The 72,089-nt window shown below is 41.0% G+C and overlaps 2 protein-coding genes across 3 annotated transcripts in view; both read left to right on the top strand.

Moving 5' to 3' along the window:
- The first annotated feature begins 42,639 nt into the window (after positions 1-42,639).
- Positions 42,640-53,371, top strand: LOC126092030 (uncharacterized). The gene is made up of 2 exons (XM_049907426.1): positions 42,640-43,380; positions 52,642-53,371. Exons 1-2 carry the CDS (start codon positions 43,048-43,050, stop codon positions 53,251-53,253), a joined length of 945 nt encoding a protein of 314 aa, XP_049763383.1. The 5' UTR covers positions 42,640-43,047; the 3' UTR covers positions 53,254-53,371.
- A 13,766-nt stretch (positions 53,372-67,137) lies between these two features.
- LOC126092526 (uncharacterized) overlaps positions 67,138-72,089 on the top strand; it is a 5,177-nt gene continuing 225 nt past the window's right edge. Inside the window, exons 1-3 of one of the 2 annotated variants that reach the window (XM_049908154.1) lie at positions 67,138-70,500; positions 70,585-70,784; positions 70,890-72,089. The exon at positions 70,890-72,089 is cut by the window's right edge and continues 225 nt beyond it. In XM_049908154.1, the coding sequence (XP_049764111.1) occupies positions 70,466-70,500; positions 70,585-70,784; positions 70,890-72,089 (1,435 nt within the window). In that variant the 5' untranslated portion in view covers positions 67,138-70,465. Of the gene's footprint in view, positions 70,785-70,889 lie in introns of both variants that reach the window. The other variant, XM_049908153.1, reaches the window with a different exon arrangement.

The raw sequence follows: 72,089 nt of genomic DNA, 5'->3' as shown, positions 1-72,089 counted from the left end.
GCAATGCTTCCGCCCAGTAACGACAGTGGCACATTAGAGCGGCCTTCTCGCAAAGTAACAACAACTATGAAGCTCCTTTCCATGAATGGTGCCATTGTCAAGGGCGGAATAATTCAACAATGACAAACTGAAGTTACTTTTCTGGGTCACGTGGTTTCCGCTGTTGACATCAGCCCAATGCTACAAAGAACAGAACTCATCTGTCAATTGCCTCCTCCCCAAGACTACAATGAATTACATGGTTTCCTGAGGACAATAAATTTTTGCTGGCACCACCAACCTCAAGCAGTTACAATACAGGCCCCACTAACAGAAGCGCTAAAAGACAAAAACACACAGCAAACAGAAGCTACAGTGGACTACTAACATGTAGATAGCTTTCGAAAAACTAAAAGACTGCCTTACTCAGGCGATAACTCTGGTACACATGCTCCCTCACTCACTATCATCAATAACCACGGACGCAAGCGACTCTGCAATCGACACAGACCTTCAATAGGAGGCAGCAGGCGAACAACTGCTCCTTAGATTCTTTTCTGAAACGCTCACTGCCTCACAACGCAAATGGTCGGCTTACGATTGTGAACTCCTCGCAGTCTAAAAGGCAGTCTGCCAATTTAAAGATGATGTCGAGGGCCGATCATTAATTATCTACAAAGACCACAGGCCACTATAGTGGCCGGCACGAAAATAGGGTTTCAACGTCATCTCGCCGTCTTACAGCATTGCCAGTTTTTTTAGTGATAATTGCAAATGTTTGTAAAAATTAAAAAAAGATATTGGGCAACTCTATTTTAGTCCAGAATATGATGGAGTACTTTCCAAAAGAAAATTCTCACTAGCTGCTAGGAAAAAAATGAAAACTAACGTTACAAGAAATTTTGGAAGAAAATAATTTTTTACTTCAACCTGTGGTAGTAACAGAATCACTAATGAAACTGGACTGAATAAAATATATGAACATCCTCAAAGTTTACAGATGCGTATGCTGCGTCTTTTACTTCGGAAATATAAAATTATTCTGAGATAAAAAATACAATATTATAAGAGGTGTGAAACTGTGCCGACTGCGTAGCGAAAAACGTAGTCGCTGATGAATTTTCGATCTGTAGAACTGTGAAGAAACTTCTCACTAGAAAGTTGTTAAGAAAACTACAAAATTGTTTTTGGTAACATTTCAGGCATCATTATTGTATCGTATCACATACAGAGGCAAATTACTTCGGCGATATTCCGTGCGCAAAAGCGCGCGAGTCGTTTACGCCGTCGCCAAGAGTTTTGTTCGGACGGCTCGCTTTAATATGACCGAGAATATTCCCTACTTCCCGAAAATAATGTATTTTACTGGCTTCTAATGCATATCCTTCGTCACTGCATCCATCACTCAAAACGCGAATATACGCTACGCAAAAGTAATTGTAGTTATTTTGAAGCCAATATTTTCACTGAAATCGAGCAAAATATTTGTTATAAAGGTTTTGTGAAACCCAAGTTTTATCTAAATTTGCTGTAAGGCTATTATTCTCAGCACACAATACGTGCTTGGTACACAAAAACCTCGTTCTTACCACTGCAATGTCCCTATCTTGTGTTACAAATTTCGTCCATCATTAAAGTTTCCGAATTAAAAACCACGTGGGCGCAGAAGCCAGTGCATTGAAGTGACTGGCCAAAATAATCAGTTTCATCACGGACATTACCCTGTATTTCTCTATCCATCGGATACTATCCTCTGTCATACTAAAGTAATACAATTCTACGTTCTAGTTTTTGTAAAAGTTGTCAAACATCGTAGATTTCTATGCTCTTCTCGGAGAATCAGAATAGGCGTTGGGACTGTTCTGATGTTACTGCACTTGTAACCTCCCCCTCACTTATCGACCTTAATGACAGTGAAAAATTAAACCGTGTGTACCTAATGGAAATTTGGGAAAAGCAATCGTCACCGAAGTTAATTTGTCGGTAAAGAGGGAGGAAAGGGTTACATCTAAATGAAAGGAAAAATGCTAATGAAACTGGTGGAAATTAATTTTGAAAAGGGGTAAAGTTAATAAAGAAAGTAAATGTGCAGCTGTTACGTTAACAATTAACTAGCGGTAATTAGATATTTGAGATTTGGGGGAAATTACGGTCGCCAGTCCTAAGGACAATTACTATAGTAACTGAAAAAGAAAGGTTATTACACATATAATTAGCACTAGAAGCGTGGCAACTGAAGGTTGACATGTGTAGTGTGAAAACTGAAAGTTTGTCAGAAGTAATAAATTTCACTACACTCTGATTGAATTTAGCAAAAGAATTAATAAAACCGGAAAATCGAAAGTTAATTTAGTGACTGAAGTTAATAGTGAGCTTTCTTTCTGAAGCACATCGAAATTCAGTAAAATACGGTTAGTCTTGGACTACCTCAACAATCATTTCGAAAGCTACTTGAATCTACGCAATTTAGAAATAAGAGTTTAACTTTGAACATGAATTAAATGATTCTGAACAATTAACAATAGTAAAATTTAGTACGTACCAAGCTGAGCTGCAGTCACAGGTAAGCTAAAATACGATAACAAAACTCGCACTCTTAATTTGTGCTTGTGCAATCTAAATATTGTAGCCAGCTATGAATACCTTAACTGAACTTTGAAATTAAAGCAGTGAAATCGAATGATTTCAACGACACTCGGGTTCATTCCGCAAAAGGAAGGGACCCTGCTTGGTAATGCAATTGGGATAATGAGCAACAAAGGTTCGTGCTACGTTGCTGTAATTTTGTGATGCAACAATTTTAAAAGCTGAGGCCTGCCATACAGTTCTAAAACTTTACGTGCTTCCAGTCTTCCTTGTTGGTTGATTGAAGGTTTGAAGCCGTCGATCGAGGAGGTGGCGACAGTCACTCATTGTCGGCCGTCGCTGTTGCAGAAGCTGGATGTAGGCGCGCATTCTTATCGACACGGTCTCCAGCCGAAACGGGCTCTTGATGTGTGCCACCTAATGCTTCCTGTCCGCGACACCGTGTCAGGAACTATCATAGCAAGTCGAGCGCAATTACATGCTGCCCAACCCCGAAAGCACGGTAACTCGCGGGAGCGTCACACAACACTCCTGCTCCACTGCACCACCCCAGCCAGACTCCCTCTGCCCGCGCTCGACGCGGCAGAGTTAACAATACCAAAGATCCTAAACACTTTCGTTCTCCACACGACCTATCGATGTAATCGTTCGATAGCATAGTTTTCCCTAGGCCAGACCCAGCGTAAAAATACAAATAATATTTACAAAACAAACCAATTATACATCGACATAAATGCATAAACATATACAAATAGTAAAACAATTACAATATACAAAGACACAGAAATGTTATATCTTCAGGTAACAAAATTAGGAAAAAAATTTGCAGTGCATTAGATGGAAATTGAAGGATATGCATTTCCAGTGTTACACACTGTTTATATATACAGTCGATACAGAAGCACCACAACGTTTTGTCATTTTATGAACTGCATTATCCTTACAACGAAACAGCCAGTAAATCCTTCTATGAAAAGAAGGAGTTAAATTTAGAATGTACAAGTAAACTGAATGCAGTGAGATTATATCCGAACGTAAACACATTTGATGCAGGTTTTTAGGAAAAACTGTTGTTAATTAATGCAGAATTGACAATCTTATTTTAATTGACAGTTAATGTCGAGTAAACTAATAGCCACCACATGTGATAAATTTATCAGACCTCTACTGTAAGAGAATAACATTCGCAGTACGTCCTCTATAACTGAACTGAATAGACAAACATTTAAATCAAGTCAGCTTTTTACATAGACGGCACTTACCTAAACTGAAGGATCATCTGGCTCCATGTCTTCAGATTCACTGTCGCTTGTTTCGACCAGATGTATCATCACAGATTTCACTATGGTGTCTCTTAAATCCTGGCTCAAGAAACCAGTTTCTTGCAATGCTTCTGCATGTTTTACACACCTCTCCCAGTCCTGCTGAGTAACATTGTCAAGAGCTTCGTGTCTTAGCTTCTCGACATCAGCAAGTTTGAAAGTAGTATTTCTGTTCGCTACTTCTCGCTTTAGTTGGGCCCATATCAATTCAGTGGAATTATACCGGCAGTGATATGGTGGTAGACGTTCCACTTGGTGTCCCATTTCGTTTGCCAGTTGATCTAATTCGCAAGTCTTTTTTGGCACCTACGATCTCTTCCTTAGACAGGATTTCAGCCTTCATTGCATCGACTGAAAATGAAATATGCTTTCTCTTTAACCACTCCATAATATCTGCCTTGTGCCAATTTGAACGTGGCAGCTTTTTTTATCTGGATGGAGTGGTATCTGGCGTTATCCATCACGATAATTGACCCTTCTTCCAGAGCAGACAACAGTCGAATAAACTATTCTTAAAAACTTATCCATTCATTTATGAATGCTAATCCGATTTGCAAGAACTTTTCCCACCACGAAAAGCAAATTTGGCCTCTGGTATGAAGTCTGTGGTTAATGAACCAGCGTGGGCGACGATTAATCAGCCACCTCTACCAGTAGGCACATTCAAACCGCCGTTTCCTTTGGAGTCGTGCCATATATACTTGTTGGTTTGGTTCTGTAAAACCCCAGTTTCATCCAAGTATATTACAGGCCTGGTGTCTTCAGCACGCAAGAAGTGCATTGTACGCAAAAACTTTGCTCTTGCTGCTGCAATTTCTCTGCGTCCCATCAAGAATTTCCGTCCATCATTACACTTCTTGAATCGGAAACCAAAGGAGCGGAAAAGACGAAGAACGGAGGTCTCTGAGCCTGAGTAATTAATTTTTTCACGGAGGTCAGCTTGTATTTTTTTAGCCGTTGGATATTCTACTCTGTCGTAATGTCCAAGTACAGTTCTACACACGAGCTCTTGGTTAAAATCGTCAAAGTCGGTTGATTTCCGTTCACGTTCGTATCCCTTTCTTGGAGAATCGAAACACTCATTCATGTCTGGAGATTCTGCCAATGACACAGATTTGCTAATACGGCCTACAGTTGACTTGGAGACACTGCATGCTTTAGCAGTAAGTTTATGAATTTGCATGAAATTTAAGTTATTTCTCGCTTCTTCATTGTCGACCAGATCAGTAAAAAACTTGAGTTCATTCGATATGATAATTTTCGATTGTTTACGAATGTCTTTTCGCCCTTTACGCACAACGACCGGAGGAGTACTACAAGTAGGCCATTGCTCCTGCATGTTGTTCAGCACCGAACACATGTCAAAGCACCTTTCTAAAGATAGTAAGACACAGAGGTCAGATGTGAACACTCAATACAGCACGGTAACATTGAGCTTTCAGCTGCTCTGACGCACCGCACTGCTAACAGTACCTACATGGCAACAAATCTGAGAGGAGGGCGAATCACAGCCTGCAGCCCCTGCTAGCGGCAGGCAGTGGCCGTGACCTTGAGGACTCTACTTTCGTGCCAGCCACTCTAGCAAACTCCATCCGTAATCCATCAAAATACTAACCCCCAAGACGTTTCCAACACCTCCAATACATTGCTCAGTTCTCGATGGAGGTACATCACGTTAAGAGTGCAGACAACGTCGTCGCCGATTATTTATCACACATTAACGCCATCTCCACACAAATTAATTAGGAGGAGCCCACAGAAGCACAAAAAATCAAAGAACTACTCAATGACACAGAAATGAAATTCAAGATATAAAAATCACTTCATTCCAGGCACAACAATGCACATGTGATGCAATGGCTCACAGTAACTTCCGAAACGTATTTTCGACCAAATGCACAACTTAGCACACCATGGCAGCCAACCAATGACAAAACTAGTTATCGACTGTTTCATGTGGACACATGTCGAAAAAGACTGCAGAAAATGGACACAAGCATGCATACTCTGTCAGAGACACAAAGTAGGATGACATTTACAATGACCTCTTGGACAATTTACCGTACCGAAAGGGCAGTTTCAACACATCCACAATGACCTAGTGAGACTCCTCCACAAATCAGAGGGTTACCAATATATACTGTCCATCACAGACTGTATCATGCATAGGACTGAAGCTATTCTCTATGCGACATGGCGGCGGAGTCTACAGTCAGGATCTTCATCAACATCCAGATCTCTTGCTATGGATGCCCTGAATCCATTACCACCGACCAGGGTCAACAGTTCGAGTTCACTTTGTTTTCTGCACCACCTCTGTGACACCCACTTTTACCGAACTGCAGTGTACCACCCACAAAACAATGGCATAATGGAATGGTAGCACCTGTGAGGGTACAAGATTTTCCAGATATTTTTTAGCCAAGGTTTGGAAATAAATAATTTCATTGATTGGAAGTGAAATCTCATACTAATTTTAAATATAAATGAACAAGCCTTATTAGTAGAATTATATGCATTTTGTTATCTAGAATATTCGTTCATAATATAAATTTTTGATTGTTGTGTAAGGAAATTTATTACAGGACAAGTCCTGTTTTGTGTATTTTATTTTTTGCATGAGGTATTCCACCTGGCATCCATGCTGTTCAAAGAGAGTTGAAGGTGTACTTAGAGTCTTGATGAGCAAAGTAGTCAAAGGCGGCAAAGAGTCTTCTGCACCAGTGACGCTGCAATGGAAAGATCAGAAGTTTATATCAATATCTATGTATGTATGTATTGAAAAAACGCTTGTTATTCCTTCCCCAGGAGGTCTCTTGTTTACGATACTTACCATCTTATGTGTGTTGTATTTAAAGGCGCAATGAAAGCCTTAGAAGACTGGAGTTGCAAAGTCTTGGTTTTTAGTAAAAATTAAGTTATTCTACAGAAAAGAAAAATATACAAGAATTTGGGGGTTCGCACACTACTCCAAGCTGAAGATCACAAAGAGTTAATTTAAAATATAAACGAAATCTTGCACAACAAACACTAAACGCTGCTTTAGTGTGGCACAGAGGTTTGTGGACAGAAGCACTGCTATACATGCTTCTAAGGACATGCAGTGCTCACAAGAAAGAACTAAACACATCCCTCATCGAGTTCTTATAATGCGAATTACTTGCCATCCCCGCCAATTCCATATTCTAGGTACTGCCAACAGATACCAATGAAGTTTCTGCCCTCGTCATTAGAGTTAAATAACACACTGCTAGTCTCAAAATCCTGCCTCCATAACCTAACAGTAGTCCCAAGATTTTCGTCCATAAAGTACTCACAGACTGCATCTGCATTACACTCCGTGATGCTACAATTTGACCCAGTCTGCAGCCCTCTTACACCGGCTCACACAAAGTGTTAAAACAGCAGTGCACACATCTTCAACATCCTGCTCAATGGCAAACTCACCACAGTATCAGTAAATCGCTGGAAACCAGTGTGGGATGCTTCCACATGATCCATCCAGCGGTGACACTTCAACCCCTGTTGCTCCCATTGACTATGCGACCATGTGCACAGTGCCCATCGCCGACTTCATAGTCACAATGGCCACCAACGATTTTCAACATGATGACCTGAGTGTCAAACTAATAGACAACCTTCTCGTTGTAGAAGGAAACCATCCCAAACATCACACTGAGAATAGGTCCATCAGTCATCACTTCACCCATTCTTATGTACTACCTGCTGACACAACCATCTCATCAAGCTTATTCTCCAATGCCTTCCTCATCGTTCTCATCCCTTGAAATGCATTATCCACCACATCAGCAATGACCTCGAATGGAGATTATTCATTGCAAGCTGGCCTCAACACAACACTCATCCCACTGATCGCTCCACAACAATCTCCCTCTGGCCACTCGCTGTGCCCACCTGCATATCTGCAGGACATTAAACTCCATGTAGTGTACTGAGAACCTCGTCTCCATCCTCCCAGTGCTCCACACTATGGGAGGGGTGGTGGGGGGGGGCTCTGTGGAACTACATGTAAAGTAATACTGACAAGTAATTTCTCTTCACAGAGCACAATCCTTGACTCTGTTGTGTGGGGAGGCAGTATGGCCTATATTTTCTTGTAACACAGAGGCGTCTCGCTACTTTGTAATAATTGTGAAAATAAGGTGTCATTATTTCACTACACCATGTCATATCTCTATTCTTTTGTACCCTCTGCCTTATGGAACCACACCTATTATTTAGATTTAAACTCAGTTTTTTTGTTTCTGATTGATTCATTTGCAAAGTAAAATACACAACCTAGATCTGAGGATGTAAATAATGGCATAAAACGAAGTGTTCTGTACCATAATTGTGCAGAAAATGTGTCTAAGATACAAACTTAAATTATTTCACCCTATACTATATTGCATATTTTGCAGCCTTTATTTACATCACAGATTTTAATTTCAAATTGGTATTGGTACATATTTATCTCCTTCTTTACTTTCAATTTTCGGTACTGTGGGTTCACACGCACAACGAAAGTTTGACCACAGCAAGTGGCATACTGCCGCTGCATGTGTGAATTCCCAGTTTTCAGTGGCATAAATTAAGAAACGCAACTTTTGTCACGCTACAAAAAGTCCAATTTGGTTGTACTTTGTTACACCACATTCCTTCCTCCACTGCTTCTTGGTGGCTGTGTTTCGAAAAATGAGCATTCTGTTATAGTTATTATGGAGGAATTGCTGCTAACTCCATTAGATTTCAGTGTGTTTTCATTTTAGTACTGAAAAAAGTAAAAACTGTGGTCGGCAGGTACTCTTTTGCAGCTTCTCAAATGACAAGAATAACAATCTATGTCTAATGTTCTGTAGTAGTAGTAGCAGTAGTAGTAGTAGTAGTGAGTGTGGTTGGGTGTGGGTGTAATATTTGCAAAGCAATGATGTAGGCCTATCCCACAATCTTGAAAGATTTTTGGATGAATAAATAATTAAACTTAATATCTAACAAAGTCGTCTAACTTTGTATGAAGTGCAGTGCTGGTAGATGCGTTACACAATAATATATACCAGTACTGAGTAGATAATTCCACACTTGATTAGCAGAGTAGACAGTACACTCTGACTCTCAAGTCAGATGTACAAAGTGAACTGAAATCAGAGTCAAGGACGTTACGCACCCGAAATTGATGCTGGAGACCTCGTAGTCTTGGAGATTGGCATGTCAGGTTTGGTGGAGTGTCAGGTGATATGGTGCCATTGTCTGCTGTTGCCGGAATAGACGTGGCATAGGCGGGAGTGGTGATTATGAGGGAGGCCTCAGTAGTTAGGTAGGACTTCAACTCCGCTGTATCCACTTTGGAGGGAACGGGAGATGCGTGGAGGTAACGATTTGAAATCGCGCTGGCTCCAGATTTTTCGTCCTCACAATGCGCAGATACAATTACATTGTCATCAGCGAGCATCACTAATGTGTCCTCACTCAGGAGGACTGAAAGGTTTATCCACAATGTGAAGGGGGCAGAAGATGGCAGAGCAAATGTAGAGCCAGAGGGTGGCCAATGAGATGGACCTGCAATTGTTTGAGCAGTCTTCAGTCTATTGACAGAAAATGTCGATATTTCACACCCAGTCATAAATATCAAATGTGTTTGTGCCACATGCTATCACTTTATAAGGGCCAGTCTATGGCAGATGTAGCACAGGTTTCACTGTATCAACATGTAGCACTATGTGTGAGAGGGACCGATGACCTCATACTTTGGTCTCTTTCCCCCTCCTTTAAACCAACCAACCAACCAACCTATGTGTGAGCAAGTGGAAAGATTTTTACAGGGCGACAATTATTGAACTATGTGAACAAACCGTAAATTAGTTACAAACTACATTGTGCACACACTTTTTACAACATGTAAATGTCACTACAGATAATCGGGTTTAGGCTATGACATGTTCGATATGCCTGCCATCACTGGCGGTGATGTGGTGCAGACAAATAGCGAAATTCTACATGACTCGCTGAAGTGTCAGAACATCGATGCTGTCGATGACCTCCTGAATGACTGTTTTCAGCTCAGCATTCGTTTTGGGGTTATTGCAGTACACCTTTTTTTAATATAGCCCCACAAAAAGAGATTGCATGTGTTCAGATCTGGAGCATATGGCAGCCAATCGAGACTCATGCCAGTGGCCTTTGGGTGCCCCAGAGTCAGAATGCGGTCCCCAAAGTGCTCCTTCAGGACACCAAACACTCTAATTCGTCGATGGGATCGAGTTCCATGTTGCATGAATCGCATCTTGTCGAAATCAGGGTCACTTTGGATAATGGGGATGAAATCATCTTCCAAAACCTTCACATACCGTTCGGTAATCACTGTGCTATGAAGGAATATCGCACCGATTATTCCGTGACTGGACATTGCACACCACACAGTCATCCGTTGATGGTGAATAGACTTCTCAATCGCCAAATGCAGATTCTTAGCCCCCCAAATGCGCCAATTTTGCTTATTAATGAACCCATCCAAATGAATGTGCTTCATCGCTAAACCAAACCATACTAATTCTCATCATACTCCATGGCCAACCACGCAGTTTGAATGTCCTAACGGAAACTGTTCAGAAGTTACGGCGATTTTATTTCATATGGTTCAATAATTGTCATATTGTATGTATGTATACCTGCAGTGTTGAATGGTGGGATGGAAGGAGTATGTGCAAGTTTTGTTTGTATTGTCTAACACAGGCGATGAAATCTGGCAAGTCATGATCAGCAGTAGATGCGGCCTGCACGATGGCCAGAAGTGACAGTGTCTCTCCGTAGAGGATTTCTGCTAAGGAGACGTCAAGATCTTCCCTATGGGCAGTGCATACGTCAAGCATAACCCAGGGAAGGTCCTCTGCCCATGATTCCTAGTGGCACATTAGTGTTGCTTTTAATGTTCGGTGCCGTTTCTCCACTAGTCCATTCGACTGCAGATGATACTTGGTGATAAGGAAAAGGTGGCAGCCACAAAGACGGCTCAGCTTGTTGAATAATGATGATTCAAATGATCTGCCCCTGTCAGAGGTGAGCAATGCAGGGCACCTGAACGTTAAAACCAGGTATTAACAAAGACTTTGGCAATAGTCTTCGCAGAGACGTAGGCAGTAGGTGTTGCCTCAGCCCACTGCATGACTTGATCAGTCATTCAGTTAATGATACGGGAAGGAGTCCAATTGTGTCGGTAGGCACATGCTGGAACACCTCCCCTCCCCCCCCCCCTCTCTTTGAGAATCAGAAATTTGCCAAGAGGGGCTGTGCGTTTTGGCCTGTTTTACTCTGTTGGCAGTGGACACATGCTTTGGTCCATGTGATGCAGTCTTTCCACACGTGTGACCACACAAAGCACCCCGTGACTAAACGTACAGATGGTCACACACCAGGGTCTTCAAGATTGTGGAGCCAATCAAAAATCAGTTTCTGGAAAGGTTCCGGTACGACAGGTTGGATCCAGTCATGGAACATGTCACACCAAACTGGTTTGGTGGAACCGGAGAAGGTACGCTGTTCTAGTTTAAGGCCTGTATCCCAGTTATGAAGCAAGTTTTGTAAGTCCTGGTCCGAATCTTGGGCGTTGGAGATTTGGTCGTAATTGAGCAGGGCAGGAATAGAGGCGATGCGCGTCAGAGAATCCGCGACCACATTATTTGCACCCTTGCTGTAGTACACATTAGTTTTGAACCACAAAATGAAGTCAAGGTGTCGGAACTGCCTAGGGACAGGGTCCGCAGATGGGTTGTGTACCGTTGTAGCCACAGGTTAGTGGTCCATGTAAACTGCAATAGGTCTGCCTTCTATATCGTCTTGGAAGTAATGTAAAGACTCGTAGACACTGAGGAGTTACCGGCTGAAGGTTGACCACTTACGCTGTGTGTCTGAGAGTTTACATGAGAAAAACTGCAGAGGCTACAATACAGCACTGGTACCATGGTTGTTAGCATCCTATGTTATGGTAAGGTGTGCATCAGGGGACGGTTGAGTCAGTGTAGTCATGTTCAGAAAATCGTCCTTGATCTTACCGAAGGCAGTGTGAATGGCTTGTGTCCACTCAAAGTGGTGTTTATCTCATGTATTCTTCCCACAAATGACTTGTGTCAAAGGAAAGAGGGCCTCAGTTTTGTACAAGATGTGTCTTCTGTAGAAGTTAATTATACCTAAAAACCTGCGTAATTCCTGATAATCTGTGGATGGTGGCAAGATTCATACCTGACCAGTCTTTTCAGGTGTCAGACGGGTTGCCTGAAGTGTCTACGTGGTGGCCGACGAATCTCATGTGAGTTTGTTGCAATGACACTTGTCCACATTAATGACAAACCAATGGGCGGCTAATCTGGCAAGAACTTGTCGTAGATGCGAGTCATGGTCTCCTGCTGAAGGTGGGAATATCGTCTAAATAGGCATAAAAAAATGGCAAACTGAACTATCGACCGTCGATAAAAAATTGCCATGTTTGTATGGCGTTGTTTAATCCATAATGCAGGTACTGTAACTGAAAGCGTCCAAAAGCAGTAATATCGCTGTCTTTGGTAGGTCTTCTTCCACCATGGGAATCTGGAAACAGGCTTTTTTATGGTGTACTATGCTGAAAATTGTAGTACCTGCTAGTACGTGTGAGGTTGCCTGTGTTTTGGGAATGGGATAAACGTCTATGATAGGTCGAACATTGAGCGCTTGGTAGTCGCCACAAAGGTGCCACAATCCGTCTTTTTTTTTAACTAGTTTTATTGGTTATGTCCAAGTGCTGCTCAATGTATGAATGAGCTCCGATTCTAATAATCTGCCCACAGTGGCCTCTGTTGGTGGGTGGGGGTGGGGGTGGTAGGCGTCAAGGGCTGCATCGGATGGGCGGGGCCACTGCAGTAGTGATGTGATGGGCAGTACCACCACTAACGGCAGAAAGTGTGTGTTGTCTATCATGGGGAGCACATCAGGGGCTGAGAGCACAGCGCTTTGTAGGGGAATCACTGGGTGGGGCAGTTGGTACACTGTCAAAATCACGCACTACAGTAGGGCACAATACTTAATTAACCTCTTCAGAGTCCATGCGGACGGGATCCGGTAGTGTTGACGTCTTCAGAGGTGGCAGACGAACGACAGAGCTGTTGCGGACGGCGGCCGGAGTGGCTGAGCGGTTCTAGGCGCTACAGTCCCGAACCGCGCGACCGCTACGGTCGCAGGTTCGAATCCTGCCTCGGGCATGGATGTGTGTGATGTCCTTAGGTTAGTTAGGTTTAAGTAGCTTTGAGTTCTAGGGGACTGATGACCTCAGATGTTAAGTCCCATAGTGCTCAGAGCCATTTGAACCATTTGTTGCGGACGTTGTAGAACATCAAGATGTTACTTGGCTGCATGTAGTGTGTTGGCAGTGTCTGCGATGCACTGTCGAAGTTCTATGTTGGCCCATCTCATTTTGGCATTTGCTGTGTGTAGCGAAGAGTAGTCTGACATTTCATTGAAGAGTGCAGAACACTTAAGGAGAGCGTCTGGTGGCGCATCTCTCAGTGATGACTTGGTGGTTGGCAGTAGAACTTGCTCAGGAACAGCACCACCGATAAATCCACAAATGGGCTGCCAACTGCCTGACATAATAATAGACCACGGTCGAGATCAGGAAGAAACTGATAATATCATAGAAAATCCGCTTTCAGGCTTGGCTCGACACTCCCGGCGACGAAGAAGGTCCTAGGCATGTATTTTTCTGCCCCCAAGTGTAAGGTAATGAACGAGGTGCCAGCAACAGCTATGATGGTGTCATTAGCAGCACTTAATCGAAAGGACGATGGCTAGAGAGTAGGTGGTGCTCAAGGTGACGGGAGAGAGCTGACGTCAACTCCTGTATCAATGAAGAAATAGGTTTGTGTGAGGCAGTCATAAACAAATAAGTGGGAGCCATTGGAGGACCGACAGGAGGTGGCAATGCTGTGCCAGTGATATTGTTTAAGGCATCTTGTGGTTGTAGAGGGACTTGGTAAGCCTACCTCAGGTCACTGTAAGTGTTTATAAGCACAAGGCCTCCTGACCAAATTTGCTATGGAACCAACAGTATTGCTCGGCTGGCGAATGAGCAGGGGCGGACGATGCCGTTTTCTGTCATGGCGTTTGTTTGTAAACAGTGACCTACGTTTGGCAGCCTAGGGAGGGAAGGGGGGGGGGGCAAGCGTATTCACCCTAGTATTCAGCGTTTGTTGACTGTCCACACTGCGAAGGTCACACAGGGAGGCAGCAGGTTGGAGCACGGTCCAGTTCAGAAGACGTTGGCTGACCTCGGTCGTTTTGCAACTGAACGTAGCAAAGACAGTGATAACTTCCAGTGACGAAGGTTGGAGCTTGGACCAGATCGACAAGAGTCGGTTGTCTTTGGTCACAATGTAGCTGAGAGGGGTGATGGCCTTGGTGATGTCATGTTACCTATTAATGAGATGATGATGCTGCACTAGTATGTGGATTTGTGTCATGAGGCAGAGTCTGGTGTCGGTGGGGGTCTCCATCGTGAGCCAGTATGATAGTCTGGATGTATGTGGGAAATTTCAGAAGCCACAGTGTACAGAGTATGCAATCAGGCATCAGCAAAGCATCGATCTCCATCCAGAGTCGACGCCAACGTGAAGAAGGTGAGCTGTCTCTAAGAGTTTCTTCGTATTTAACCAGGTGTAGCTGCTGCTCCAGGGAATGCAAGAGGCGCTGGAGCAATAGCATCTTGGTCATCTTGTACATATTGTGAGTGGGTGCTGCCAGGAAGAGATCACTGATTATGTCTCCATCGTCACTGAGATGGCTGAGTAAAAGTACAAATCTCACGTCGTCATCGACAATACTATGGACAGATTTCGAGCACTCACATAAAATAAACCATTCTACCAGGAAATCGGTATGGGCTAGGGCAGTTTAAAACGAGGCAAGGTGGCGTTATAGCTGTTCATGGACTGTGCACACGGTACCAGCCAGAGTGCAGTTGGGGCAGGAGCAGTGGAGGATGCAGTATGCAGTTGCTGCATCTTGTGGAAGCGTGTGTCAGTGGGAACACAAAGGCACGAGACGCCGTATGGAGTAGAGACCTCGGGTGATGAACATGCTGTTGAGATAGTCACAAAAGTGCAGTGGAGTGTGGCTCAAAAACCGATGTGGCAGCCACGGAAGGGATGGTGCACAGTTGTTCCGATGTGTGTGTCCCAGTTGCATAGGCAGCGTATTAGAGGTCAAAAACCTCTGCGGTAGCTATTGTGTATGTGACATCAGACATGGGTTGGCCCTGTGGAGGCGAATGCTGAGAGCATGGCCGTAGTGAGGTTGCAATTAGTGTGTGGCGTGGGAGACGCAGCTGGAAAGGGGGTTCATTGCATCAGAATCACTTTTGAGCGGAATAGATGATGCAAAAATAGGTGTAACATGAGACACTGATACCATGGAGGGATGAAACATCGGAATTTACTGCCCATAAACTGAAGAGGTAGATCAGAGAATGGCAGGATTGTTTGACACAGTCCAGTGTTGTGTTTGGAACGTCCGTACAGCGCTGTTGTTGGAGATTTTCCGTCGAAAAGTCAGTGGAATGTTCCAAAGTCCATGAATAGATATGGGAGTCGATCCAGTGAAAAATCTAGGTGCACACGAGGTAGCAGTTGCAGGATAAACAGGGTGCCGTTGTTCGTGATTCCCCTTAGCATTGTTCCTGTCCAAATCGCTGCACTGATTTCACTTGGTCCAGGTCGGAGGTTGTTTTGCAAAATGTCACATGGAATGTTCATAACACATCGTGACGCCATATGTAAAATATCCCTGACGCCTTCGTGGGGGCAAAACGGCAGACAATGGCAATATTGTTGTGTATGCAACCAGCGTGGTAATTTCGCACCAAATCACAATGCAGCACAGTAGATTGGGTTACCAATGTAGGAAGTGCAATACTGGAACGTGGATATATGAAATAACATACGTCGGTACTGAGTAGATAATTCCATACTTTATTAGAGGAGTGGGCAAGACACTGTGACACTCAAGTCAGAGGCACAGAGCGATATCGATATTTACAGCGAGACGATATAGTCACCACAACTTCATGATTTGTTAGACCAAGCATTGTATAAATTGTGAATTACATGCAGAAAAAAGTGGCCGAGTGTGATGTGGCAGCAGTTAAATTAAAAATTATTCGTAATGCCTACATCAAGGAATACAACAAGATTCTAAAATCCTGGAAGAGTGGCATGTCTGCCATAAAGTATTTTGTGTAAAGCTCAACAAAGACTTAACGTAACTGGGACTGTCAAACCAGGGGCGTTTTTATCTGATATTATACTACAGTTATTATATTATACTACAGTAGTACAAGTTTATATGCCAACTAGCTCTGCAGATGATGAAGAAATAGATGAAATGTATGACGAGATAAAAGAAATTATTCAGGTAGTGAAGGGAGGCGAAAATTTAATAGTCATGGGTGACTGGAATTCGTCAGTAGGAAAAGGGAGAGAAGGAAACATAGTAGGTGAATATGGATTGGGGGGAAGGAATGAAAGAGGAAGCCGCCTTGTAGAATTTTGCACAGAGCATAACTTAATCATAGCTAACACTTGGTTCAAGAATCATGAAAGGAGGCTGTATACATGGAAGAAGCCTGGAGATACTGACAGGTTTCAGATAGATTATATAATGGTAAGACAGAGATTTAGGAACCAGGTTTTAAATTGTAAGACATTTCCTGGGGCAGATGTAGATTCTGACCACAATCTATTGGCTATGAACTGCAGATTGAAACTGAAGAAACTGCAAAAAGGTGGGAATTTAAGGAGATGGGACCTGGATAAACTGAAAGAACCAGAGGTTGTAGAGAGTTTCAGGGAGAGCATTAGGGAACAATTGACAGGAATGGGGGAAAGAAATACAGTAGAAGAAGAATGGGTAGCTCTGAGGGATGAAGTGGTGAAGGCAGCGGACGATCAAATAGGTAAAAAGACGCGGGCTAATAGAAATCCTTGGGTAACAGAAGAAATATTGTATTTAATTGATGAAAGGAGAAAATATAAAAATGCAGTAAATGAGGCAGGCGAAAAGGAATACAAACGTCTCAAAAATGATATCGACAGGAAGTGCAAAATGGCTAAGCAGGGATGGCTAGAGGACAAATGTAAGGATGTAGAGGCTTGTCTCACTAGGGGTAAGATAGATACTGCCTACAGGAAAATTAAAGAGACCTTTGGAGAGAAGAGAACCACTTGTATGAATATCAAGAGCTCAGATGGAAACCCAGTTCTAAGCAAAGAAGGGAAAGCAGAAAGGTGGAAGGAGTATATAGAGGATTTATACAAGGGCGATGTACTTGAGGACAATATTATGGAAATGGAAGAGGATGTAGATGAAGATGAAATGGGAGATAACATACTGCGTGAAGAGTTTGACAGAGCACTGAAAGAGCTGAGTCAAAACAAGGCCCCGGGAGTAGACAACATTCCATTAGAACTACTGATGGCCTCGGGAGAGCCAGTCATGACAAAACTCTACCATCTGGTGAGCACGATGTATGAGACAGGCGAAATACCCTCAGACTTCAAGAAGAATATAATAATTCCAATCCCAAAGAAAGCAGGTGTTGACAGATGTGAAAATTACCGAACAATCAGTTTAATAAGTCACGGCTGCAAAATACTAACGCGAATTCTTTACAGACGAATGGAAAAACTGGTAGAAGCCAACCTCGGGGAAGATCAGTTTGGATTCCGTAGAAATGTTGGAACACGTGAGGCAATACTGACCTTACGACTTATCTTGGAAGAAAGATTAAGAAAAGGCAAACCTACGTTTCTAGCATTTGTAGACTTAGAGAAAGCTTATGACAGTGTTGACTGGAATACTCTCTTTCAAATTCTGAAGGTGGCAGGGGTAAAATACAGGGAGCGAAAGTCTATTTACAATTTGTACAGAAACCAGATGGCAGTTATAAGAGTCGAGGGGCATGAAAGGGAAGCAGTGGTTGAGAAAGGAGTGAGACAGGGTTGTAGCCTCTCCCCGATGTTATTCAATCTGTATATTGAGCAAGCAGTAAAGGAAACAAAAGAAAAATTCGGAGTAGGTATTAAAATTCATGGAGAAGAAGTAAAAACTTTGAGGTTCGCCGATGACATTGTAATTCTGTCAGAGACAGCAAAGGACTTGGAAGAGCAGTTGAACGGAATGGACAGTGTCTTGAAAGGAGGATATAAGATGAACATCAACAAAAGCAAAACGAGGATAATGGAATGTAGTCAAATTAAGTCGGGTGATGCTGAGGGAATTAGATTAGGAAATGAGACACTTAAAGTAGTAAAGGAGTTTTGCTATTTAGGGAGTAAAATAACCGATGATGGTCGAAGTAGAGAGGATATAAAATGTAGACTGGCAATGGCAAGGAAAGCGTTTCTGAAGAAGAGAAATTTGTTAACATCGAATATAGATTTAGGTGTCAGGAAGTCGTTTCTGAAAGTATTTGTATGGAGTGTAGCCATGTATGGAAGTGAAACATGGACGATAACTAGTTTGGACAAGAAGAGAATAGAAGCTTTCGAAATGTGGTGCTACAGAAGAATGCTGAAGATAAGGTGGGTAGATCACGTAACTAATGAGGAGGTATTGAATAGGATTGGGGAGAAGAGAAGTTTGTGGCACAACCTGACTAGAAGAAGGTATTGGTTGGTAGGACATGTTCTGAGGCATCGAGGGATCACAAATTTAGCATTGGAGGGCAGCATGGAGGGTAAAAATCGTAGAGGGAGACCAAGAGATGAATACACTAAGCAGATTCAGAAGGATGTAGGTTGCAGTAGGTACTGGGAGATGAAGAAGCTTGCACAGGATAGGGTAGCATGGAGAGCTGCATCAAACCAGTCTCAGGACTGAAGACCACAACAACAACAACAACAATTATAAAAAAAGCTTGTGAAAGCTCCTTACAATCTGAAAGCAAGTCTGTTGTGTTAGGAGGTGCAAACGTACCTTTATGTGTTCACACCACTTCAATTGAGAATCAATATTCATTCCCAGAAATTTTGCATTTGTTACACAGTCTATAGATGTGCCATCTACATATAATTTAACATTGTCGTTTTTCCTCTTCAAACTGAAATTCATGGCATTACTTTTCTTTATGTTCAATGTCACTTTATTGCTTATTGACTAATCATAAGCTTCCTTGCGAGTTTCATTTGCTTTCTCGGCAAGGAGTTCTCTTGTTTTCTCGGTGACTATAATATTGCTGTCATCAGCAAAGAGGATTTTTTCACCATGACTAACACAACTGGGAAAGTATTGGTCCCAATATGCCACCTTGCAGAACGCCTATATTAATGTATTTTGGTTCTGATAAGTGTTTTACTGAATGTTTAGATCTATTTGATGTATGTGTTATCTCTACTCTTTGTACCCTATCTGCTAGGTATGCTCGAAACCAGTCATTAATTACCCCTCTTATTCCTAATCCTTCTAATTTATTTAATAGAATCGTATAGTCGACTGTATCAAACGCCTTAGAAAGATCAAAAAATATGCCTGTGGCACACTCATCTGTATCAACAGCATCAAGTACAACTTTTGTGAATTCTACTATGGCTGACACCATTTTTTTTCCTCTTTGGAAACCAAACTGTGATTCGCTTAAAAGATTGTATTTATTCAGGTAATTCATTAATCTCTCTTTCATAATTGCTTCTATTATTTTTGAGAATGCTGACAGCAGGGATATGGGTTGGTAATTTTCCATGTCTTCTGCATTACCTTTCTTAAGCAAAGGTACAACTCGTGCCTGTTTTAACTGCTCTGGGAATGTCCCTGACGTGAAGGATTCATTTATTGTTAAGGAGCCTTGTATGATCACTTTGTTTCAGACATTAGTACTTCATCTAAGCCTACTGACTTTTTATTTTTAGTTTTTGATTTGTTTTACTGACTTCATTCTCTGTGGTTGGAAGTAACTTCATTGTATTTAGTGCAACATTATTTACAGGTGTTACATTTGTTTTGGGGAATTTTTGCTGTAACTTCTCTGCAATACTTGAAAAATGCTCGTTTACATAGTTTGCTAAGTGTTATGGATCATTTATTACCTTATCCCCCTTCCTTCTTAATACCTGCTGTTATCATCTGTTTTTGTGAGATGATACAGACACGCAAATTTTTGGAAATGCCTTTTCAAAGTTCAATTTAAACATTGTGGAGAATTTAGAGAATTTCATATTCATATTGGTTTCCTTATACATTTCATCCCAGCTTTGTTTTCTAATTCTTTTGAAAAATCTTTTATTTTGATTTCTGATAGATGTCGTTTGTAGACTTGTAGTTTAGGGAATGATCCGATGCTTGATTTTACTGTTGTTGTTTGACAGAGATGGTCTGATAGTCTAAGATCTTTTACAGCTACATCACATTTTTCCCTGTCCATATTTGTGGCCACATGGTGAATTGCTGATGCAGTCGTTGTAGTAATCCTTGTTGCGCTATTGACCAATAGGGACATGCCAAAACTTTGAACGACATTTATGAATATGCTGCTGGATTCATTTACGGTATTAGTGTTGATTTTAATGTCCCCACACAGAATTATGTTGACCTTTGTACTTGAGACTTTACTTAGAAGTTCTGTTAACCTCACTACCACTAGGAGATCTATACACATACAAAATGATTAATTTCTTGGTGCTGTCAAGCCCTGTTAATGCAATAGCTGATATTTCAAAGTGTTTGTCTTCACTTACTGCCGGCCGGTGTGGTCGTGCGGTTCTAGGTGCTACAGTCTGGAACCACATGGCCGCTACGGTCGCAGGTTCGAATCCTGCCTCAGGCATGGATGAGTGTGATGTCCTTAGGTTAGTTAGGTTTAAGTAGTTCTAAGTTCTAGAGGGTTGATGACCACAGATGTTAAGTCCCATAGTGCTCAGAGCCATTTGAACCATCTTCACTTACTGTACTGAGGTCATGTCTTGATTTGAACTGTATTCCTTTTCTGATATACGAGGGGGGACCCAAAAGTAACCGGAATCGTAATGCTGCACATCGTGTACTTGTAGTAGCAGGTTGCGCCGCCAGAGGGTTGTAGTTAGTAGAAGGAGCTCTGCTGAATCATTCTGCCATGCAGCGTCACCCAACAGTGAGAAGTGTGGTTTCTTTGGTAGTTCTTTGAGTGTGCGTACAGTGCAGACGTGACACAAGGAAACGCCTAGTTCTTATGAACAATATTCGGCAGTGAAGTTTTGTTTCTTGCTCGGGAAGAACGCAGCAGAAGCTGTTGCGATGATTCAGACAGTCTACAAAGACCATGCTCTTAGTAAAAAGCAAGTGTATGAATGGTTTTCTCGGTTTAAAATGGAAGAAATAGTGGTTGAAGATCAGTCCCGTTCTGGTCAACCTTCAGCTGCTCAAAGGGAACACAACATCGACAAAATCCATGATCTCATCAGTGAAGATCGACGCAGGACAATCGACCAACTCGAGAACCTGTCTGGGTTGTCCTGGAGCTCAATTCTGCGCATCTTGACCATCGATTTGGGGATGCAAAGAGTGGCAGAAAAATTCGTGCCAAAGCTTCTTACCAGAGATCAAAGAGATCATCGCTTTCAAACCTGTCTCGAAATGAAGGACGCGTTCAAAGCTGTTCCACACTTTTTCAACAAAATCATTACAGGTGATGAGTCATGGTGCTATGGGTACGATCCAGAAAGTAAACAACAGTCATCACAATGGAAGTCACCTGGCTCACATCGACCAAAAAATGCTCGACAAGTGAAATCGAATGTGAAAACGATGTTGATCTGTTTTTTTGAGTTCAAAGAGATCATACACTCTGAATTTGTTCCTGAAAACCAGTCAGTAAACCAACAATTCTATTTGGAGGTTGTGAAACGGCTTCGCAGAAGTTTGTCGCGAAAACGTCCGGCTTTGTGGGATTCTGGCGTGTGGTTCCTGCATCAAGACAACACTCCTGTGCACACGGCTCTCAGTGTTTGCCAGTTTTTGGCCTCAACATAGACGACTGCCTTGACCCACGCGCCCTTTTCGCCGGATTTAGTACCCTCGGACTTCTTCCTGTTCCCGAGGATGAAAAGAGACTTGGGAGGGGAGCGTTTTGCGGATGTGGAAGACGTAAAACGCAGTTCCATGAAAGTGCTAGCAGGTATCAAAGAGGACGAATTTAAAAGGTGCTTAGAACACTGGCATGAACGTTTGGACAAGTGTATTAATGTTAATGGAGAGTACTTCGAAGGAGATTAAGGTTGTATTTGAAAACAATAAAGTATATGCTTTCTAAAAAGAAATTCCGGTTATTTTTGGTTGTTGTTGTTGTTGTTGTTGTTTTGGGGAAGGAGACCAGACAGCGAGGTCATCGGTCTCATCGGATTAGGGGAGGACGACTAAGGAAGTCAGCTGTGCCCTTTGAAAGGATCCATCCCGGCATTTGCCTGGAGCAATTTAGAGAAATCACGGAAAACCTAAATCAGGATGGCTGGATGTGTGATTGAACCGTCATCCTCCCGAATGCGAGTCCAGTGTCTAACCACTGCGCCACCTCGCTCGGTGGTTGTTTTTGATTCCCCCCTCGTAAATGCGGGATCCTCCATCCGTTGAAGCAGTTCTGCAGTAAGAGTTTGCCTTTTCATACAATGATAATACTACATGTTGGATTTCTGTGTCTCTACACCATTGCTCAATAATACAAACTACTGTGCAATTCAAAGATTCGAGCTCAACTTCCAATAGTTGTATTTTATTTTTTATTGATTGTATGCTCTGATGGAGGATTGTTAAGTCTGTGAAATGCCCCATGTTACTCTTTCCAATGGTTTGTTTTTCTTTGTGACATCTGGTATATGTGATATTTGAAGAGTTAAAATCTGTTTTGTGAGTGATTGTTTCAGTATTTTTTGAACTGCTGGAGATACCCTTTAGGCAGAGGAACCTGTTGTCTGGATTTATCCTAAAAAAGATCTACTTTTCCTACCCATGACAATAGGTATTTGGCCATGTGTGGCCCGAGATCCACCTCTTATACTTTCATGAATCAGCTGTACCAATCTTCCCTTCCCAGTCCTGTTTAGGTGTAGGCCATGTCTAGTGAAACCCCATCTGTTGATGGTCCCAACAGGCACCAGATAAACATGAACAAAGTTGGCTGTCCTCAGATCCATCCTTAACCCCACATTGATACGCCTCACAGCTCCATCAAGGTGTGGTCGATCATGACGCCAGAGCAGCTCAACAGAGTGTACGTTGGCGACTTGAGTCAGGGAAGCTATCTTGTCTAGGGCACCACCTATGTCATATGCCCCATCCCTGTCCAAACCACTATCACTACATGTCCTCTTTTGTAAAGTTCTTACATGAAAACCATAGGTCCTCTATCACATGACTTAGCCCTGGATTTGGCTTGAAGATACTGGTGGCCTGGTACGCTGCCCCTAAACTTTCCTGAAACTGATGAGCTACACCTCACCCATGGCTACTACCTAGCAGCAGCATTTTCTTCTTCCTAAGACTTTGTACATTCCTAGGCTTCTTGACCTCGTTTGAATTGTGCTGCACATTTCCTGCTCCTTGTTCTACTTGAGGCTCTTCTCCCAATTTCCTTGCCAGCAGTGGCAAGTTTAGAAGACCCAACCATACCTGTGCAAACAGTGGAAGAACCAACAGGATCACTTTCACAAACTTCAGGTGCAGAAACAGTGATCTTGGAATCTCAAAATGTAGCAATAAAAACAACAGTTACTGTCCCCCTGCTGTCATCAACAGCACTGTCAGAAATTTCATCTGCTGTTGACCTTTCATCAGTATTAGCCCCCCCCCCCCTCAAACAACCTTCAGCATTGTGAGGCTCTTCAGCACCCTTATGTGTCTCCATCATCATCAATAGAAACAGAAGCAAGCAGAGGGAGTATGAAAGCTAGGAAATGCACAATTCTACAGGATTTTTGGTACCCGGCCTCAGTATTGGGACCAACTTAAGTCAGAAACCTGTAGGCAGTCTTCCTATAGTCAATGTTTGTAGTCTGGAACAAACCAGAGACATCAAAACAAAGAGTTTAGAATAAGACAAACATTGTTAAAGAGTCTAAGAAACAAACTGGACCAGTTGTCTGTTTGCGTTAATGAAAGCAAGACAATAAACAATGCCCATGTATTATGTTTTACTTAACGTCATTTGAAGGAAGTGGAGAAAATGATACAACCATATAAGTACAAGTTAGCTGCTTATTACATTAGGAATGGATACAGCTGGAGTAATAATGTATGTTAAAAATAATGTAGTGTACAAGTCTATAAATGTAAGAAATTATAGTGTTGATCAACATTTTGAGGCTTGTTGAATTGAACTCCATGTTAATACTCTGCCTGTTTATGTGGTTACTGTTTACAGAGCTCCCTCAGGAAAGCTTCATATACTCCTCAAGCAAGAAGAATCAATTCTAACTAGCCTATTCTCAAAAACCAAAGACGTTATCATGCTTGATGACTTTAATGTAAATTTTCGACAGGTAAAAATGATAGAAAAGACTTTGAGAATGTAATGGGCCCTTTCAACCTGAGGGCATTTATTGACTTTCCCACAAGAATGCCATAGGACTACACAAGTCTGATTGACAATATCTTTATATACAGTAACAGAACTGATAACATATGTGTAATACAAATCTTAAATCGCCTTTCTGACTATGATGGACAGCTGTTAAAAATGCATGATGTAAACTCTGTTAACAAGAGCAGTTTTGTCAACAGATATTTTAGACTCATCAACAGTGAGAATCTGGAAACCTTCAGCTGAAATTTGTAGCAATTACAATTGAACGCAATATATAAGGATAAAAATGTCACTGATAAATTTAACCCACTTGTGAAAGAAGTTGTTAGTCCTTTTGAAGAGTCAAAAGAGGCAAAAATTAAGGAAAATGTCAAATATAGTATGAACTCATCCAATAAAACTAAGTCCATGTGGAAAGATGTGCAGGATCTTATGGGGAAGAAGACAACTCACAAAAATATTGTGAAATCACATGATGGCAAGAATGTCACTGACCCTAGGGCAGTTGCAAACAGTTTCAATTCTTATTATGCAACTGTTGCTAGAAAATTAGTGAAGGAAAAATTTGGAAATCCACCAAATACAACATGCAAAGAACTTTCATCTATTGAAATAAATAATATATCCATGTTCCTCAGTCCAGTAAACCCAACAGAGCTCCTAAATACCATTAATTCACTGAAGAGAAAGTATTCAACTGGTACTGAAGATATTTCAGATTATATTATAAAAATAACAGCAAGACAAATACTTTCGCCTCTATTGGACATATCCTTATCATGTGGTGTCTTCCCTCAGCAACTGGCAATGGCATAAGTAATACCCCTACATGAAAAAGGTGATCATCAATGTATGGGTAACTATAGGCCTGTGTCTCTATTGTCAGGGTTTTCGAAAATTATTGAAAAAGTGTTCCTTTCTAAACTAATTACATTCTTCAGCAAGAATAATATTATTTCTGGATGTAAACATAGCTTCAGACCACAGCGATCAATTGAAACTGCCACTTTCAATCTGATAAACCATGTCTGAAATATCTCAGGTTTATTCTTGGACCTAACAAAAGCTTTTGACGTGATTGATCATTCTATACTCCTGAGGTATCTTGAATGGTATGGTGTAAGAGGTGTCCCAAATCAGTGGATTAAATCATATTTGGAATATCACTCTCAGGTAACTGAAATTAAATACATGGAAGGAAACGAACTCCAGGTACACCTTTCAAAACCATGTGGACTAAGTCAAGGTGTCCCACAGGGCTCCATTTTAGATCCCTTTCTTTTTTTGACCTACATTAATGATTTCCCATCACACGTTAGGGATTTTGAACCAGTACTGTTTGCAGATGACACCAGTCTATTGATTGAAGGGAATAAAGAAGAAAACCTTACTGCATCTGCAAAACGTATTACAAAAGGAGTGTCCGAATGGTTTACCAGAAACAGGCTAATTGTTAATCCCCAAAACATGGTACTCATGGATTTCCACACTGATCAAAATAAAAATCCGACACAACCTGTAACATGTATAGATAACCAAAACATTAGTGCTGTCAATGAAACTAAATTTTTTAGGTTTCATATCCAGGAAAATCTTAAATGGAGCACTCATATTACAGCCCTAAATTCAAAACTAGCAAAAATGAGCTACATAGTAAGAATTCTCTGCAACAGTACTAGTGCAGAAACAGTTGGGGCTGTATACTTTGCTTGTGTACATTCAATACTGAAGTACACTATCATTTTCTGGGAAATGTACACCAGACCATAACAGTTTTCAGGAAACAAAAGGCAATTATAAGAATAATGATACAAGTGAGCAGCAGAAAACCATGCAAATCTTTATTTGAAGATCTAAAGATCCTACCCCTTCCTGAATTTATATATTTGAAGTAGTCACACATGTCAAAAAAAGCATACTGAGAAAAGAAAACCTTTTTCCTCAAAACTAAAGTGTCCGTGATTACAGTACCATGTCAGACTGTGACATACATGTTCATCATTGTAACAACATATTATGCCAAAAAGGTGTATATCATGCAGGATCAAAACTTCACAACAGATTACCAAGATATATAAAATCTCTTCCTGAACTACAAAGCTTTAAGAAGTCTGTGACATCCTACCTTCTGAGAAACTGCTACTATTCAATCTCACAGTATCTTATGCAAGAAAAAATGTAATTTGTATCTTTAATTGTAGAAATAAATTATAAATATACAGTATTTCAAAAATTTGTAATTATTAACTGTATAGATCCAATTTGACATAAAAATTTAAATAATGTATGTTTGACATTTGAAAAACCAATAGCTAAAAAGGTTTTCTCTCCAATATCCTGCAAAATACTAACGCGAATTCTTTACAGACGAATGGAAAAACTAGTGGAAGCCGACCTCGGGGAAGATCAGTTTGTATTCCGTAGAAATATTGGAACACATGAGGCAATACTGACCCTATGACTTATATTAGAAGCTAGATTAAGGAAAGGCAAACCTACATTTCTAGCATTTGTAGACTTAGATAAAGCTTTTGACAATGTTGACTGGAATACTCACTTTCAAATTCTGAAGTTGGCAGGGGTAAAATACAGGGAGCAAAAGGCTATTTACAATTTGTACAGAAACCAGATGGCAGTTATAAGACTCGAGGGACACGAAAGGCAAGCAGTGGTTGGGAAGGGAGTGAGACAGGGTTGTAGCCTCCCCCCGATGTTATTCAATCTGTATATTGAGCAAGCAGTGAAGGAAACAAAGTAAAAATTCGGAGTAGGTATTAAAATCCATGGAGAAGAAATAAAAACTTTGAGGTTCGCCAATGACATTGTAATTCTGTCAGAGACAGCAAAGGACTTGGAAGAGCAGCTGAACGGAATGGACAGTGTCTTTACAGGAGGATATAAGATGAACATCAACAAAAGCAAATCGAGGATAATGGAATGTAGTCGAATTGAATCGGGTGGTGCTGAGGGAATTTGATTAGGAAATGAGACACTTAAAGTAGTAAAGGAGTTTTGCTATTTGGGGAGCAATATAACTGATGATGGTCGAAGTAGAGAGGATATACAATGTAGACTGGCGATGGCAAGGAAAACGTTTCTGAAGAAGAGACATTTTTTAACATCGAGTATAGATTTAAGTATCAGGCAGTCGTTTCTGAAAGTATTTGTATGGAGTGTAGTGATGTATGGAAGTGAAACATGGACGATAAATAGTTTGGACAAGAAGAGAATAGAAGCTTTCGAAATGTGGTGCTACAGAAGAATGCTGTAGATTAGATGGGTAGATCACATAACCAATGAGGAGATATTGAATAGAATTGAGGAGAAAGAGAGTTTGTGGCACAACTTGACTAGAAGAAGGGACCGGTTGGTAGGACATGTTCTGAGGCATCAAGGGATCACAAATTTAGCATTGGAGGGCAGCATGGAGGGTAAAAATCGTAGAGGGAGACCAAGTGATGAATACACTAACCAGATTCAGAAGGATGTAGGTTGTAGTAAGTACTGGGAGATGAAGAAGCTTGCAAAGGATAGGGTAGCATGGAGAGCTGCATCAAATCAGTCTCAGGACCGAAGACCACACCAACAACATCCTGTGTACAATGTATGTACTGAAAAAGAGATTTATATGGACAAATAAATAAATAAATAATTTCAACAAGTACCAACCTGAGTAATTACAGGAAACAATGGCTCCCAAAGGTAATCAAAACATCCTGCAAAACAAAGTGAATGCCTTACGTTTCACTCAGAAATTCTAATAAACATTAAGATAGGGAGCACTAAAATTTATACTGTAGCATACCAAAAGCGGCATGGCTACCATAGGGCTAAACTGGGCAGCACCCTAGGGCCCCCAGTCTCAAGGTTCCCCTCAGCCTCCATGAACGATGTTTGAGATAGTTATATAATATCTTATCTGAATTAGAGTTTTCGACTTTTAACTTTTTGGGCCCTGACCTACAAACCTCGAATGGCACGATCTGAAATCATGAAAATTTCTTCCACCTCCATAACATAAACATGACAGGGTGTATTGCTTGTCCGCTAAGATGTGGACCCTTCCGCTGTTCGAGTGTTGTCGGTTGAAGTAGGAGTTACCATAGTTGCCAACTGCAGTGAACTAACACTGAGTGGCGCTGGGTTACTAGCAGTATGTTTGACAATACAGTGTTTGACCACATTTGAATACGACAGAACGTTGAACAACGAAAACGATAGGTCTTGCGCGCGAAATTGCATGTCTTGGAAAACACCGAGTTTTTCTCCCCAAGTCTACCAAGGCTTTGCTCTGCACGGTCCCAGAATCCTCAACGGCAGCGAGGAGCCACGTCGTAGAGGACAAGCAATAATACAGCAGTATGCATTTGTAACATTACGAGTCAAGATAAATGTAACGGAACTTGAATAGCGTATTTGCCTCTATTGGTTACGGTAGAGGGGTCGATTTTTCGGTCCTGTCTGTATATTTATATATAACATTGCCTGAATAAAGGCTGGGCGAGTGTAAAGCTATCATTGAAAATACACGCCGCGCGATTTGTTACGATTTGGTCGGCCATAATAATAATAACATGCTTTTGAATACAATTAAAATATAACGGCGATACCTGTTTAGTGTTATTGGAAATAATATGTAGTAAATTAATGAGTAAGGTAGCCGATCCTATGAGAAGAGGTAAAATTGGGCATATTAAGGTGTTTTGCTTTATATCGACGAAGCCGATGATACGGCGTCCTTTTTTTTCTGTTTACTCTTAGAAATAAACAAGTAAAGAAGTGCTAATTGTGCGTTGTGAAAAAATATAGGGGCGAGTTTTAACTAGCTGCGGTATACAATCAGACTAACAAATGGTCATTTAGTTACACGAAATCGCAGATAGCGAAGTGTGGTCATTAAATTGAGTACATCTACAGGGCGGTCAATTCCAGGATAAGTCAATTCGCATCTCATGAGGGACGCAGTATTGAGACTGTTTTTTTTTTTAATTATACCACGGAGAACGGGCTTCAATTTATGAAAAGGAGAAAATCTGTATCATTATCATTGACTGTTGGTGTCAAGCAACCAAAACTGTTCATCAAAGGGTTTCGGTGAATGAGTGGTGAATGCGAAATTAAACTGTGAATGAAGTTATGTTAAATAAAACAGAAGAGACAAGACAGTTTGGTCGTATCTGTTATTATTCCATAAACTAACATTTCTTATCGTTGTACGAAGCCTTTATAGACGATCGTTATGACAATTTGCTTCGAAGGGATCTCGTTACGAGTTAAGTTCTGGGAACCTGGTCAAGAGGGGGTAGTTCGTAGATCCTAACTACTGCAGCTGTTCTGGAACCAGGTGCTACCGTGACCGTTGTGTGTTGTCAATGACTTAAGTTTACTATATCTCATGCTCTAAGACTGACGCGCCTTTCCACTTGGTATAATGGTGCCTCATGGCAACAACAACAACGCCGACGACGAAGGAAGATACGGTAGAGGTGGCGCCCAATGTGCGGCTTGAACGGGGAGCATTGCTGCATCGAGTCGAGTGTCATCCGGATTCACGAACCCTAGAGTTGGAAAATACTGTAGCAGCCAGTGAATCTGTCCAATGAGAGAGGTATTCTTCAATAATCGCTAAAAGTGAGCGATACTACCAGGTATGATTAAAATAACAGTATAATTATAAAAAAAGGAAGTTGAGACTTGTGATTTTGGTAGATAAATATATATAAATAGTGAAAATAAGTGTATGTCTTGGTAGTGAATAATCATGTCAAAACGAACGAAAAGAATACATTATAATGTGCAGTTGAGTAAAGTAATGAGTAGAGAGAGAGAGACAAGTGTAGAGGATATGGATGATGCATCCCATGAGCTCAATGTGCGACAGGAGACATGTGTAGATAATAATATAGTTATTGATTTAGAGCTGTTATGAGATTCAAATGCAATGATATGTAAGGTAAGTAGCGTGGGAGAACATAAAGATCTTGAGGTTTCGGAAGTAGATCAGCAAGTTGATCCTCAAAATGGAAATATAAATCAAAAAATGTTTGATATGCTGGTACCAATAAATACTCAAATGGGTGTAATGAATGGAAGACTTGGTTCACTAGAAAAAGATGATAAGCAATTAAAAGAGGACAATCAAAAGTTAAATGAAAAATTTGAGGCCAAATTTGGTTCATTAGAAGGTAAAATGGATTCTTTGGAAAACAAACTGAACACCTTTGATCATAAACTGGAAAATACCAAGAAAGAATTAAAGGCGGACTGGGAGACTCAATTAAATGCGAAATTTGGAGAACTAGATATAGAGTTTTCTAACACCTTAGAAAGGCAACATAATAATATAATGGGAAAACTTCGTGATGTAGAAAGAAATATGAGATAGTTTCGAAGAGTTATGATGCCTGTCCAATAGGATGGTTAAGTGTGAAAGTAGCTGATTCAGTGCTATCGCACGGATAGAAGAGCTTTCGAAACAAATAGTCGAGTTTGAGTCCGATGCTCGTAAAGGGATTGACAAGTATTTGGTAGATCAGACTAAAAGACTTGACGAAGATCTATCTGTATGCATAGAAATAAAAGGAAATGAAATTGTAGACAAGGTTAAGACTACTATTGGATCCCAGCCAAACGAAAATATCACTGAGCACCTAAGTAGAAATGATGAATTAATTAAGCTGTTCACTAGCGAAATTCAGAAAATAAAAGACAAAATAGTTGATGAGTTCCCCAAATGGCAAAAGGAAACCAATCATAAATTGGCAGAGTTAGAACGAAAGTCATCACAAAATTTGTTGACTGATGACAAACGTTCGGAGAATAGGACGAAAAACAACCGAACATGTGATAATACGAAGTACAACTGTGGTGAAATTTTGCATTGGGAAGTTGATGATTCAGTTGGTACAGAGAATGATTCTTTCAGTCAGCGAGGATATTCGTCTTCTTTAAAGGTGGAGAATAGCGTTTTTAAAAGTAGACAATTCCCAACATTCTCCACTGAAAAGAACAACCTGCATCCTAAAATCTTTATCAATAATTTCAAAAGAATATTTCCACGTAGCTGGTCTGAACATGACCGACTTCAATTTAGAGAATCCAAAATTACCGGAGAAGCTGCATTATGGGCCGCCGAAGTAAGTGAAAGTTGCCATACTTGCGCTGAGTTTGAACAACTTTTTTTGGATAAATACTGGTCGTCGAATAAACAAGAGAAATTAAGAAAAGAGGTTTATCAACCTGAGTATTTTAACAGTAAAAGGAGTACTTTAAGGCAATATTTTGAAAAGTACATAAATAAGACACGTTATTGGAATGATCCGATTTCTCACAAGGAAGTGATCAGAATTTTGAAGGGAAGGTTGCCCATAAATATACGAGAAAAGTTAATAAATGTTCCTGACCACGATGTAGAACAATTCTTGTCGGTGATATGATAATGGAAGACGGGAAACAAATGAGTAGTAATCAAATGTCGACTCACACTCATAGTAATATGAATAATTATAATAATAATTTAACGTATAATAATAATATCGGAAACCAGGTCAAACCAGCATCACAGGGGCGTGGACAATCTTCGTCATATGGTTGCAATAAAAACAATGATTATGATAAATATAGAAGAGATACTTACTGTGCTAGAGGTAAACATCAATATGGTGACGCGAATGTGCATAGTAGTGATATAAATAAGAGTAACAGGTACCCAAGTAATGAACCCAATTGTATTCGACCTTGGGAAGATAATTCGAAGCATAATATTCACCGGCAGGATGGAACAAATACCTCGAGTTCTCATCCAGCACAAGGAGTTATACCAATGGGCGAAGGAGCCTCCAATGTGCGACGGGGTTAATACCATATCTCGGATCATACTGTATGGATTGTGGAAGTTCATGAACCCCCACCAATGACGCAACGAGATAGATTAAACTAATACCAGTCACCAAATGCCTTCCTAGGATGACTGGAAAGGAGAAGGGAGGCAGGCATCAATTTGAACTGGGAGTATTAAGGTACAATAACGATCAGGATACAAGGAATGAATTAATTGAAGAAAAACCTGAAGTTCTAATAAATGTGGACAAATTTTACAGGCAATAATTCCAACAAGTATAAATAATGTTGATGTTGAAATATTAATTGACACTGGAGTGACTATTAGTGTCATGACGCTGGACTGTTTAAAACAGATAAGCCGAGGGGTAAAAATGCCCACTTTTCCTATCACAGGATGTACCATTTCTGGCGCATTCAGCGCAAAAATGCAAAAAGTTGTGAAACAGGTACGTGTCGACGTTACAATATTACAATACGGGGGGCTCAGATAGAAAGTACGTTCCTGGTTGTTCCTAAAATGACAGTACCATGTATCTGGGGTTTGGATTTTTTATGCGAGACCTGTGCAATCATTAATTTAGAGAAAGGTGAATGTATACTTAATTCCAATGGTAATGTTTTGACAGCCACCATGAGAAAGGGCCGAGTAATTCCAAATCAACTGTGTATGAATCTAATGGTAAAATATGTCAGTATTGATGACGAAAATGTGTATGATATCTGCCTTATTGAATGTTCTGAAGAAAAGATGGATAAAATGTCATTGCAGGAAAAGGTGTTAGAATCAGAATATTTATCTGTTCTCCAAAAGGGACGAATTGTTCTACTTTTTGGAATCATATGAATCGATTTTTTAGTAAACATCCAGGTATAATAAAAGACTTTGAATGCCATATAAGGACGTATGCACCTTAACCCTTTTGTCATACTTCCTATTCTATCCCATGGACAAAGAAAGAAGTAGTCAGAAAGGAAATCAATAAAATGTTAGAATGGGGTATTATTGAGCCCTCAGATTCCGAATATTGTAACCCTCTTGTGGCGGTAATTAAACCCAGTGGTGACATCAGATTGGTGTTGGATGCCAGAGAGATCAATAAGATCATTATACCTGTACAAACACGGCCGGAGAACCTAGAAGGGTTAGTACAAAAGTTTTATGGTGCCCGCTTCTTAACTTCTTTGGATATGCGTAGTTCATATTGGCAAACTAGAATATCGAAAGAATCTCGAAAATATACTACATTCGTTTTTCTGGTCCAAAGTTACCAGTTTACCGTCATGCCATTTGGGTTGAAAATAAGCGGTGGTGTTTTCATATCAGCATTAGATACCATACTGGGCAGAGACCTTTTGAATGAAGTTACTTTATATGTGGACGATTTGCTAATTTCGTCTGAAACTTGGGAGGAACATTTGGACTTATTAACAAGAGTTTTTGCGAAATTTTTGGAATACGGAGTTACTGTAAATTTGAGCAAATCCAAGTTTGCTCATAACCAATTTAAATTTCTTGGACATATAATTACTCCTGAAGGGATAAAACCAAATCCTAAAAAGATGGATGCAATTAACAGAAATTCTTATCCAAAGAATAGAACGGAATTAATGTCGTTTATCGGCTTAGTTTCTTTTTGTCGATGATTTTTACCCAATCAGTTAGGAAGAGTTTGTTATGGCTGTTAAGAAAAAATGTCATGTGGGGGTGGAATTCCGAATGCACACAAGCTTTTGATAACATCCGCAATGCTTTGACTAATGCTCCACTGTTACATCATCCGAGACTTGACCAAGATTTTTATATTGATGCGGATGCTTCTGAAACAGGATTGGGTGCCACTCTTTTCCAGATGGACAATCCAGAAGATATCAGTACCATCAAAATAATTGGGTTTGCCAGCAGAACACTCTCTAGTTGTGAACGTGCATATTGTACTACTGAATTGGAAGTACTGGCCATGGTCTGTTCCCTTAGAAAGTTTCGCTATTTTGTATATGGAAAGAAGATCATTGTATTCTGTGACCACAAAGCTTTATCTTTTATTTTAATGGGAAGGATGTTCCATTCACGTTTAACCTGATGGGCCTTGCTACTGCAAGAATATGATATTACGCTCAAATACATCAGAGGGAAAGACAACATCATAGCCAATGCTCTTTCAAGACTACCGAAAAGAAAGAATGATGACGAGTGTGAAGAACGGACTATTGACTTTAAAGTCATGAATTTATCAAGGCAATATTGTGAGAGGCAGATTTCACAGCTATGTCGAAGGCTTCCACAACAGCAAGAAGATGATAAGTTGTGGACAGCCATTAGACATGCTGTTGAAAGCAAAACGCTAAGTCACTCTCAAGAACAGTATCAATTAAAATCCGGAATAATCTATCGGAGGAAGGATGAAGAAGATGTTTGGAAAGTTTGTGTTCCAAATAAATATTTAGAATCACTAGTATGGTACATTCACTTGAATTGGGGTCATTTTGGTCCTGCTAAATGTACAGCCAAAATAGCACAATACTGCTATCATCCAAATTTGGGACGTCTAGCTACAAATGTGCTTAAGAAGTGCAAAATATGTCAGAAGGCAAAACCCATAAACTATTGTCAGAAGATAGAATTACATCCAATCATCCCACAACAACCTTTAATGTTGGTGTCATGTGATGTCCGTGGGCCATGTCCCCTGACACATGGACGGTTCAAATATGTTTTGGCTTTCTATGATCTCTTTTCAAAATATGTGAAATTATATCCTTTGAGAAATCTCCATGTTCGACCCATGTTACGCAAATTTATCAACAACTATATAACTGAGCTTGGCAAACCTATAATGATTTTGACAGACAACGCTGCTTATTATACAAGCAAAGTATGGAGAAACACTATAAAAGAACAAAGAATTCAGCACATTTACATCTCAAGATTTTACCCTTGTGGAAATCTGGTTGAGAGAATCTTCTGAGAGTTGAACCGATTTTTACGGACGTACATACCCAAACAACATGATAAATGGATCGATTGGATTTATGAATTTGAGAAAGTGTGTAATGAGTTACCGCCGTTATCGACAGGTTATTCACCTAACCAAATAGTATTTGGTGAAAGTATTGTGCCAGAATGGATGAAGAAATTACCTGTGATAGAACAAAAGATTATCAAGAAAGAAGATATGGTGAAGAAGGGCTATGAAAACCTGAAGCATCAAGCACAATTAAGAAAATCCCAGTTTGATAAAAACGTGAAAAAAGTAGTCACATATGATTTAGGGGAAGAAATTTTATTGAGAAATCACCCAAAAGCATCAACCAGGAAAAGACTGAATAAGAAATGGCAATATTTATATACAGGTCCATACAAAATAATGAAAATACCTCATGAAGGGAGCTACCTCCTGGCAGATTGTGATACTGATGTAATTAAAGGTTTGTTCCCTCACATAGATCTGAAGAAGTATTATCAATAATGAGCGAAATATAGATTCAAGAAACAATGAAGGATACCAAGACTACACTCAGAGTGGACTAAATAAAAGCACTAGTGGATAAATACATACTTATTCTAACTTACAAAGAAAATTAAAGAAAGTACCGAAGATTTCCATGAGACTCCTTCCTGGTATCAGCAACAATGACGACGCTGAAATAGGATTTATCCTCTCACCGAACAGCGAGGATGGAAGATTTAAAAGTGGAATTAAGGGGAAAAGAAGAGGACCATTTCCTCTCTGGTTAAACAAGAGGCCTGATAAGGGTCTTGACCTAGGATGCCAATCGTCGAACCCGGCTGTGATCCCTGCCTTGCACAGTCAGTTGAAGAACTGAGGGCTTCATCCAACAAAAAATGTGGTGTGAATATGAAGTGATTAGTGCGAAGTGTTTCTAAGACAACCTATAAACAAATGTGGAATTTAGTTAAGGGCATTTTGTCTAGGCCCATTAACTCAACTTAAATATTGTAGAATGTATGTACTGACTTGTTGAGTGAATCTGAGAGTGAGTGTATTCGCCGAAACAAATACCCTCTCCTGTCACAGTACACAAAAAAATACGCCTGTTCTGTCTGGAACCCTCTTCAAGACATCACAATCTGGGGGGCCGTGTAACACTACGAGTTAAGATAGATGTAACGGAACTTGAATAGCGTACTTGCCTCTATTGGTTATGGTAGAGGGGTCGATATTTCGGTCCTGTCTGTATATTTATATATAATATTGCCTAAATAAAGACTGGGCGAGTGTAAAGCTATCGTTAAAAACGCACGCCGCGCGATTTGTTACGATTTGGTCGGTCATAATAATAATAACATGCTTTTGAATACAATTAAAATATAACGGTGACACCTGTTTAGTGTTATTGGAAATAATATGTAGTAAATTAATGAGTAAGGTAGCCGATCCCATAAGAAGAGGTAAAATTGGGCATATTAAGGTGTTTCGCTTTATATCGACGAAGCCGATGATACAGTTTCCATTTACTCTTAGAAATAAACAAGTAAAGAAGTGCTAATTGTGCGTTGTGAAAAAATATAGGGGCGAGTTTTAAATTCCGGGATAAGTCTATTTGCATCTCATGAGGGACGCGGTATTGAGACCGGTTTTTTTTAAATTATATTGCGGAGAGCGGGCTTCAATTTATAAAAAGGAGAAAAGCTGTATCATTATCATTGACTGTTGGTGTCAAGCAACCAAAACTGTTCATCAAAGGGCTTCAGTGAATGAGTGGTGAATGCGAAATAAAACTGTGAACAAAGTTATGTTAAATAAAACAGAAGAGACAAGACAGTTTGGTCTTATCTGTTATTATTCCATAAACTAACATTTCTTATCGTTGTACGAAGCCTTTATAGACGATCGTTATGACAATTTGCTTCGAAGGGATCTCGTTACGAGTTAAGTTTTGGGAACCTGGTCAAGAGGGGGTAGTTCGTAGACCCTAACTACTGCAGCTGTTCTGGAATCAGGTGCTACCGTGACCGTTGTGTGTTGTCGATGACTTAAGGTTACCATATCTCATGCTCTAAGATCGACGCGCCGTTCCACTTGGTATAACGGTGCCTCACAGCAACAACAACAACGCCAACGACGAAGGAAGATACGGTAGACATTGTAACTCAACTGCTTGAGTATGGCTTCCGGCTTAAACATTTGTGTTGTCTGTCAGTCAGGTAATGTGGTATCCATTGAGAAGCCTATTGAAGACGAAAATTGCAGTTAAAAATGCTGTCGGCCATGACGACATCAGTTATGTCGACGACATCTGCATGGCATATGAAACAGGGAAAGAACCGTCGATCCATACACTCTACAAAAAGGTAAATATAATTTCCTATGACTTGGGAAACTTCACTAGCAAGACATTGACTGATAAAGAAAAACATCTAATTCTTGATATGAGACCGTTAAAGCCTTCAGGGCCATTTCCTTAAGATTCCCACCAGAACAACAGGTGTTTTTCAACACTGTACTATGGTTCAGTTTCTAAGTATGGACCAGTTAATCAGTTTTGGCTGTGTTACTCCAAAATTCTACATGCTGCCTATTGTCAACCTTGCTATTTGTTTCCTTCACAAAGGAATAATGTATGGTGTATGAATAGTTGGGACTGGAAGCACTTATTAGAAAGAGCCAAAGAGTACAGTTTCTCAAGTAGCCATACAGAAGCTTGTGCTGTGTACAAACTTTGGGAAAAGAATGATACTATCGACAAGGAAGACGAAAATTAAATTCGTAAAGATGAGTCATTTTGAAAAATGGTTCTTACAAAGTCATTCGATATCACACTTACTCTAGCAAAACGTAATTTGCTTTCAGAGTACATTGAGAAAACTTAAGTCAGGAGGAAGGATACCACAGCAATTTTCTGTACATTGCATAGCTTGTCACCCAGTATGATTACATTTTCAGCAAGTTCTGGATATGCCCGAAGGTAATCATTTTCACTCCTAAGAATTCTTTTGTTTATTTTTCTCAATTTCTTGCATTTTAAACCATTTTTAAAATCATACCTTTTTGTTTTTAGGGTGTACAAGGTATCTGTGTCCAACAATCCAAAATGAAATGATTGAATGCTTAGGGAACAAACTTGAAAATAAGCTGCTACAACAAATTAGAACATCATCGTTTTTCGCCATCATAGTGGACACTATGCAAGACATATTGAGGATAGAACAGCTAAGCACTGTTCTCAAGTATGCAGTAATAACCAGATCGGAAAATGACAACAAATCGATATAGAAGTAAAAGAATTTTTCTAGACTTTTATGCAGTCATCAAACATAGTGCAGCAGATTTCGCCATGTAGGGACTAAATTATTTTTTGTTGACAAAAATATTGATTTAAAAAAGTGTATTGCTCAAAGTTATGATGAGGCAAGTGTAATGAGTGGTATTTATTATGGTGTACAAGAAGAGATTACGAACATTCGGCCAGATGCGGAGCATGTACATTGCGCCAGTCAAAATTTGAGTTTGGTGATATATGATGCAGTTTGCAGTCATGTAGGAGTAGAGATTTTTTTCACAACAAAACAATACTTGTATAATTCTTTTGGGAATAGCATTAAGCGCTGTGATTTGCTGTCGAATCAGAAACCTTTTTAAAAATTAAATCCAAACAGATGGTCTTGTCATATGATATCTGCAATAAAGCTTAGTTTTGATTTCGTCTTCTGATTCATGAGGACCCTTCAGGATCACGTGTGGCTTGTTTTGCACGTCTTCTTTCTTCCCAATACCTCTTCATTCTTTCGCTTCTTCTGTTTATTTCTTCTTCTGTTAAGAGAACTTTGGATTTTGGTGTCCGACCACCTGTGACCATCCACCAACCCTTTATACTCCTTCCTGTCCTGTACTATTGCCTGCAGATTCCTTTATTTTATTCCTACAGCCTTCCAGTCGTCTCTGCTTTCCTTCACCTAGTTGTTTACCGTATGTCATATTGCATTCAAAATCTTCTTAGTCAACCTCTCCTCGTCCATCCTCATGATGTGCCCAACAAATCGTAACCTCCTCTTCCGTATCTCGCTCGATATGGGTTCAATATTTTCATACAGTTCCTTTCGTGTTCTGTGTATCTAGATATCACCATGTTTTTTGGTGCCCCACATGTCTCTTAGAATTTTCCGCTCCTCATTCTCTTGCCGAGTGTGATCGTTTGTGATGCATGCAGAGCAGCATTTCTTACAACTGCTGTGTAATGTCGCTATTTGGCCTTCTGTGACAGATTTTTCTTGCCATATGTTGTTTTCACAACATACCAAAGCTTCTGCAAAAGCTATGCCCTGTCTGCTGTGCTACTGTTCCTCTGTATGCCACCAGTTATCTTCTCCCCCAAATAGCGAAAACTGTTGACTTTCTCAAACACTTGGCCATCTATCTTCCAGTCAAACTCAGTGTTCAATATGTTGGTCTTCTTATATGCAGTCTTCAGTCTGACCGTTTCTGCTTTTTCAACTAGATTTTTAGTGCTGTTTTTGGCTGTTCTTCTGTCTCATTTAAGAGTGCCATGTCATCTGCGAATGCCAGGCAGTAAACTGTTGCATTATGTTTGACCTTGTACCCTATTTTCACACCTTTGGTCATCATGTTGCTTCGTTTTTCAGATATATATATACAGGGTGCTCAAAAAATGTGTGAAATGCTTGTAGGGATGTTACAGGGCAGGTTGTACTGAGGCATAAATGTTAAGAAAAAAATTCGATACCTTGCGCCGTTTCCGAGTTATTTAGCATTAAAGTTAGCCAATCAGATCGTCGCGCGTACATTCAAGTTTCAGCTAACGAAACAAAGCACTCGTTGGGCAGCACTGCCACTGGCAGGCCGCTTGAGTGTGAGCGCACGACTCCCCGATTGGCTAAATTTTATGCTAAATAATTCGGAAATGGAACTATATATATATATATATATATATATATAGGGAGGTCAGAAAATGTGTGAAATGCTTGTAGGGATGTTACAGGGGAGGTTTTACTGAGGCATAAATCTTAAGAAAAAAATTCGATACGTTGTTCCGTTTCCGAATTATATATAAATCGAGGTGTTATTAAGAAATAGTACTGAAGACTTCCAGTAAAGATGAGCAGTACTGAAACAAAAATGCTAAATTTCAAGTTTGTGTTCCTTTGTGAATTGGTGCACCAAATATTGAATGACATCAATTATGTATCCAAAATTTGGAAAAGGCAAGTAGAGCCTTAGCAGATGTTAAAACAAAATTATGATTTTATGGAAATAATTTCGAATCAATGAAGTGTGAAGCCAGTGAAACTGCAAAAAATATTATGTAGATCCCAATTTCCATGCAAAATGGCAAAAGAAAGTTAAAAAACACTTGGTGAACTATCTTCCAACCACCAATTTTGAAACAAGGAAGAAATATTTAAATTTACTAGTTTTAAAAATGCGCAATAATAGTTCAGTTAAATACACGTTTTCCTAACACCATCAGTCTTGCTCACTATAGATGAGACAACTTTATTACAAAAACATGATCAATTCCAAAATAAATATTTTGATATAATAGGGCCTAATTTTTCACTTCAATTTGTTAATACCTATCGCCTTGCGTAAACTGACTATGACATAGACTGTCCACCAGTTGTGTAAAGAAATTATAGCTAAATATGCAGTGCTATAAAGCAACATTACAAAAGTGTTTACCATAACTGTATTATTTTATACAATACCTGCCACTTATGCAACAGCTGAAAAACCATTCAGCAAATTAAAAATAATCAAAACTTATTTAAGGAATAGTATGGGTCAAACTCGACTCTGATATTTGGCACTCACTGCAGTCGAAAACAAGGCCGCATCGGGTCTAGATTTAACGGTACTTATTGATGATTTTGCAAAAAATAAAGCCAGAAAAAGATTGCAAAATACATTGTTAAAAAGAAATTGACTATTTGTTTTTACTGTTTGCCTGTATTATTAACTGTAATGTACTATACTACAGCCAAGGAAACACGGCCCCTCCTTCGACGCTTACCGACAATTACCGTTCGGAATTCTTAGCTCTAAACGAAATCAGGCTCATCGTTGCGGCGCACTGAGCTCACAGCGCACTAGTTAAGCGAGAGTGAGTTGTCAGCACTGCAATAGCCCGCCTCCCCGCACCTGTGTGTTACCGCAGACGCGCAAGTCCTGACTTCACCGTTACCAGCGTGCTTCTCGGCAAGGGGCCATGTTTTCGTAACTGAGAAATTATTTATTTCTTACTATCTTTCTGACTTACCTTCTGCCCCTGGGATCTTTTTTATCGGTATGAAGGTATGCTATGTCCTATCCAGGTCGAAATCTATCCGTGTACAAATTGTGTACGAACCCAGCCAGTACTTTTTGTGCAAAAGCATAACAAACTAACAAATTTCCACATTTGCAGTATTATTAAATATTATCTGCTGCATTACACATAATAATTCACTTAGTAGTAAGTAGATATACTATATTATGCAGTGCAGTGGGCGGCAAGCATCTGATGACTAAGTAGTTTTGCAGTTAAAGTGTTTATTTTAGCTTCCATAGAGCTCCAGTTTCGTATTTGCGCGGGGTCCATGGCTACGTAGCTACGCCACTGCATCCTAAACAATGCAATTAAAAAAGCGTTTAATTTTAACGATTCCGGTAAGAAATGACTATGTAGCACTGATATATCAAATGGTGACAATGTTTTTTTTTATAAATTAGAGTATAGGGCTTATAATTTATTTGTGTAATCATCATTAGTACTATAATATATTTTATTATTTGAACACTTGAACTTCATGTTTTTGTTTGTACATTATTTAGATTGTAAGCCTCGTGAACATTTGCATATTGTTATTATTGTAATAGTCTGATACGTTATTCATCGTAGCGATACACCCGTATCAAAGACCCTTGAAACTCGAAAATAAAGAAAAGGACAAAGAAAGAAAGTATCTATGTGTTTGCAGATGATATTTACATACCACCTGTTGGTTAGTTTGCCATAGTAGGGAGGATTTCCATCTTTGTGTGTTATTTCTTTTGTAAATACGTTTCCGGTCTCTGATTTATCTATGTGTGAAATCTATTTTCAGATCTAACATTTGTGTTTCGTCTTCCTTGCATTTAACTTTCGCCACACCTTTAATGCCATAACCTGAATTATAACATTAATACCCGCCATATGATTTCAGCAGACCCCAACAGAAAGCTGTGCAACTACATAGAATTTGTGACGCCCTGTATGAACACTACTGAAAGCTACAAGTTCTGGGTCATATTAGTGGCGTGTGTAAACCCGGCTTAAAGAGTTGAATGTAACTCTTCGACCATGGCTTCGACCGTAGGTTAGTGTCTATGGTCGAAAATGGAATGCTACTTTTAGTTGTTATCTGTGACTTTTAGTTGTGACGGAAATCACTGCCAAATACCTTAGTAAATAAGAGTATAGATATACTCAAAACTGGTGTCTTGTAATTTTGAAAACTGTGACTTCTCAATTATTTATACTATATGACAGCTACGTGATTTCTTAGTCAGTTGTATTACAAGCAGATAGGAAGTTGGGGCACAGTTTTTACTTTCGGTAACCTTAGAGCGTCGAGTGGGAAGTCATTACACTATACTATCAGTATCACTGTTAAAACGTGGAAGCAGTGACTGGTGTACGGTTCCGAGTTTGTTGTGCGTTTTTCGCTGCATTCGTACACTCGTGGTTTGCGAAAATATGGTATGGGGGTAGGAAATAGGAGTATAGAAGGTTTACATTCAAATTTGTATTTCCGAGTGCATGTCAACAATGATTAGAAGAAAGAGGTCGTATTTATGGGAATATTTTTCTATAACAGACCCCAGTAACAGAATTGCACAGTGCGATATATGTGATCGCAGATTACGTTTCCAATCGACTGCGACTAACTTGAGAAAACATTTGGAGCGAAAGCATCCAACAATTTTATCAGTGCGCAGCGTCAGTGAGGCAGCTGTATCATCTGTGTCAGTTGGTGTTGGTGACGATGTTGATGAACAGAATAATCAACAGGCTGTGTACGCTGCTACAGATATTGTTGATTACGAATCACATGAGCCTGTGGCATATACCGTGGAGATTCAAAATGCGAAGGTAATCTGGAAAACAAGTTTAAATGACTTTAGCTATCAGAAATAAATCACCCAAACACCGGGAAACAATCTAAGAAGGTTTCTTTTAAAGCCATTCACAACAGATTTCCAGCCCTTCCCACTGGTCGAAAATGGTTGCATCGCTTTGGTCAAGGCAACTAGTAGTTAGTTTCATTTCACGGGGAGCTTTAGTGCTATCGATCAAACGAACATTCACATTACAAATCAACGTAAATCTGCCTACATGCTGAACATTTGTAAGTTTTTTAAATATAGAGATGTTACTGATTCCTACCCATCAACTTTTAAATTTTCACTTTATTTTCAAATTTTGTTGTCCTGTCAGATATTTTATGTCTTGGTCAGTGGTCAAAAATTTTAGTTGCAGCATTGTGCACACCTTTTTAACTAAAGGCAACCTTAATGTGGAGTAATGATAGTCATTTTTCTACTGATTTGATTATTCTTACAGTGTATAGAACCTGAGCTAGCTTACAGATGCAGAAGTAGTTACATTCTACCACAACATTTGTACAACACTTGTCTATTTAAAATTCAGAATGAGACCATTCACAAACAAAAATTCAATGGCACATCCATGGACATTGCTTACCATATCTTCTGTTGCTGTATGTTTACTTGTATTAATCACAATATTAGTGTCAGCCACCCAGATAACGAATTCTGCTTCTTGTATATGGAGTGTGAGGTTGTTTACATATATGAGGAATGACGGCGGCCCTAACATTGAGCATTGGGGATCCCCATATGTGATATCTCCGCAGTCAGAAGCCTCTCTCCTGATTACATTGATTGAATTGAGAAGTAAAACTTCCGTCCCTATATTTTCTACTATATTTAATGAATGAGTATTGAATATATTAGCTACCTGTGACATTTCATTTACAGCCCTTCCATCTAACTCAGTAGTGATAGTATCCTGTTTTTTGGCCAGTGGTCCTGTCTTTAGTTTCACTACATTCCGTATAGCCCGAAGTCAGTCTTCAGAATTACAGACTTCTGACATTTGAATCCCTCAAGTCATCCATGATTTTTTATGGATGACCTTTTTTTTATGTGTTTAATTCCTTTCTGATTAGCTTATCTGAAAAGGTAATTACAAATAGCATGAATTTATCGTGTAGTAGAGTAAATTTCATTTTGGCATTTAGTTCATTATAAATTTCATCCCAAGTCATCTCTTGTAAACTAGGTTTAAAAACATATATTCTGGATTAATGAATTACACTGATTTCGATTGAGCAGTACATATACTGTAAGACACTATCTCTTTTATCCTAACTAATTGTGCATTATGATCAGAGAGTGTATTTGTTATTGGATATACAGTTATTTTCTTGCTTTGAGCTTCATAAAAAACCTTAACAGTTCAAAATTTTCCATTGGGTATATGTATACAGTCACAATTAAAAGGAAACTGTTTTTCACAAGCACCCACTCAGGGTGGTGATTCTTCTGGAAAACTTGGAATTCTCAGGTAATTAAATTTTACCAGAAAAGTCAAGGCAATCTCTTGAATGTCATACATTCTCAGCGAATTTAATTGGTCAAGATATAAAACACACAGCATAAATTAAATGCTTTGAGAATAGGATACTTAGCCTATGAGAACGGGACAGTTGATTGGCCTCGGCCTTCATTCACTCATTGACTAACTAACATTTTTCGCATAGTCGACCATTTATTTGCTATTTACATTTATGAAAATCAGCATATTTTGTCTTATACATTTTTCTCAAATTTATAATCCTTTTTTAGTATGAATTCCTTAAAATTTTTTCCTTACTGTTTATTGAAGTGATGAAGAGTGAAGCTAATACTCTTTTAGAAATTTTTGTTTACGTGATACCTACCTGAAAAAATACAGCATTGTCAAAACCACTAAACACTGCTCACATTCGTATCATGAATCACTTTTCTTCTTCCTTGCTTTGCACACTATTGGTACATGATTTCTGGAGCTTGTTTTTGTGATGGGCTGTGTGTGTGTGTGTGTGGGGGGGGGGGGGGGGTTGAGAAGAAACCTGTGAAAAACTAAAAGCTGTGCTTTCCAATGGTATATGACATGTCATGCCATCTATTAATAGAGAAGAAGAAGCACTAAAAAGTAGTTATTGCTCAGCCTGTCTTACAGCAGCAGACAATGCAAGAGTAATAGAAGGCAGATTTCAGACTACCTAACAGATCAAAGCGAAAATTTCTGTTCCGACACTGACAATGTTGAGTGTTTATGGAAAAAGTTCAAGGCAATCGTAAAATGCGTTTTAGACAGGTATGTGCCGAGTAAAACTCTAAGGGACGGGAAAAACCCACCGTGGTACAACAACAAGGTTAGGAAACTACTGCGAAAGCGAAGAGAGCTTCACTCCAAGTTTAAACGCAGCCAAAACCTCTCAGACAAACAGAAGCTAAACGATGTCAAAGTTAGCGTAAGGAGGGCTATGCGTGAAGTGTTTAGTGAATTCGAAAGTAAAATTCTATGTACCGACTTGACAGAAAATCCTAGGAAGTTCTGGTCTTACGTTTAATCAGTAAGTGGCTCGAAACAGCATATCCAGACACTCCGGGATGATGAAGGCATTGAAACAGAGGATGACACGCATAAAGCTGAAATACTAAACACCTTTTTCCAAAGCTGTTTCACAGAGGAAGACTGCACTGCAGTTCCTTCTCTAAATCCTCGCACAAACGAAAAAATGGCTGACATCGAAATAAGTGTCCAAGGAATAGAAAAGCAACTGGAATCACTCAACAGAGGAAAGTCCACTGGACCTGATGGGATACCAATTCGATTCTACACAGAGTACGTGAAAGAACTTGCCCCCCTTCTAACAGCCGTGTACCGCAAGTCTCTAGAGGAACGGAAGGTTCCAAATGATTGGAAAAGAGCACAGGTAGTCCCAGTCTTCAAGAAGGGTCGTCGAGCAGATGCGCAAAACTATAGACCTATATCTCTGACGTCGATCTGTTGTAGAATTTTAGAACATGTTTTTTGCTCGAGTATCATGCCGTTTTTGGAAACCCGGACTCTACTATGTAGGAATCAACATGGATTCCGGAAACAGCGATCGTGTGAGACCCAACTCGCCTTATTTGTTCATGAGACCCAGAAAATATTAGATACAGGCTCCCAGGTAGATGCTATTTTTCTTGACTTCTGGAAGGCGTTCGATACAGTTCCGCACTGTCGCCTGATAAACAAAATAAGAGCCTACGGAATATCAGACCAGCTGTGTGGCTGGATTGAATAGTTTTTAGCAAACAGAACACAGCATGTTGTTATCAATGGAGAGACATCTACACACGTTAAAGTGATATCTGGCGTGCCACAGGGGAGTGTTATGGGACCATTGCTTTTCACAGTATATATAAATGACCTAGTAGATAGTGTCGGAAGTTCCATGCGGCTTCTCGCGGATGATGCTGTAGTATACAGAGAAGTTGCAGCATTAGAAAATTGTAGCGAAATGCAGGAAGATCTGCAGCGGATAGGCACTTGGTGCAGGGAGTGGCAACTGATCCTTAACATAGACAAATGTGATGTATTGTGAATACATAGAAAGAAGGATCCTTTATTTTATGGTTATATGATAGCGGAACAAACACTGGTAGCAGTTACTTCTGTAAAATATCTGGGAGTATGCGTGCGGAACGATTTGAAGTGGAATGATCATATAAAATTAATTGTTGGTAAGGCGGGTACCAGGTTGAGATTCATTGGGAGAGTCCTTAGAAAATGTAGTCCATCAACAAAGGAGGTGGCTTTCAAAACACTCGTTCGACCTATACTTGAGTATTGCTTATCAGTGTGGGATCCGTACCAGATCGGGTTGACGGAGGAGATAGAGAAGATCCAAAGAAGAGCGGCGCGTTTCGTCACAGGGTTATTTGGTAACCGTGATAGCGTTAAGGAGATGTTTAACAAACTCAAGTGGCAGACTCTGCAAGAGAGGTGCTCTGCATCGCGGTTAGCTTGCTCATCAAGTTTCGAGAGGGTGCATTTCTGGATGAGGTATCGAATATATTGCTTCCCCCTACTTATACCTCCCGAGGAGATCACGAATGTAAAATTAGAGAGATTAGAGCGCGCACGGAGGCTTTCAGACAGTCGTTCTTCCCGCGAACTACACGAGACTGGAACAGGAAAGGGAGGTAATGACAGTGGCACGTAAAGTGCCCTCCGCCACACACCGTTGGGTGGCTTGCGGATTATAAATGTAGATGTAGAATTACAGACTTGAAACCTGCGACTAGCTGTGAGCTGGCTGTATAAGCCAGTGTGTTGAGGAACCAGCCCTTGATTTGCCTAAGTGATTTCGGAAAACATAAATCAGGATGGCCAAATAGAGAAACTACATCCTCCCGAATATGAGGTCACTGTCTTTACAGATGCACTGTCTCATTCAGTTATTCCCCATTGTATTATGCTCCTTGATTTACAAACAGTTTGTTTCGGGTAACTGCCCATAGGAAACAGTTTCGTTCGTCATTGCCGCACACAGTACAGACACCCTCTGATGACTCTAGGGTGTTTCCATTAATTTGTAATGATACTTTATTCAGATATGCTCCTCAGTCCACCTGAAAAACTCAGTCAGCAGATATGCTACGCATTTTGCATTTTAACAATTTTTCCATGTGAAAGCGGTAAACCACTATATTGTATTGCAATGTGACTATGTTGTAGTAACAGGGCAATCCCACAGTTACGGGTGTTACATGTACACAGCTTAAAATTAGGAAAAATAATGTAAGGAAAAATATTTATTGAATTTAATATTGAAAACTTTTAAGACTTATATTATATTTCATGTTAGAAATGTTGATACTGGAATTGTTTTATTGTTCTCCTGGTTATTAATCAAAAAAGTAGTGTTACGGGTGTTACCAGATTACCTCTCACAATTGCATAAAAAGAAAAGAAGTATTGTAGTTTATTTGGAATAAATGTACTTAAGAAAACATATTTTAAGGATAAAGCTATTTATTACACAAAAAATTTTGTTACAATTTTATAGTACAACTAGGCCAAGATATCGTTACTTAACATTTACCTCATTTTGTAGGCCTAATAAATTTATGACAAAAATGTTTTCTTATTATTGATTGGTTTAAAAACTTCATTTAATAATCTTTTTCAGCAACATCCAACTCAAAATTGAACTCTTAGTACAAACGGTTTATCTTGTTGTTTGATTTCTGGTGTTGTTACCTTAGATAGTACTTGACTGAATTTCACAAAGCAAGCATCAGTTTCGTCTAGTTTAAAAAGTGTTTTACTTTTTCGTACTGACTTCATGGACATTATTTTCGCATCTTCCTCTTCATCAACCTCACTCTTGCAAATTCCCAAGTAACGGTTTTGAGTTTTGGATAAGGTTGGCTTCTTTTTGTCACTTGGAATGTCAACCAAGACAAATAACCCAAATTTTAAATCAGACTTTTCAATTTTATTAGTTAGGCTTGACTCACGAGCACTTCCAATATTGTCTTGTGATTCAGATAGTGAAACAGTCTCCTGGTTAGAATCATCAGAACCGCACACTTCATAGAAGTTTATGTATCTTTTGCATGTAATGTTTTAACTTCGGCCTCCTCAGTAATAAATACTGACATCCGTATCATTAATGACTCTGCTGTTTTTGAAGCCAGCTAATCAGTTGTGTTATAAGGCCGAAAGTGATGGCAGCCCTGGATTTGAGGAATTGCCTGTAAATTTTTCCACCTTTCATCCAAAATAGGAATGTTATGCTCCACTGTTATCTTATCAACCCATAGTACCTTAATTTTAGAAAAACTCGTCAGAGTGTAGTCATAAAAGTCAATTGCATTGTTAATAATGACTTTCCTAGATCTAACAGCTGTCCACATGCTCCTCTTGAGTGCACCTCCTATGCCATCCATGGCTCCATTACCATGTGAACTGGCAAAAAAATTCCACTCAACTGTCAATCCAAAGTCTCTCTCAAAATAACATAGCTAGGACAAAGTATATTTATTTTTGAACTGCCCAGCACAGTTGTCAGGAAATATAAAAACTCTTTTAACTTTAGAAAACGCTTTTTTAATCTCCGTTATAACAGTTGAAAAGTCCACACAAAATATTTTGTGTGTGAAAGGTCGTTACTGATGACTGCATAGGACCTGACTTCATGGTTTGCAAACTAAATGCAGAAAGTGCAAATAGTTACTTGTGAATGTGCCCAGTGTGCACTCTGTACCTCATCTTGTGAAATTAGAGCATATTCTCTGCAAAGTCCATTTGAAGAACACATTCTTCAACATCAAGGCTGTTTTTCTATCCTTGGAAGAAATCACTCTGCTTTATCTTCACATAGCAATGTTTTTAAACTGAGGCAATTTGTCAACCAGTGATGCTAAGGCATCATCGCAGCTCACTGAATGTTCACTAAGACAAGGACGATGTTTCACATCATTTTCCCATTGCTGCCAGACACTCTTTTTTGTTAAGTCAAAGCCTTCTGGGCTAAATTTGCTCAATTTAATTTGACATTCCTGGCATGACCCAAAAATGCAGTCTTTGTTCTGTGAATTACAGCTTAATTCGTTTAATAATTCCTTGTGATTGCTTGGAACAGATGGAACAGCTTTGCTCAAATACTCAAGTATGCTTATGAAATTGTAGGTTCTTATGAATGGCTATAATTTGCCTCAATAAGCAGTTTACTGGGCCTATATAAAATTTAAAACTGAGGTTAGCAATATTGTTGTTCTTGGAAAAGTTAGAATGGAAAACATAAACTATATGTAATCTAAAGAATTTTGGGCTTAATTAACTTTTTAGGAGAACGTCAGTTGAGTCAGGTTAATGCCCCAATTAACTTTTATAATGTAGGTGTAGTGCTTAAACAAGTGTATGCATCAGGAATAAAAATTTTAGTTTTCATGCTTAAAACTGTTTTCATATGTAATAAACATAGTTAAAAAACTTTTTTCATTCATAATAATACCCTTTGGTTATAATTTAAATGTAGGGCCTAGGCCTACTAAAGATGAAGGTGGCATTAAACCTTCCAATTCAAGTTACGGGTGTTACGCATGTGTTAAGTAACACCCGAAACAAAAATTAGTAACACCCGTAGCAGCTCTAAGATTGTTAAATAAGATTTCAAAATGCCATGTAATGATATGATATTGTAAAACATGTGCATAACCTCACTTTTACAGAAAGGTATTTTACAGAACAAATTTACCAGATTACAAATTAAACTTTTGTATCTTTTTTGTTACGGGTGTTACAAGCTGCACATATATTATAAAACTAACAAAATAAAGAAATGCAAATAGCTTAGCTCAACAAAACCAATTATTATGAGCTATAACAATGTTCTTTGCAACAATAGAACAATCGGCCATAGATAACACAACTAATACTCATCTGGAAATAGCATTAAACATACCTCTCTGTGGTGCCATAGAGTAGTGCACTTTAAACACTTGGTGAAGGTAGAAATTTAATTTTTTCATAGTCATGATTATTTTGCAATGAACAAATGTACTTTTAACTTGACATTTTTAAGATTATATTTGAAATATTGTCTTTTTAATTTTTTTGTCACAAAGTCTCTTTAGCATGGAATGACCCAACAGGTGTATTTTAGTTACAGTATTTTTCATTTCCATTGTCAATTTATTATACAGTTTTATCTCATGATATAAACTGCTGTTTTGAGGTTTTTGTGTGTGGATAAATTTAAGTTCAAACTGGCTCTTGTTCCATGATCATGTGTAGAACTATTAGTGAAGTATTTAGTAATGTTTTCCCTGATGTGCATCACAGATTAGTAGAGTACTCACTTGGTGAAGTAAGGATGCTCATTTTTTTTAAAATAGCTATTTACTACGATGGGCCTGACAGTTACTTCCAGTTATTATTCTTGTGGCCCTTTTGTGCAGTTTAAAAACTGTACCCATGTTTTGTGCATTCAATCTCCAGAAAAGAATCACATAGCTGAGAACTAAGAGTACGTAGGCATAGTATGTCACCACTAAACATTGGGTGTTACAAACGAACGCTAACAACCTAAGAGCATAACATGATGATAGCGACATTCTTTTTGCCAGTATTGTTGGATGTTCATTAAGTGGTAGCTGATTGTTAATGATACTCTGCAAAAAGTCTTGTGTTTCTTGCACACTCTATAGATCTATCATCTGTGCTTAATTTTGCAAAGTTGTTTCTCATCTTTATGGTGAAGGATTGTATTTGAATACTGGATATGTCTCTCCTGGTTTCTTCTTGTGTTATGTGAGTAATACCCTGGTTTTAACTACGGGTTGCTTATTATCATGTAGAATTTTCCTAATGAAAATTGTTACTTGTGAAGTATACAAACAAGGCAGTGGAAGGACTTGGAAGTTAAGGCCTGCTTCTAGGAGCTGCACTTTCCACGCCTCTTATAATTATCTTTTGCTCTGTACAACAACTTCTGCTAGTACTAGAGATTCCCCATCTGGGTTAATCTTCTGGAAGATTGGCCAGATCACAGTATAATTCTGCTGTGGCAAAGTACACATTTTTTTTTATTGATCATTGATGGGTAACATCAAAGAACTTTTATGCAGTAACAGACAGTATTTCATGTATTGCTTGTTTGTTGGACGGCTGCTGTGGCCAAGTGGTTCTAGGCGCTTCAGCATGGAACCACGCTGCTGCTACAGTCGCAGGTTCAAATCCTACCTCGGGCATGGATGTGTGTGATGTCCATAGGTTAGTTGGTTTAAGTAGTTCTAAGTCTTGGGGACTGATGATGTCAGACGTTGAGTCCCAAAGTGCTTGGAGCCATGTGAAGCTTGTTTGTTATGTATGTTGAACCCATCTCAGTTCCTGTAGGATGCATGCTCAAAGAAACTCCGTAGCATTTGTATTTTCCGGGTTTCTGATAAATGGCTCTATAGATAGGGTTAAAGGGTACCTACTTCTCACTTGTGTAGATTCATAGGATCTGTTTTTTTCTAGATATTTATTACAAGTCCAGTGCCTGTGCCCAAACCATTTGCACATTAATGAATATCTGGTGAAATATTGGCACTGATGTTTCTGTGATAGCTTGTGAGTTTAACTTTGATTGGAGGCTCATTAAATCTTGTTTTTGTTTTGACTGTGTTTGTAAGGAATTCACTCCCAACTTTCTACATATATGTTACATGATAAATTTTCTGTAGTTATTTCAGTATTGATATATTTGACATTATAATTAAATTTTCTCTCATTTCACAGGATACCACAAATGAAGCTGGTGCGACTATGTTTGTAGTCACAGATAATGGTACGATGCCTTCAGTGTCTCATTCACCTGATCCATTATCTTCAATGGATACCAAGAGAGAGTGGCAAGAAACAAAGAATGCGGAGCCTCCGATGGCACAACGCAATGTGTGTGTAGTAGCAGATAATGGTACAATGCCTTCAGCTTCTCCTTCAACTACCTCACTATCTTCGGTAAGTACCAAGAAAGATTGGCAAGAAACAAGGAATGATGAGCCTCCAGTGGCACCACGCAATGTGTTTGTAGTCACAGATAATGGTAGGATGTCTTCAGTATCTCCTTCATCTGCCGCATTATCTTCAATACGTACTAAGAGAGAATGGCGAGAAAGAAAGAATGACGAGCCTCCAGTGGCACCATGCAAGCAACTTCCATCGTCATCAAAGGAAAATGATGAATTTGACCTCTTTGGGATGAGTATTGCTGCTAAAATGCGTAAAATGTCTAGAACAGACAATGTACAGTGCATCATTGCTGAGAAACTTATCTCAGAAGTATTATATCGTGGACAGCTGCAGTTTCTTACTTTCGATACTGTTGTTAAAGTTTCTGAGAAACATTAAGTAATGTGGGTAGGCTGTAGTGTGACTGAATTGACATGAATATACACCACAGTGTAAACTTAGAAACAAGTTTGTACTGCTAAAACTATATTATAAATAAAGATTTTGTAAGAATGTATTTCATAATCTTACCTTTGTATGGTCAGCATTAAACATTGAGTAAATTGCTTGACACATCTTGCATAGAATCCATTTGAAAGATGGTGTCAAAATTCCATAAAAAATATTTGAAGTGTTTGAAAGTTTTGGTGTTGCATTTGGTTCTTTGTAAGTATTTGACTTTTTGGGCTCTGTATCTTATCTTCTCATAAAGAGGTTCTAAATTTTCTGGGTGTCGCATACAGCAATTTTGCTCCAAAAAGTAGGTAATTTGAGAAGACCCTTCTATTGCCTGCAAATCGTGCACTGTGGTAGGTTGGGTGATTCAAGGAAAATCGCGAGTAAACTTTTCAACCAAGAAAGAGAACATTTAGAGATGTGGAATGAGTCAATGTGTATTTAGTAAAGAACAAGCAAGTAGTAGAAACTTAATCTGTGACCTTTGTTGGAAATAAAGAGCCACGATGATGCTTAAAACAATTACGACTAAGCCAGCTGAATATAGACTACTAAACTACACAGGAAGCCGCTACACTGAAACAAGCTGCAGCTTCCTCAGTTGTATGGAGCAGTTGCTGTTTAATGAATTGTAGTGTAATATTGATTCAGTCACATTTGTCAAAGATGATGGTTACCGACATGTGTAAATACTTAGTCCTGTTTACAGCTCATCATTGCTCGGTTGTGCAGCACCGTACTGCTCAGTTGTGCAGCCATACTCAAAGTACTGCTCCTTACTTAGTAAGTAGAAGGAGATATTTTAAATTTTATTTTGTATTAATCAAGAATTGTAATTTCTTGTTTCATGTTAGATGAGAGCTACTTGAAAATTTTTACACCAGAGTACTAGAGTGCACTGACCATATTGGGTCAGAAACATACAAAGTAGGAAGTAGATTACATCCAAGCCAGCCACAGATGAGCATGGATGTTACGCCTTAAAAATGCCACACAGCCATCATGCATTAAAAGTCGAGACGACCAGACAACGTGTGGAAATAATTGACACAGCAGCACCTAAGCGGAAGAAGACGGAAGCCTTCCCACACCAGAGTCTGCAGAAATGATTAGTATGCATGCCGCAAGACATAGGAGAGCCCTATGAAGTGTAGCACCTGAGCATATAAATACCTAGCCACTTTTGTACTGAAATATGCTTGTGTTAGTATCGCAACACTACCATCATGGGGCTATGACACTTGGGGCGCCATCGAGAATGCGGTACAAGATCTGCACTTCAACTCTGCATCAGGGCAGCCTGCCCTAAGACAACAGACAGAGCGCCACCGCCACAGGCCACCGATCCCTGGGAGATACTTTGCCAGCCCCAGCGCTCCTACAATGGGTCACGGCCACAGTAGTGCCGGAAAATTCACTGTGCCTCAGCTATTGCTGCCTTAGCCACAGAACGTGAAGAACTCCACTGACAGAAACAGTGGTGTTACATCACTGCCTGGCCGTGCCATGCTCTGTCAACATTGCGGAACGTCTTGTGCATGAGCGCGCGCGTGCCCCCCCCCCCCCCCCCCCCCGACACACACACACACACACACACACACACACACACACACACACACACACACACACACACACACACACACACACACACACACCCCCTGCGGGTCCGGGGATTAGAATAGGCCCGAGGTATTCCTTCCTAAGAGGCGACTAAAAGGAGTCCATCCCCCTCACGGGGGTAGTTAGCGCCTATGTCCGGAGACGGACGGTTCCACGACCTATAATTGTGGTCTCTTTGGTTTTTCACTTCTCGTTTCTTCCTTCCTTTGGTTGGTTCCTTTTTTTGCTATTCTCCACCTCACTGTCTTCCTTACTCTTTCCCTTGACTTCTTCTCCTTGCCTCCTCAGGTCTCCGCCTCGGCGTTTGAGACAGTCTGTCCTCTTTCTCCCTCTCTCTCTTCTTTTTCCTCTTCTTCCTTCCTCCCTGTGCGTGCCTGAAGGCCGACACACGCGTTCGCATGCGTAGCCGGTGACGGGGTAACGCGTAATTCCCCGCCCTGGGTAGACATGTAAGGCACGTGCGTACCCCCTGGTAAAGGCCAGGCCCGGGGAGGGGTGATTGCCTGAGCTGATACCTTCTGACCATGCCGATTGGTCCCTCCGTCTGTTTCTTGGGAGGTGTGACCTGAGGTGTAAACATTCACCTAAGGCGGGAGTGCCCTCTGAGAGGGTCCCCACAAGGAAGGCACGCGCCATCGGAGACGCTGGCAATCATGGGGGTTTCCTCCGCAATGGATTCCACTCCATCTCTCTCGACTTCTGCCCAAAAACGGAAACGTGACCAGCCACCAGTGACAAAAGTACTACCGCCTGCCCCACAGTTCCTCGTCGTTTCTCGATCTGAGGACGGAAAGGACTTTTCCTCTGTCAACCCTTTCGTTATCCAGAAGGGCGTAGATGCCATAGCCGGATCTGTCAAATCTTGTACCAGGTTGCATAACGGTACCTTATTACTAGAAACTGAGAGTGCCTTTCAGGCACAAAAACTGCTTCGGGCCACACTCCTGTACACGTTCCCTGTCCGGGTGGAGGCCCACCGAACTTTGAATTTGTCTCGTGGTGTAGTCTATACTAGCTCCCTCTACGGATTGACTGACGGGGAGATTCAATCTTTCCTCGCTGAGCAGGGCGTGACGGCTGTCCATAGGGTCATGAAAAAGGTCAACAATGACCTTGTACCGACCCGGACACTTTTCTTGACCTTTGATAGTGTTAAGCTGCCATCGCGCATCAAGGTGGGCTACGAGGTTATTTCTGTTTGCCCCTATGTCCCGAAACCTACGCGCTGCTACCAGTGTCAGCGTTTCAATCACACTCGACAGTCTTGTTCCAATGCGGCTAAATGTGTCACTTGTGGCAGGGATGCCCATGAGGGTGACTGTCCACCTCCGTCTCCTTGTTGTGTGAACTGTCAGGGTGACCATGCCGCATCCTCCCGCGACTGTCCTGTCTATAAGGAAGAACGCTGTATCCAAGAAATTCGGGTCAAAGAGAAAGTGTCCACCTCGGCTGCTCGCAAGCTATTGGCTAGTAGGAAGCCCACGCTGCTCCCAGCGGGAAAATGCAGTACTGTCCTCGCCTCTCCTCGGACTACCAGGGAGGTGGCAACCCAGACATGCAATCTGACCTTCAGCACCACGGTCGTCCATTCGGCCAGTGCTAAGATCGCGCGGTCGACGTCTCCTCTTCCTCCCATCACCCCACATACACCAGCCCCTTCATCAGCTTCTGCTAAGACGAAGACCCCGAAGTCAGATGCACGGGCCTTCAAGAAGGAGCCATCCCGTGCAGACTTCCTACGTACCTCGACCTCCCAGCCTTCGACCGGTACATCCACCAAACGTCCTTCCAAGAAGGCTCATAGGAAGCACAGTTCTCCTTCTCCGCCACGGCGCATTTCTTCTGCGCCACCCAGCGGTTGCCGCCCCAGGCCGTCATCCGTTTCGCCTGGCCGCACCGCTGGTAGCCGAACATCTGGCCGTTCACCGGCGGAGGAGGCTCCCCCTCCCGGCCATCCTCCCAAGATGGCCGACGAACCTATAGACCCAATGGACGATGACTGTCCGCCTACTGATAGCGGCGGCAGTGCTCGCTCGAAGCCAGGCCCTCAGAGGCCTTCAAGGTGACCCCTTCTTTCATCTTCCTTTTCTTACGATGGCACTTATTCACTGGAATATTCGCAGTATTCGCTTCAGCCGAGAGGACTTGAAGTTGCTGCTCCGCTTGCACCGTCCGCTCATCGTAGCCCTCCAGGAAACGAAGCTACGCCCATGCGATCAAATTGCCTTGGCACACTACACCTCTGTGCGTTTTGACCTACCCCCTGTGGTAGGTATCCCAGCTCATGGAGGGGTTACGTTGCTGGTCCGGGATGATATTTACTACGATCCCATCACGTTGCACACCGGCCTGCAGGCAGTTGCCATCCGCATTACTCTCCCCACTTTTACATTTTCCATTTGTCACGTTTACACTCCATCGTCATCTGCCGTTACCAGGGCAGACATGATGCAACTTATTGCTCAGCTACCTGCACCATTTTTGTTAACTGGAGACTTCAATGCCCACCATCCCCTTTGGGGCTCTCCGGCATCCTGCTCGAGGGGCTCCTTGTTAGCAGACCTTTTCAACCAGCTCAATCTTGTCTGCCTCAATACTGGCGCCCCTACTTTTCTTTCGGACACATCTCACACCTATTCCCATTTAGACCTCTCTATATGTACTCCCCAACTTGCACGCCGGTTTGAGTGGTATGCACTTTCTGATACATATTCGAGTGACCACTTCCCGTGTGATATCCATCTCCTGCAGCATACCCCCTCTCCGTGCTCCTCTAGTTGGACCATCTCCAAGGCAGACTGGGGGCTCTTCTCTTCCAGGGCGACCTTTCAGGATCAAACCTTCACAAGCTGCGATCGTCAGGTCGCACACCTCACGGAAGTCATTCTCGCTGCTGCTGAATATTCCATCCCTCACCCTACTTCTTCTCCACGTCGCGTACCGGTCCCCTGGTGGTCCGCAGCATGTAGAGACGCTTTACGTGCTCGTCGACGTGCTTTACGCACCTTTAAACGCCACCCTACAGTGGCGAATTGTATCAATTATAAACGATTACGTGCTCAGTGTCGTCGTATTATTAAAGAAAGCAAGAAAGCCAGCTGGGCTGCTTTCACAAGCACCTTCAACAGTTTTACTCCTTCTTCTGTTGTTTGGGGTAGCCTGCGCCGGCTATCTGGCACTAAGGTCCACTCACCAGTTTCTGGCTTGAAGGTCGCGAATGACATCCTTGTGGCCCCCAAGGCTGTCTCCAATGCCTTCGGCCGCTTTTTCGCAGAGGTTTCGAGCTCCGCTTATTACCACCCTGCCTTCCTTCCCCGCAAACAGGCAGAGGAGGCTAGGCCACCTAACTTCCGCTCCTTGAATTGTGAAAGTTATAATGCCCCATTCACCATGCGGGAACTCGAAAACGCACTTGGCCGATCACGGTCCTCCGCTCCAGGGCCTGATTCTATTCATATTCAGATGCTGAAGAACCTTTCTCCTGCGGTAAAGGTTTTCTTCTTCGTACATACAATCGCATCTGGATTGAGGGACATGTTCCCGCATGCTGGCGCGAGTCTATTGTTGTCCCGATTCCTAAGCCGGGGAAGGACAAGCACTTGCCTTCCAGTTATCGATCTATCTCGCTTCCAGCTGTGTCTGTAAAGTGATGGAGCGAATGGTTAACTCTCGATTGGTTTGGCTGCTCGAGTCTCGACGCCTACTTACCAATGTACAATGTGGATTTCGTAGGCACCGCTCTGCTGTTGACCATCTGGTTACCTTGTCGACCTTCATTATGAATAACTTCTTGCGGAAGCGCCCGACCGCGGCTGTGTTCTTTGATTTGGAGAAGGCTTACGACACCTGTTGGAGGGCGGGCATTCTCCGCACCATGCATGGGGCCTTCGCGGTCGCCTCCCTCTTTTTATTCGTTCCTTTTTAATGGATCGACAGTTCAGGGTACGTGTGGGTTCTGTCCTGTCCGACACCTTTCGCCAGGAGAATGGGGTGCCACAGGGCTCCGTTTTGAGCGTCGCTCTCTTCGCCATCGCGATCAATCCAATAATGGATTGCCTCCCAGCTGATGCATCAGGCTCCCTTTTCGTGGACGATTTTACCATCTATTGCAGCGCGCAGTGTACACGTGTCCTGGAGCGCTGTCTTCAGCGTTCTCTTGACCATCTTTACTCCTGGAGTGTCGCCAATGGCTTCCGTTTTTCTGCCGAGAAGACAGTCTGTATTAACTTCTGGCGCTACAAAGAGTTTCTCCCACCATCCTTACGACTTGGTCCCGTTGCTCTCCCAATCGTGGAGACAACCAAATTTTTAGGCCTTACATTTGACAGGAAACTTAGCTGGTCTCCACATGTCATATTTGGCCGCCCGTTGTACCCGTTCTTTAAATGTCCGTGTTCTCAGTGGTATGTCGTGGGGAGCGGATCGAACCGTCCTACTTCGTCTATATCGGTCGATCGTCCGCTCCAAGCTGGATTATGGGAGCTTCGTATACTCCTCTGCACGGTCATCCATCTTACGCCGCCTCAACTCCATACAACATCGGGGTTTACGACTTGCGATCGGAGCATTTTATACTAGTCCCGTAGAGAGTCTTCATGCTGACGCTGGCGAATTGCCACTCACCTACCGGCGCGATATACTGCTTTGTCGGTATGCCTGTCGGCTACTGTCAATGCCCGACCATCCGTCTTATCGTTCCTTTTTTGACGACTCTCTCGACCGTCAATACGGGTTGTATGTCTCTGCCCTGCTATCCCCTGGATTTCGCTTTCGTCGCCTCCTTCAACACCTTAATTTTTCACTCCCTGCAACCTTTCGAGTGGGCGAGAGCCACACGCCACCTTGGCTCCAGGCTCCGGTCCACGTTCACCTTGACCTCAGCTCGCTCCCAAAAGAGGTTACCCCCGGTTCGGTCTACCACTCCCGTTTTGTGGAACTTCGTTCGAAGTTTATCAATATGACTTTCATTTATACAGATGGCTCTAAGACCAATGACGGGGTCGGGTGTTCTTTTATTGTCGGGGCACAAAGTTTCAAATACCGGGTCCATGGCCATTGTTCGGTCTTCACAGCTGAGCTCTTTGCCCTCTACCAGGCTGTTCTTTACATCTGCCGCCACCGACATTCTGCTTATGTCATCTGCACTGATTCCCTGAGCGCCATCCAGAGCCTCAGTGATCTGTATCCGGTTCACCCTTTTGTGCATCGGATCCAACGCTCTCTTCGGCAGCTGGTGGACGTCGGTTAGCTTTATGTGGGTCCCTGGCCATGTCGGTATCCCTGGGAACGAAGCTGCAGATGCCGTGGCCAAGGCTGCGGTCCTCCAGCCTCGGACAGCTTCTTGTTGTGTCCCTTCGTCAGATTTTAGCAGGGTTATTTGTCGGCGCATTTTCTCGCTGTGGCATGCCGATTGGGCTGCCCTTACAGACAACAAGCTTCGGGCCTTGAAGCCTCTTCCCGTGGCTTGGACGTCCTCCTTACGCCCTTCTCGGCGGGAGGAGGTAGTTTTGGCCCGGTTAAGAATTGGACACTGCCGGTTCAGCCATCGCCATCTGCTGATGGCTGCGCCGGCGCCGTTCTGCCCATGTGGGCAATTGCTGACGGTCCGCCACATTTTAATGTCCTGCCCGGTTTTTAACGCACTGCGTCTCGATCTTAACCTGCCATGTACTTTAGATGCCGTTTTAGCGGATGACCCACGAGCAGCTGCTCGTGTTCTTCGTTTTATCAATTTGACAAACCTCACTAAGGACATTTGATGATGCTGTTTTTTAATCCTATGCCTGTCAGTCTGTCTTTTATCGTGTTTTCCCTTTCAGTTGTTGTTTTAAACTTGTGCCTCGCGGTGCATTCTTAACGTAGTCAGGGCGCTAATGACCATTGAAGTTGTGCGCCCTAAAACCACAAAAAAAAACCACACACACACACACACACACACACACACACACACACACACACACACTGAATGCCTCAGCCACACTGCCACTGTCTGCAATGTATTCCAGTGGACAGACACAGTAATGAATTTGAAAGCTCAAAATAAATTTGCTGAGTCCAGTCTTATTTAAACGCTGTCAGGACACTGATGTCTCCTTTCTAGAGCAATGTCTGCACCTGCAACCTACAGTATGGTGAGTCCAGAAAATTTGTTATTAAATGTATGGCAGAGCGCTTTGTGTACTGTGGTTTTTGTAAGGTGAATTTTGTTACAAATAAAAACTAGGTAGATTTGTTACACTTCAGAGGTAATGGGAGTCAAGATTGGCTAGTACATTTTACATGTTCGCAGTGTAACTTAGAACATCATTCAGTTTGTGTACAGCATCAGTGCCAGTGGTATGTTTCATATATAAACACTACATGTATACAGCTAGGCAGTGCCAAGAGTCATAATGGTTATTGCCTAGATGTAAGAACTAAGTTAATGTGTTTTATTTTGTCTGTCTTGTGAGTATTAGTGTTTCAAAATGAGTGTCAGGAAGGACAAGGCTTCGGCGGAGTCAGAGACACAAGGTGTGTCAGAACCAGAGGCAGTTTGTGTATTATCAGAGAGGTTAGCACAAGTGGCAGCAATTAATATGAAGTTAACTGGTCTAGTGAAGTTGCAGTCGCCACAGTGAGGTATAGATTTGTCAGCCGCAAGCATGTGTGGGAGGCCTAAATAATTTGGCAGAGATGGAAGAATGGTCTGATGCAGAACTTTTGAGGATAGCAAAATCGAGATTAGCAGAAAAAGCAAAAATTTATGCAGGGTATATGGAGGCTCTCAAGGGAACTCAAACATGTGATGAATTTAAGATGAGGTTAGTCCAGAGGTATACAAAGCAGAATAGTGACAAACATATTAGAGAACAGTTGGGATGGTAATGATAAAACATACAGATTTGGTGGTAGAATTTGCAGACACAGTAGCAAAGATAGGTGGGTGTGCTTATAAGTTGGGACAAAATACTGTGGTAAACAAGGTGATCATACAAGACTCTGAGCAGAAGGTGCTTGACAGATTTTTAAGAGAATTGCCTTCAGAGATGTCAAGACAAATACAGACAAGGGATCTGACTGTGCACAGCTATCAGATTAGCAATAGAATATGAAGAAACTGACACGTCATCCAGAGTGCAGGTTAAACAGGGTTTCCACCAATATAAGATGTTATTGGTGTGGGCAAATGGGGTATGTGAGGAGGCAATGTCACCAGTTTTGGGACAATGGGAGTAGAGGCAGAGGTCACAGTAGTTTCGGTGGTAGAGGACTAGGTAAAAACGAGACACTAAACACCAAAGGGAACCCAAGGTCGACCTACAGTCATTCCCAGTAAGGTTAGGTGTCATGAAGTCATATGCAGAGGTGGGTTGAGTAATCAGAGGAGTAGTAGGAAAGAAGAACTGCAGGATATTGTTGGACACAGCGGTGCATGTGTTGGTTGCCAGTGGTGATAGTACAGCTGACGTGGAATGAGGGATAAAGATGTCACCCCATTGCAGTCGGTGGACGTAGATTTTTGCCTGGGTACAGTTCAGTTCAAACAAAGTGTAGAGATTATGCTACAGATGAGTGAGGGCTGTGAAAGGATTCTGGGGTGGGATTCTTATATCAGCATTGTGCTAAAATCAGTCTTCGGCACCATATGATGGAACTTGAAGGTAAAACGTTTCAGTAGGGGAAACTGTTGCCAGTGTAGCAATGTCACGAAGTCAGTCTGTCACGAATGGCAAATCATTTAAACCATCATCAATCACACTAAGCTTCTGTTCACATGATTGTGCGCCTAAGGGTAACGGGAAATTCCTTTGGGTTAATGTTGAGTTGAGCCTAGCTTACCCCGTAGGCAATTCGTGTGTGGTGCAAGCACTGGAAGTAAATGAAATATTGGATCAGGTGGGTTGATTACTAAAGAGAAGTGTTGTATGTGTATGGGACGTAAATGGTACCTGTATTTGTGAATAATTTTAGCGTTGTGGGTTAATGGTTAACGAAGCAGTTGGTCAGTGATGTGGTTATCCTGAACAAGGAAGAGCTCAGACACAAGTGGTGTCGACCATGGACAAACTCCAAACACCATTGAAACTGAATTACAAGGAAAGGCAAAGCATCTAAAGGAAAGTAATGCAGAATGACTGGGAGAGTTACTTGTGGAGTGTAGAGATTTGTTTTCTTTTCCCCCAAAAGAGCTGTTTCCAGCTACGCATATTACGCAGCACCAGATACCAATAGGAAAAAAGTGTTACCACAAACCATACAGAGTTCAGAGATACCTGCAGCCAATTCTGGAAGAATTTGTCAGCAGCTGAAGGATGGGATTAATTGAAGAGAGTAATAGCCGATGTGGAGGGGTTCCAGGGTTTGTCATACACAAAAAATCTGCAGGTGGAACACGGAGGTACAGGTTTTGTTGCGATTATCGACATCTGAATGCCAATACTGTAATGGGTGGCTTCCATTTGCCAAACATTACAAAAACCATAAACTACACTGAGGTGACAAAAGTCATTGGATAGCTATATGCACATATACAGATGGCAGTAGTATTAAGTACACAACGTAGGAAAGGCCAGTGCATTGGCGGAACTGCCATTTGTACTCAGGTGATTTGTGTGAAAAGGTTTCTGATATGATTGTGGCCACACAACAGGAATTAAGACTTTGAACAGAGAATCATAGTTGTAGCTAGAAATGGGATATTCCATTTCGGAAATCCTTGTTGTTGTTGTCGTCGTCGTCTTAAGTCCTGAGACTGGTTTGATGCAGCTCTCCATGCTACTCTATCCTGTGCAAGCTTCATCATCTCCCAGTACTTACTGCAACCTACATCCTTCTGAATCTGTTTAGTGTATTCATCTCTTGGTCTCCCTCTACAATTTTTACCCTCCACACTGCCCTCCAATGCTAAATTTGTGATCCCTTTATGCCTCAGAACATGTCCTACCAACCGGTCCCGTCTTCTTGTCAAGTTGTGCCACAAACCCCTCTTCTCCCCAATTCTATTCAACACCACCTCATTAGTTATGTGATCTACCCATCTAATCTTCAGCATTCTTCTGTAGCACCACATTTTGAAAGCTTCTATTCTCTTCTTGTCCAAACTATTTATCGTCCATGTTTCACTTCCATACATGGCTACACTCCATACAAATACTTTCAGAAACGACTTCCTGACACTTAAATCTATACTCGATGTTAACAAATTTCTCTTCTTCAGAAACGCTTTCCTTGCCATTGCCAGTCTACATTTTATATCCTCTCTACTTCGACCATCATCAGTTATTTTTCTCCCCAAATAGCAAAACTCCTTTACTACTTTAAGTGTCTCATTTCCTAATCTAATTCCCTCAGCATCACCTGACTTAATTCGACTACATTCCATTATCCTCGTTTTGCTTTTGTTGATGTTCATCTTATATCCTCCTTTCAAGACAGTGTCCATTCCATTCAACTGCTCTTCCAAGTCCTTTGCTGTATCTGACAGAATTGCAATGTCGTCGGCGAACCTCAACGTTTTTATTTCTTCTCCATGGATTTTAATACCTACTGTGAATTTTTCTTTTGTTTCCTTTACTGCTTGCTCAATATACAGATTGAATAACATCGGGGACAGGCTACAACCCTGTCTCACTCCCTTCCCAACCGATGCTTCCCTTTCATGCCCCTCGACTCATAACTGCCATCTGCTTTCTGTACAAATTGTAAATAGCCTTTTGCTCCCTGTATTTTACCCCTACCATTTAGAATTTGAAAGAGAGTGTTCCAGTCGACATTGTCAAAAGCTTTCTCTAAGTCTACAAATGCTAGAAATGTAGGTTTGCCTTTCCTTAATCTATTTTCTAAGATAAGTCGTAGGGTCAGTAAGACACGCAACACTGCATGAAATAACCACAGAAGTCGATGTGGTATGTACAATAAGCTAATGGCACATCATCACCTCTATCAATCCTGGGCTTGTGACACCATATTGGTTGGGGCCCGTACAACTGGAAAACTGTGATCTGGTCAGACTACTAAATGGCTATGTTCAGCTGCTTGGAGATCATTTGCAGCTATACAAGGATTTCATGTCCCATGTGACAATGATCATGTCATTGAGCCACAGTTATTCACGATTGGTTTGAAGAACAGTCTAGACAATTTGAGTGAATGATTTGGCCACCCAGATTGCCCATCATGAATCCCATAATTTATGGGACATAATTGAGAGCTCAATTTGTGCACAAAATCTCGCATCTGCAACACTTTTGTGATTATGGATGGCAACAGAAGCAACATGATTCAATACTTCTGCAGGGGATTTCCATTGACTTGTTGAGTTCTTGCCTCATTGAGTTGATGCACTATGGCGGGCAAAGGTGGTCTGACGTGACATTAAGAGGTATCCGATGACTTTTGTCACTTCATTGTATTTGGGCCTGTGCAAGTATTATGGACCTAAGGAGTGGCTACGATAAACTAGAAGTTGCTCCAGAAGATCGACCAAAAACATTTTCTGCACTGTGGGGTCATTATCAGTTTAGGCCACTGCCTTTCGGATTAAAGAATGCACCTGCGCTGTTTCAGAGACCATTAGATGGAGTTCTCAGAGAACTGGAACCATGACAGTGCTTGGTGCATTTTGACAATATAGTTATCTCTGTGCCCCTAAGCAAAGTGTTCCTGAGATTTGAGGGCAGCAAATTTAACGTTGAGTATGGTAAAGTGAGGCTGCCTGGTTAGCCATGCGGTCTAACGCACTGCTTTCTAGGCGGGAAGGTGTGCCGGTCTCCGGCACAAGTCCTCCCGGCAGATTAGTGTCGAGGTTTGGTGTGCCAGCCAGTCTGTGGATGGTTTTTAAGGCAGTTTTCCATCTGCCTCGGCGAATGCACGTGTTGGTTCCCCTTATTCCGCCTCAGTTACACTATGTCGGCGATTGCTGCGCAAACACTTTCTCCACGTACATATACACCATAATTACTCTACCATGCAAACATTTGGGTTACACTGGTCTGGTGTGAGAAGTTCCCGGGGGTTTCCACTGGGGGCCGAACTGCAAAGTAACCCTGGGTTCGGTGTGCAGTGGTGTACCATTGAGGGCTACTGCGGGATGAAGCCTCTCCGTCGTTTCTAGGACCCCAGTTTAATAGACGATATATATGCACAATGGTAAAGTGTAATTTTTTGTTGGAAGAGGTGGCATACTTCAGTCACATAACAAGTAAGGATGGGGTTAAGATAAACCCTGAGGTTGATTAAAGCTACAGGTGAATTTTCTGTGCCTGAGTCAGTGAACGAACTAGTCATTCATTGGAGTCGCAAATTACTACCTAATATTCGTAAAGTAATTTCCAGATGTTGCCAGATCTTTGACACAACTACTGAAGGAAAGTTCAAAATTTGATTGGTCAGAGTTTAACATTTTTAAATGTTCGGATAATAAGTTGCCGTCTCTTTATCTAAGAATAGATGATGAATGCAGCGAGCCGCTCTCTCTGTGTAATGTCTTGTCTGTATAGACGTGTATCTGTTGCATTTAAGATCCCTTCACCTTCACACATAAATCTATACAGTAAAGTAAGGCCTCTTGGGTGATCCATGATGAGACAGGCGAAAAATTAGACTAATGGAGGATTATTAGTATTATCTCTATTTTCATTTGCTCTCTCTCTTTCTCTCTCTCTCTCTCTCTCTCTCTCTCTCTCTCTCTCTCTCTCTCTCTCTTTCTCTCCTTTATCTATGTACAGTTTTTAATATAATATTTCATTACGTGAAATCAGCCAAATAGAATCTTTGGTGGAGTCCTTCATCTTGGTAATCAGCGGCTGGCTTGCTGTAAGAGATCTTTACATTTATTATTACTGTTAAACACTGCAGTCAATCAGGAGAATCAATAGTTTGGACAATTTGTTCCTTTTACGAAAGATTGCGAATTCCAGATGTGTACGAAGCATTTTTGGACGATTTAACACAGACTCAGTGACTGCAGGCTCTCTTCGACACAGCTGAAACTTCCCCACTAATTACAGGGCCAACATGATCATCAAATGATTCAGAAAAAACTCATTCCTCCATTCACTCCAGAACAAAAAAGTCACAAACTTTATTTATGGAGGAAATTGTGTATTAAATCCATCTCCATTACATATCCAGATCTCCGGTGATTCCACACCTTAATTATTTTCCTTTTACAGTTTCTTTCTCCTCAAACAAACCGCTAGTGGCACAAATGTTAATTGGCTCGCTTTAGCGAGAAGAAAAGCAGAATATGTATCTCTCAGAAACACGTCAATCCCTCAACAGATACTCCAGAAGCTGTCCTAGTTACCACTCCAACAACCATGGAGAATGCATAAATGCATCTCTGTTATTTCAAAGAATAAACACACTAGAAAATACTTTGGCGTCGTCGAGCTGTCGCCGCATATATTACAAGAAAATCAGATCAGATAACTTTTCCAAAGTGAATGAATGTGGATTGTTTGATTGAAAATGATTAATTGGTGCGTGGTAGAGGGTATTTTCTGTGGGGACATTACAAGAGGACTGTCAACATGCCTACGAGAGGCTGAAAGAAGCTTTATTATCAAGTCCGACATTAGTGTTCCCAGATTTCAGTGAGCAATTTATTCTGTCATGTGATGCATCCAACCATGCACATGGATGTGTGTTGTCTCAAGAAATAGAGGGCATGGTGCACTCGTAGCCTACACATCAAGGCAGGTGAACTCAGCAGAGAGGAATTACTCCATGATGGAAAAAGAGATATTGAGCCTTTTCTACAGAATCACCCACGTGTTACCTCTACAGGAAAATTTTTTGAGTGATAACATACTGTTCAGTGTTGAAATAATTGCTGGGAATGAATGACCCATCTAGTAGGTTGACATGGGTGGTAAGACTGGGTGAGTTTGATTCTGAGACCGTACATAAGCCTGGAAGGAAACATAGGAATGCCTTAAGTAGGGAAGTAGCAGTGTTGCAAATTGGTGGTAATGAGTTTAAGGAATGGCAGACACTGCAGAAGATGGGTGACGAGTGTAGTAAACAATCACAGTTTTCTATGCACGATGTGTTGCTGTACAGAGAAACCAAATTGGGGTCGCAAGTAATAGTGCCAGCAAAGCTGCAGAATAGAGTGCTACAAGTAACACATGAACATGCCCTAGGAAGTCATGGATTATGTAGGTCTCCCAACAGGAGAGCAGCGGAGAGGAATTGGTTGAAGAATAGGAAGGAGGACAGGAACCAGTATGTGGGGAATTGCATACCATGTGCGCAGAGAGCAGATTTGTGTTGAATGAGAGTACCATTGCAGAAATTACCATTTGAATTTCTTGGGATTGAGGTTTTGGTCCTTTCAACATAACACCTTTACTGAATAAGTATGAACTCACAATTATAGAGCATTTTTTGAGATATTTGGAAACGATCAGTGTCAAACCAGCAGGCAGCAACCGTGGCACAAGTGTTAGTAAACAATTGGATACTGAAGTTCAGGGAACCTGAAGTGATGATAATGGTTCAGGGAAGCAACTTCGTCAGATCTGTTCAAGGGATTATGTAAGCAGTTATGTGTCAAGAAACTGAGGACAAATCCACTACATCCTCAAGATAATGGAGAACCGAAAGGGTCCATAGAACTGTAGAAATTATGCTAGGACACTATGTGGATGCATACCATACCAATTGAGATGTCTGTTTAAGGTATGTGGTCTCCGTGTATAACTCAAAACGACACACAAAAATCAGGGTTGTTGTCATATGAGGCAGTAGTGCTGTTCGACATGTTGAAAAGTAAGAAGGGGAAGACAGGAGAATCTGTTAATGAGTTTTCAAGGATGTTAAGAGAAATTTGTAACGGGATGTGCAGTGCGAATACATGGGCACTGGAAAAGCAAGAGGAAGCAGTCAGCCAGAAGCAAGAACACTGCGTTACAAGGTGTCAATGAGTGATGCTATTGTCTTCATACTCTCTACAGGGGAAGACAAAGGAATATTTTATGAAGTATCAACAACCATATCAAATAGTGGGAACTACAGCATTAGTAAACGGCAAGATTCAGTTGCTGGTGAGAATAACAATTGTGGGATGTTTGAAACCTTTTCGAGGTAGTCTGTAGATTTTCCCAGCAACTGGAGGAGCAGACTGGAAAGGGAAACTGAAAAAGAAGGTGCAGAGCAGCAAACAAGAGATTGTAGGCAAAGCAATGGTACGAAGCCTGTGTGGGTTAAGACCTCGGAGATCAGAATAAGTGAATGTTTCTATTAGATGTAGGTGTAGTATAAGCAAAGAGAGCGGCAGTGGATTTTAGGGGGAGAAAAGGGTAATACGAGGTGAGATTGGAAAGTTTTAAGAATGGATACACTACAGCTTACTGGTATGGCGGGCAGGTACACAGGGGGTGGCGAGTGAGTCATTTCCTTATCCTTGGATTCCCTCTGACCGGAAACTGCGTTTCCTTTATTCAGTTTATTGAGGCAGCTGGTTGAATGCGGGTCTTTTAGGGCTTGTTGCTGGATTCTGTCTGCGTGAAAATGGACATAAAAACGGAGCAACGAGATTGTGTGAAATTTTGTTTTAAAACTGGGAAATCATCTTCTGAGACTTACAAACTATTAAAAACAGCTTTTGGAGATAATTGAAGGGCTTGGAGAGATATAGTCATAAGCCACAACTTTCACGAAATTGAGTTTTTCATGTTGCGGCATTCTTAACAATGTCTTCTTCACAATGAGTTGAAAAAGTTCAGTGTTACTGCAACAGATGGCAGACTATGACGGAGTGCAGTTCTATGCTGTGCCATTTGGTGGTAGTTTCAGAAGTTACACAGTCACAAGCCACGGCAAAATGGCGGGTGGGTCAGGAACGTCTGAAGCGTCTTCGGGCCTTCAACGAATATTTGACACAGACAGTACTGGAAGTGAAGAGCTTTACCCTTTGGATCCTGACAGTGATGAATCTTGGCATCCATTCACCAGCAGTTCCAGCTCAGATGATGTTTCGGTAAGGAAATAAAACGGTTAATTTCTGGTGATTAATTTCCTGTGGCTTGTGACTTTGTTTCTCTCAACATTGGCAACGCATTTGACAGCCATCTTGTGTGTTAATGATGAAACTTGATGGGCACATTTATATTACTGCTTAATGGTGCAATAATGTAGTTTCAAAGGCAAAAGATGTGTAAAAAATATTTTCTCATTAATGTGATTTTAGCGAAATTTAATGTTTTGTGAGGCTTATGACTATATCTCACGCAAATTCTTAGACCATTTTGCTCTTCATGTTATACCTTGAAATAAGTAGAATAAATGAAGAATCACCCGAAGAACCAAAGCCTTCACGGAAAAGAAAGCGAAATATTGATCAGTGGAAGAAAAATAAAGTAGAACGTCGACGAAATGCTGGTCAGCATTATAAGTCCTTAAAAACCCACAAGACTGTTCAGGCTGGTACTATAGGAAGTCCCTGTACTTGTTCAAATAATGCTTCACAAAACTGCTTGCAGAGGAAGAAAACATTTTTCATTCATTTTGGGACAAAAGAAACTTTAATGCCCCGAATACTTACCTGATGAGCTGTATGAAAATGGAACCGAAAAAGTGGAGGTTTGTTTACTATTTGAATACAAATGGTTTAATATTTTGTACATTTATTTCATTTTGTTGTATTTGTCATAATTTCTTTCAAAGCTATCCAAAAAAGACTTCCAAGAAAATATCATCCAGGGATGTTACATTTTCTTATAATGTGGGGGTATGCGAAATAGAAGTCATGAACTGCCAGGAAGCTTTCCTAAGGGTTCATGGCTTACAGATACATGCACGAAAAGTGAGGAATTTTCAACATCAAATGAAGCAGGGATTTGCAGTGCCAAAAGAAGATGGGAGAGGTTTGTATGTTACTCTGTGCTATAAGTTAGTGATGTACTCAAACTGAGTACTATACAAATATTTCTATTAGGAAGAGGATATAAGCTTATCTTTTTTTCTTTCAGGAGAACTTGGAAACTACCCATATAAATTTCAAGACGAAGCTGTACAAAGTGTTAGAGAACTTCTCAACGCCATACCGAAATATAACAGTCATTACAGTAGGCAACAGAACCCCAATAAAGTGTATTTGTATTGTGATCTCACAATTGCTTCCTTTTTTCGAGATAAATACTCACAATACTGCAAAGAAAAGCAGGTTCCGGCAGTATCTGAAAGTAAATTCAGAGAAATTTTAGTATCTGAATTTAACGTAGGCTTCAAACTACCAAAAAGTGACACCTGTTCAAAATGTGATGGATTTCTAATTGCAATAAGTAACCCAGAATTATGTGCAGAAGAAGTCACAGAAAAGAAACAACAATATGAACTGCATCTCAAAAAGGCTGACAGAGGACAAAATGTGATTGCGTCTTTAACTGCTCTGGCTAAAGAAAATTCGAAAGAGCATCATGTGATAGCAATGGATATGCAGCAAACATTCCCCACACATAAACTAACAGTAGGTCCAGCATTTTACAAGAGGAAAATATGGACATACAACTATGGCATCCACGACTGTGGATCAAATAAGGATTATATGTTTCTGTGGAGCGTGGAAGATGGAGGACGGGGTTCAGATGAGGTTGGGAGCTGCTTATTGAAGTACTTGGAGATAACTAATCCCCAGACAAAACATCTCCACATAATCATAGACAACTGCAAGGGTCAGACAAAGAATTGGACTATTATTGCTTTGGAAAGGTCCCTTGTTGCTACCAAAAGATTTGATTCTGTCCAGCATTACTTCCCTGTGGTAGGCCACACCATGCTACCTTGCGATCGTGATTTTGGTTGCATTGAACGGTATGCAAGAAAAAGACGTCCAATAGTGTACACTCCAGATGAATGGGCAGAAGTAATCAAATCTGCAAGTCCAAAACATTTCATTGTAACTAAAATGGAAAGAGAAGACTTCAGAAGTTTGAAAAGCCTGAAGACATTGACCTCAAAACGTACAGAATCCACCTCTGGAAATCCCCACCATTTCAGTGAAGCTACTCAATTTAAGTTTGAGTCTGAAGATCCCTTCAAGCTAAGTGTAAAGCACTCTTATTCAGACATAGGAGCTTTCATGTCAGTGGATATTCGTGTCAAAAAGAAAGGAAGGCTAGTTGAATCAAATCCATATCAGCTGCCAATAAAGTACAGAAAGCCACTACCAA

The sequence above is a fragment of the Schistocerca cancellata genome, chromosome 7 (genome assembly GCF_023864275.1).
Source record: "Schistocerca cancellata isolate TAMUIC-IGC-003103 chromosome 7, iqSchCanc2.1, whole genome shotgun sequence".
Classification (NCBI taxonomy): Eukaryota; Metazoa; Arthropoda; class Insecta; order Orthoptera; family Acrididae; genus Schistocerca; species Schistocerca cancellata.
Note: the sequence above shows the minus strand (reverse complement) of the source record. Positions and strands in the feature narration are given on the sequence as shown.

What these genes read in the sequence shown, in the direction of transcription:
- LOC126092030 (XM_049907426.1), top strand. Translation starts at nt 43,048, where the DNA reads ATGTCAACAATGATTAGAAGAAAGAGGTCGTATTTATGGGAATATTTT. An exon ending in TGGAGATTCAAAATGCGAAG is followed by an intron (nt 43,381 to 52,641) that starts GTAATCTGGAAA and finishes CTCATTTCACAG; the next exon opens with GATACCACAAATGAAGCTGG.